Source organism: Trifolium pratense, linkage group LG2 (assembly GCF_020283565.1).
Source record: "Trifolium pratense cultivar HEN17-A07 linkage group LG2, ARS_RC_1.1, whole genome shotgun sequence".
NCBI classification, from domain to species: Eukaryota; Viridiplantae; Streptophyta; class Magnoliopsida; order Fabales; family Fabaceae; genus Trifolium; species Trifolium pratense.
Window position 1 is genome coordinate 27,355,353 of NC_060060.1, and position 60,948 is coordinate 27,416,300.

At 32.1% G+C, this 60,948-nt stretch overlaps 5 protein-coding genes and 2 long non-coding RNA genes across 7 annotated transcripts; 1 reads left to right on the forward strand and 6 right to left on the reverse strand.

Annotated features, from left to right (window-relative positions):
- Window positions 1-4,074: 4,074 nt before the first annotated feature.
- Window positions 4,075-4,944, reverse strand: LOC123909479. The gene is made up of 4 exons (XR_006809931.1): window positions 4,758-4,944; window positions 4,403-4,624; window positions 4,190-4,254; window positions 4,075-4,126 (listed from the first exon to the last, which is right to left on the reverse strand). It is a non-coding gene; the product is annotated as an uncharacterized LOC123909479 (long non-coding RNA).
- Window positions 4,945-13,307: 8,363 nt separating this feature from the next.
- Window positions 13,308-16,365, reverse strand: LOC123909848 (radial spoke head 10 homolog B). The gene is made up of 3 exons (XM_045960774.1): window positions 15,069-16,365; window positions 14,183-14,411; window positions 13,308-13,677 (listed from the first exon to the last, which is right to left on the reverse strand). The coding sequence occupies exons 1-3, from the start codon at window positions 16,034-16,036 to the stop codon at window positions 13,513-13,515; spliced, it is 1,362 nt and encodes a 453-aa protein (XP_045816730.1). The 5' UTR covers window positions 16,037-16,365; the 3' UTR covers window positions 13,308-13,512.
- A 10,184-nt stretch (window positions 16,366-26,549) lies between these two features.
- Window positions 26,550-31,134, reverse strand: LOC123909591 (protein NODULATION SIGNALING PATHWAY 2-like). The gene has a single exon (XM_045960457.1). It carries the CDS (start codon window positions 28,289-28,291, stop codon window positions 26,780-26,782), a length of 1,512 nt encoding a protein of 503 aa, XP_045816413.1. The 5' UTR covers window positions 28,292-31,134; the 3' UTR covers window positions 26,550-26,779.
- A 7,540-nt stretch (window positions 31,135-38,674) lies between these two features.
- Window positions 38,675-40,366, reverse strand: LOC123909592. Its single transcript, XM_045960458.1, has 3 exons — window positions 40,111-40,366; window positions 39,962-40,030; window positions 38,675-39,050 (listed from the first exon to the last, which is right to left on the reverse strand). The coding sequence occupies exons 1-3, from the start codon at window positions 40,306-40,308 to the stop codon at window positions 38,874-38,876; spliced, it is 444 nt and encodes a 147-aa protein (XP_045816414.1). The 5' UTR covers window positions 40,309-40,366; the 3' UTR covers window positions 38,675-38,873.
- A 2,887-nt stretch (window positions 40,367-43,253) lies between these two features.
- On the reverse strand, window positions 43,254-43,905 carry LOC123909859. The gene is made up of 2 exons (XR_006810020.1): window positions 43,695-43,905; window positions 43,254-43,600 (listed from the first exon to the last, which is right to left on the reverse strand). It is a non-coding gene; the product is annotated as an uncharacterized LOC123909859 (long non-coding RNA).
- A 9,047-nt stretch (window positions 43,906-52,952) lies between these two features.
- On the forward strand, window positions 52,953-54,825 carry LOC123908464. Its single transcript, XM_045959108.1, has 2 exons — window positions 52,953-53,109; window positions 54,372-54,825. The coding sequence occupies exons 1-2, from the start codon at window positions 53,060-53,062 to the stop codon at window positions 54,610-54,612; spliced, it is 291 nt and encodes a 96-aa protein (XP_045815064.1). The 5' UTR covers window positions 52,953-53,059; the 3' UTR covers window positions 54,613-54,825.
- An 888-nt stretch (window positions 54,826-55,713) lies between these two features.
- Window positions 55,714-60,326, reverse strand: LOC123905125. Its single transcript, XM_045954762.1, has 7 exons — window positions 60,087-60,326; window positions 59,878-60,019; window positions 59,684-59,785; window positions 58,529-58,653; window positions 56,717-57,000; window positions 56,544-56,628; window positions 55,714-56,173 (listed from the first exon to the last, which is right to left on the reverse strand). The coding sequence occupies exons 1-7, from the start codon at window positions 60,198-60,200 to the stop codon at window positions 55,739-55,741; spliced, it is 1,287 nt and encodes a 428-aa protein (XP_045810718.1). The 5' UTR covers window positions 60,201-60,326; the 3' UTR covers window positions 55,714-55,738.
- Between the last annotated feature and the right edge of the window lie 622 nt (window positions 60,327-60,948).

Here is a 60,948-nt window from a genome sequence, read left to right on the forward strand (position 1 = left end):
TTCTTTTTTCATGTTTAAAAGATTTTAAGTCAGTTAACCAAATTTGTTGTCCAACTCCCCAATTATCTACACATAATTCCCCACGTCTGTATTGTTACTAATTTACAGAGGCGGCCTGCACACATGTCCTATAATATTACAGAGGTCCTATAATATTAGTTATATATTATTTATACCTACAAAATATCATATGTATATTAATTGATTAATTTTTAGGCCCTAAAGTAATAGTTATATATTGTTAATGTTCATAAAATATCATATGAGTATCAATAGATTAGTTATCTATACTCGTAAATATAGTTCTAGTCCATTTTAATATTTGCATAAAATTTAATCTTAGATTATGATGTTCCTTTTTGACGTTATATACAAAGATAATTGTTTTGTATTCTTTGTCCCATTTGATTTAATATTGGTAATTTACATGTTTACAAGAATAAGAGTGATTTTTTATATTTTGCACAGAGCCCCCTAAAACTCGGAGACGTCACTACTAATTTAAAGGAATTTTACTATTGCCAATACATGTATGGAGAGTCATGTTCAGATAACTGGGAAGTTGAAGAACATATTTGGTTAGTTCTCTTAAAGTTTTTCAAACTTGAAAAAATCATTCACTTTTAATTTTTTTTTAACTTTCTCATTTGCAAACAATTAGACGTGTGTCGCATATACAATTTTACTTTTTAATAAATAATGAGATTCTATGAAATTATTACTAATATAGATGTGGAGAGTCATGCGTTGATAACTAGAGAGTTGGAGAGCATATTTGGTTAACTAATTTAAAATCTTTTAAATTTAACCAAATATATCATCAGCAAACAGAATTGTACCCCATATACAATGTCAATCATGAACAAATAGTAAAAAATAAGTGAATGATTTTTTCAAATTTGGAAGATTTTAAGCTTCTTAACCAACTTTGTACACCAACTCCCCACTTATCTACACATAACTCCCCTCACCTAGATTGTGAATAATTTCAAGGAATATCATTATTTGTTCAAGAATGGAATTATACATGAGACACATTTCTGATTGTTAGTAGATGATAAAGTTAAAACAAAGTTATATGTGAATGATTTTTTCAAATTTGGAAGATTTTAAACTTCTTAACCAACTTTGTACACCAACTCCCCACTTATCTACACATAACTCCCCTCACCTAGATTTTGAATAATTTCAAGGAATATCATTATTTGTTCAAGAGTGAAATTGTACACGAGACACATTTCTGATTGTTAGTAGATGATAAAGTTAAAACAAAGTTATATGTGAATGATTTTTTCAAATGTGGAAGATTTTAAACTGCTTAACCAACTTTGTACACCAACTCCCCACTTATCTACACATAACTCCCCTCACCTAGATTGTGAATAATTTCAAGGAATATCATTATTTGTTCAAGAATGGAATTGTACACGAGACACATTTCTGATTGTTAGTAGATGATAAAGTTAAAACAAAATTAAATGTGAATGATTTTTTCAAATTTGGAAGATTTTAAACTTCTTAACCAACTTTGTACACCAACTCCCCACTTATCTACACATAACTACCCTCACCTAGATTGTGAATAATTTCAAGGAATATCATTATTTGTTCAAGAGTGGAATTGTACAGGAGACACATTTCTGATTGTTAGTAGATGATAAAGTTAAAACAAAGTTATATGTGAATGATTTTTTCAAATTTGGAAGATTTTAAACTTCTTAACCAACTTTGTACACCAACTCCCCACTTATCTACACATAACTCCCCTCACCTAGATTTTGAATAATTTCAAGAAATATCATTATTTGTTCAAGAGTGGAATTGTACACGAGACACATTTCTGATTGTTTGTAGATGATAAGTTAAAACAAAGTTAAAGGTGAATAATATTTTAAGATTGGAAGATTTTAAGCTTGTTAACCAAATTTATTTCCCAACTCCCTAGATATCTACCCACGACTCCTCCACATTTGTATTTGTAATAATTTCAAGAAATCTCACTATTTGTTCACAAGTGACATTGTATATGAGACTTACACTTCTGACTGTTTTCAAATGATAAAGTTAAAACAATGATAAAGGTGAAAGATTTTTTTCAAGTTTGGTAGATTTTAAGCCAATTAACTTAATTGGATCTCCAAATCTCTAGTTATCTACACATGACTCACCACATCTGTATTATTAATAATCGAAAGGAATCTCACCGTTTGATCATAAATGTCATTGTATATGAAACACACTTTTAACGGTTTTCTTGTTTGGAAGATTTTAAGGCAAGTAACCAAATATATTGTCCAACTCCCCTGTTATCTACACATAACTTCCCACATATGTATTATTAATAATTTAAAGGAATATATTTTAAGTCAATTAACCAAATATGTTCCTCAACTCCTCAGTTATATACACATAACTCCACATTTGTACTGCTAATAATTTAAATGAATCTCACTATTTATTCACAAGTATCATTGGACACGAGACACACTTCTGATTGTTTTTTGATAAAAAAAGTTAAAACAAAGTTAAAGGTGGATGATTTTAAGCTAGTTAACCAAATCTATTGCTCAACTCCCAAGTTATCTACTCATAGTTGGTTAACTGATTTAAAACCTTTTAAACTTAAAAAAAAACTTTTAACTTTGTTTTCACTTTATCATCCGCAAACAATCAAAAGTGTCTCATCCGCAACCCTTTAACTTTGTTTTCATTTTATCATCTATAAATGAACGACCGTGAAATTGGATTATGGTATAAAATGAATCCTTTGCCTTATGTACTTTTTGTTCATGCTGCAAGTTGTGATTTTTGCGCGTTTGATATAGCTACCAATTTAGAGATCAGTTTACCGATTGCTTTGTGATATTGAATCAATAACCGATTATAGCAAAATTTAAAATAAATTGGAGACTAATCCGATCTCTAAATTGAGCTCTTAATAATAATAAAAAATTGCTATAAAAATCTGTTTTTTTTTTTAACTATTTATCAACTACATAAATAAATAAAAAGTATATTAATGTGCATAGTAAAATTGAGAGATCATTTACATTTCAAATTAAGTGTTTATCGTACAAAATGTGTAAGAAGTATGGTATACAAGAACAAATCAAAATAAAACTGGTTTAGAGAAGGACCATCCACATAAAATATTTGTTGAAAAGTCCTCATCACTATAGCCGTGTGATTTTGCAACTTTGTATAACTCTTTAGCAGCTGCTGCAATCAGAATACGTTGGGAAACAAACTCCGTTAACCCCAGGGCAAGTCTTAGATCCTGTCACCATTGATTATGTGAGTAAAAAACTAATTCATATGTTTGAGTATCAAACATGAATATTCATTTACTTGCCTTCTACTGATGCTTTAGGGGAAATGCAGTATGGTAATGTGACTGTATCATGGACGAGCCTTTCATCGAGTACATAGGAGCACTAATGGCACCTTATGAAATTACCTGCAAAATTTCCATTTCGTAAAGGGCCTGATATAAAAGAATGGTATCGTAGTACTCGTGACCAATGAAGCACTGACTCATATAATATACATTATCTCGGTTTCTTTAAGTTCCAAATACTCTCTGTTGTGACTAAAGTCTGAATAAATGTTTTGTGTTGTTATGTAATAATGACCTTTGATTTCCGTAATTTTAATACTAACTAAAAATATATCACCTTTGATTTTGCATTTGAATTCATATATATTGATAAGCTATACATTGATAGGACTATATAGTTACTTCTTTTCATTAGTTAATGATGAAAATCACAGTGAAGAACGTGAAAATGATTTTACAAATTTAGTTGTTTTCTCTATACATTACTTTCAATGCAAATCTTACTTTATACATCAAATTGACATTTCATCAAAGAGTAAGAAAACAAATGAAGTGATTTTAGATTCAAATATTAAATCTCAAATGCAAAATATTCATGTGAATCTTAGAGTACTGATAACAAACACTAACATACTTTTCACATACACAAAAGACACATGCTACAAAAGAATCACAATGTTAATTATCTTAAAGTTGTGTGTGCATCAGTGCAATACCTTTGGTTCTGTAACTCTCTCCTCTCCATATCCCAATATTTATCACATGAAACAAAATAAACATTTAAGGTTCCTGCAAAGAAAGAAAGGAGTTAGTAAAATTGGAACTTTACTATGTGATATATGTGGAGCTCACCTGATTGGATGGACAACAAGGGAAACCTGGTGCCGCAGGTCTGACTGTGCAGATACCTTTATTTCCTAGGATTAAACAATAAAAATAGGAACACTTTAGTAGTTACTACCAATAAAACTAATGATAGTGTCCATAAAGTTTCTCAATGAAACTTTTTCAAACTATTTGCAGTATACTGGAAATATGATGTATATGGCCACCAATGGCATATACCTGTAAAACCCCTCTCTGCTTATCCAATTCCTAGTCGGGTTATTCACCTTAGTGCCTTTGATAATATTCCATGTAAAGGAAAATAAAGGAAGGTTTGCATAGTTCATTGTCCTTTAAACATCAATGAACATAAAAAAGTTACTTCATGGCTTCTGCTTATCTTCTATTTGAATATAAAATGCCAAATATAGGCACCTTCTTAACTGCCCACTTTTGTGGTTCCTATATAAGATATCAAAGTCTTCCATAAGAACAACATCAATGTAGCCACAATACAATATCATTTTAAAGCCAAAATGCATAAGCATCCAGATATTTTAATAGAAGAAATATGTATTAGGTATTGAGAACAAACCAAAAGAACAATATCTCTTGATGCAAGAGCAATAATGTCAGCATAAAACACAATGCCAGGACATGCTTGTTCTACTTCCTCCTTAATCAAGTCAATTTTATCAAAACCTTTCAATGTCTGATTTGGAATAGCCTGCTACTCATACGAACTGTTTCGATCCTCCAAGAGCAGTGAAGCATATCACATCCCTGATTCAGCAACACTACAAGCAATTAGAACAGAAAATCAAAATCATAACAAAGTAAGAACTTTTCTGCATAACTCGGAAAGGTTTCATTTGTTGGAAGCAAAACTAATTAACACCCATTTAAATTCAGAAAATAAGAAGACTAAATATATGATCTTGGATGTAAAAGAAACAAAATTAAAACATCTCATTTCTGCATAATTGAAAGTAAAGAGACTAAAATCACTAAATTTATCATCTTGGATGCAAAAGACACAAATAAAAAGAACTCATTTCCACATATTGAAGAACAATAAAGACCCACTTGAATTCACATTATAAAAAGATCAACTTTATGATCTCAGAAGCAAAATACACAAAAACAAAAACACTCAATTTCCACATAATTGAAGAACAATAAAAGACCCAAATGAAGTGGATTTTGAAGCATGATTGAAGGTGAATTGAGAATGGTTGAAGGAAACGTGAATCGAAACGTGAGTGATGTAGTGAAAACGAATCCAAATCGGAAACATCGAATCGTGAACGAATTTGAACCAGCACTCATTCCTAAACTAGCCGCCGTTGTACACACACCGTCGCCGCAATACACACTAAAACCGCCGAAATTTACAACCAGCAAAGGCAGTTGAACGAATGCCGCAATAACCGTCGGCATTGACAAGAGCGGCGGCGGTTCACTTGCTAGTGCCTCAAATTGCATGTTGCTATCTCCATAATTTCCAGATTCCACAATATGATCAATAGTGTAACCTTCATCAATTCCCTCAAAACCATCCCCTTTCTCCCTAGCATCAGGACCTTCATGTGACTCGTTAAAAAAGAAACACAGTATTTACCTTAAGTACATGAATCAAAATGTTAAATGTTAATTATCTTAAAGTTTTGTGTGTATTAGTGCAATAGTTTGGAGGTGAAACAAACAAAAATCAACAGAAATCACAAAAGCCCCAATTTATACCCTAAATCATGCATATCAAATAACCATAAGCAAAAGGAAAATTAAAATCAGAATCTTTTGAAGAATAAGGAGAAGAGCAGAATCAAAAGGACCAATGAACTAACCTTGAATCGAATGAACGAGTTCAACGTAGTAGACTGATTTAATTTCGTCGAAGAGAGAGGACGATTGTGTTAGGGTTTTGTCCAGAGAGGGAGAAGAAATTTTGCAGAGAGGGAGAAGCTTCAAGCTGAGATGGAGAAGACGATTTGCAGAGGGTGAGAACCGATGAGATTTTCGCCGGAGAGGGAGAAGCTGTGTGTGTTTTGGTGGTGTGAAAGAGAGAAGAAAAAAAAAATTAAAATATAAAAAGGGAAAAAGAAGTCACACGTGAGGTAGAGTATAAAGCCAAAGTATAAATGAACAGTTTTCTACTATGTTGTATATTTGTTAGAGATTTGTGTCCCTATAGCATTTCTGATAAAAGTTGGTATAAGATGCAAATTTACTTATGAAGTTTGTTATTTTGTTGGATAAATATCCCAAATTATAAACGAGTAGAGTAGGTGTCATCTTAATTATTACTTTTGTCCCTAATTATAAGATCATGTTTGATCATTGCATGTACGTCAATGAACAATTTTGATCGCTAATATCTTTAATTGTCTATTAGTAAAAATTATAAAAGTTTAATATTTTGAAAATACTCTTCAAAACAAATTAAACAATATCTTACGTGTTAATATTTATATTTATATATTATTAAAAATATACGGTCAAAACAAGATAAATGAATAGTACATTTTTGTCAAACAGGATCTTATAATTAAGGACGGAGGTAGTATATGAAAAATGTTAAACAATGCCCCGGGCACTAGTTAAGACCATCTCCAATGGTGAGTAACTATTTTTTAAGAATTGGTACTTAATAGGTACTCTCATTGGAGCAAAATGCAAATGAGTACCTAATAGGTACTAGTTCTCAAATAAGCATTGGTACCTATCCTATTTTGGTGAGATGTGTTATTGATGGGACCCCTTTAGAACTTTTTAAGAGGTGTTGGGTTGGAAGGATTGAGATTTGAGTGCAGTACTACTATTAAAAAATAATAAATAAGTTATGTGTACACGTGAGACTCATTTAGGTACTAAAAAATGGAGAGCTTCATTGTGAATGCTCTAAGGATAATATGTTTAACTAGTGCCTCGGGGGCACTGTTTAACATGACCCTAATTATATTTAGTTTTTTTAACCAATACTCCTTCCGTGATACTCCCTTCATCCCAAAATATAAGCAAAAGTTGGTCAAAAAAATTAATGTATTTGCTTATATTTTGGGACGGAAGGAGTATTTTAAAAGTAAGTTACACATTTCTAGGCTCAATGAATAATTAATACTCACTCCGGCCTCTTTTGTAAGCAAATATGCTCATTTGCACACTTATTAAGAAGTTTTTTTTCTTTCTTGATTTTATGTAAAATTTCTATTGCAATTCCTAAAATGACTTTAACTTTGCATTAAAATTCTACGATCATTTAAAAAGTAGAACAATTAATGAGGGTAATTTTGGAAGAATAACATTAAATAAACTTGATTTTGGTAACTTTTGCTTATATTTAAGGCCAAAATTTTGTGTTGACTTTTGCTTATGAATAAAACCGGAGGAAGTATAAATTTTTTCTTAAATTAAAGGCCAAAGATTTTTAAAAAAAAAAAGAAAGACCGGAACGAGTAATTATGTAATGAACCAAGTAAAACGTTGAGAGCCCTAGTTATCATTTTCATTTACTAGCTTGTTTTCTAGCCCTTGTGATTATTGGAAGCATGCATCAAGAACGTGGAAGTCAAAAGATTGTTAAAGCTGTTTTTATTAGAACTAAGATATTGGTAACCCCATCCTAATAACCTGTAGAACCGTTCCTTTTTGAATCGCATGTGGGGATGGTTGAGCAGCAAAGTTAAATTTAAACCAACGGTTTGTAAAAAAAAAAAAAGAAAAAAGAAATAATTAAATGATATAAATTGCTGAAAAATTGGACACAGTTAGACGAGAAAAAGAAAAAAAATGGTTAATTAAATAAGGAAAATACAGTATCAAATAGTGTCCCAGAAATAATTGTTAAGGAAATAAAATAAGATAAAGATATTATACATAAAATATAAGCATGATACCGATTATCCTAACATATGTTTGGTACACACAAGAAAACAAATATGATAATTAAGATATCATATTTTTTATGCATATCATGTTTAAGTGGTTCCCCGTGCCTAGAGTACTTTTTAGCATTTTTCATATGATTATTACATCAATACATGATAAAAGATACTAATTTAGTAAACATATCATTCTCTCTTATTATTTTTTTTAGTTTTCTTAATTTGTACTCACTCCGTCCCAAAATATAAGTAAAAGTTGGTCAACAAAAATGAATGTATTTGGTCAACATTTTGAACCAAATACATCAAATTTATTGACTCATTTTTTCTTATATTTTAGGATGGAGTGAGTATAAAATAGTTAAATGTAGAGGTGTTTAAATTTAAGCCGGTCCAAGTAAAAATTGGAAATCGAACCAAAAATTGCAAAAATTGATATAAACATATATACGTGGCTTTATAAAGATACATGAATTTTACTCATTTTGTGCCATATATCTAGGATTTGTGAGCTGTGGTTATGTATATCCAAGCACTTGTAGATGTGCACATGATCCTAACACACAGGCTAAGGAGACACGAACTTGGTAATTGTTGGACATACATGGCTTAATTGTTGAGATGCATGTATATATTTTATTTTTATTATTATTTTTCTCCACAAAAATTCGGTTCACTGAATCGCTTAATCTGGTCCGAGGCCAGTTTTGACATCAAGTGATTTCAATCCACTTCCAATCGCGGATATCAAATTGTGGTTCTTCGAACACCACTAGACCAAAAAACGATTGGTTGCATGTATATATTTTATGGGTAATGCTAATACCGTCTCCGAACACTAATTAAAGAAACAAAAGATGTATGTTTTATATCAAAAACATTTTATATATTTTGAAATAATAAATTATACAAATTATACAAATTTTAAAATCATTTTATTATATTAGTCTGTATAACTAGTGTCTTCGAAACACTAGTTAGTATTTTCCGTATTTTATTTACAGGAGTAGGTCATATATGAGGTAAGGAGGGGTTCTTATTTTATCATGTTTATGAGCATGTTTCAGATTTTCACAAAAAATATCTATTTTCCCAAAAAAAATCTATTTTTTTATCTTACTTGTGTTTGTTTCAGAACCCACTTGGGTTGGTGCTTTGGCATTGGCTTGGGACCTGGGAGTGTGCTCCTCTTGAGGTCTGAGGTTCGATTCTCTCTGACGCCAATTTGGGTAGGCTAATTTAGCTTCTTCAAAAAAACTTATGTTTGTTTCAGATTTTTTCAAAAATCATTTTAGTAAAAAAATTATTTTTTTCATCAAAATGGGAATCTATTTTCAATAGCTTTTTATCAAAATCCATTTTTTTTTACCATTCATCATTTTTCACCATCTTAAAAAAATAGATTTTAATAATTGTAAACAAACGGCAAATAGTTTTAGATTTATTTCAAAATCTCTAAAAAAAAATGATTTTTTTTATGAACACTCACCTCGTCCCTTTTATTTGTTTTTTTTTTGGTTATGTGTCTCCCATCTTTGTCAACTAAATGTTCAAATTCTAGAAAATCCCTGTCATTAAGGATTTTGGTAGTAAGTTAGAAGTCATGAGTTTGATCCTTAATTAAATTGTAAAGAAAAAAAAATCCTATTAGCTAATAATTTTTTTTTCTTTTTGGATTGATTCTTACTCATCGGAACTTATTCAAAGAAATAAAAATTGTGAATATCACATTAATTTAGAAACAAGAAAGAAAAATAATCTTGAGAGGTAATTTTGAATTAAAATTTCTTATAAATTAAATGAGTTTTGGGCCTAACTCAGTCCTACAAAACTGATTTGTATGATGATTGCCTCTACTTTATAAACAAATATTCAGACCATCTTACAACAGATGTGAGACTTCTTAACAAAATTGACAGCTTAATCACTTTCTCCTTTCTAATTTTTAACCATTATATAATTATTTTTTGAACAAACCAAAATGAAATATATTAACTAAATCAGCCTCCCTAGCACAAGACGTACCGGGTAGACTACAAAAGTTTACAAGATAGTCAAACAATCAAAACAAATACAAAAGTCATACAAGACCCAAACAAAGTAGAGGACTAGACCATCAGCTATGGTGGTTTAAAGCTAACGTAATGCTCGTCAACTTCAACCACCTAAATGAAAACAGCTTGATCTTGTCCAACAAAATATGGGGCATATCTGCTGAGCCTCTAAACAATCGATGATTTCTCTCCGTCCATACAACTCAAACACAAGCAAGCCAAATGAGCTGTAGAAAAGACCGGCACGCTCGAGATCCACCTGCTGAAGATGTGAACTGGATAAAGTGATCACGCAGAGAAACGAAATCCACCAAAGAAATGTCAATCCAAGAACGCACTGAATCCCAAAGAGAACCAACAAAAACGCAGGATATGAATAAGTGATGGGCCGACTCAGCCGCACCACATCCAAAAACACACATGTGAGCTGTAGGAGATAAAACCTGTCGAGTAACCAGATTCACTCTCGTGAGCAACCTGTCACGTAATAAACGTCACGCAAGGATGGAGACCTTCAAAGGAACCTTAGGGTGCCAAATGAGATTATCCGCGACATCCGTAGAAACCATTATATAATTATTTCTGTCAAGTAGCCAAGTGGCTAGAAATTTCACCCTTAAGATGGATAAGTGAACTCCGGTCCCGTGCATATATATTGCAATGTGCTACCAATTGAATTAAGCTCACGAGACTAAATTATTTTATTTACAATAAAATTATTTTTTTTTTTGAATTTTTGTAATATTTATAATTTTATATAAAATTAAAAGTTACAAAAAAAAAAAAGATACTGTACAAGTTTAAATATAATTTTCTTCTTAAACTTAGTAGAGTATCTTTTAGTAAAAAAAAAAACTTCTGATTTTACCTTTCAACTAATTTTGTTTTACCATTTTATTCTTTTGTTTCCAAAAATCAAAATGAAACTTCACTTTGTTTTTTTATATTTTGTAAAAATGGACGAACAATTCTTATGTTTGTGATTTCTATCATATCCAAGTGATGGTGGTATATCCGATATAGTATTAAATATTGAACACATAGAACCGACTTTATATGAAAACAAGCAGACAAGAATTTTGGTGATGGATGGTGTCTTTTGATCCTTAAATGGGAGTTGTTGGCCAAATTAAGTCCAATGGTGTTCCAGACTCATCCCATCTGTTTGTTCTTGTCAACAACTTGGGTGTAACAGGAGTATGGGTGTTTAGCCACTCGCCTAATATTTTTGCTCAAAAGGGTCAAGCCAATCTTATAAATATCATCTCAATTCTGCCTCTTTATTTTATTTTATTTTTTTGAATAAATTCTCCCTATTTATTGAATATAATTTACATGTTTTTTTTTAAAAAAAAAGTTTATCCACTAATATTAAATTCCTCTTTGTAATAACTTTTAAATTTCTATGTAACTTATTGCTGTCCTAACACGGACTCCTTTTTCTTTTTGAATGACAAAGATAAATATATATAAATATTAAAAAAGAAGAGGTTACAGAGCAAAGGAAGAAAAAAAAGAAAAAAAAAAGGAGTACTAGAAAATGATAATAATGAAGAGGAGAAAATACTAAAATGGAATGCTACAAATAAAACAAAAAATGCGTCACCTCAAGCCTACAAACCACTCGAATCCTAAACCAAACATCTGGTAACGGAGAAAACAAAACGGACAAGGGAAGAAGTAAGGGGGAGCAAACCATCTCCCTAGAAGAGACAAACAATCGACTCCAGCACCAACACCCCATCAACCTTTATCAGCTCTAGCACATGACAGGTTGCACCTACCACTCATAGAAGGAGCTGAGGTTACTAGGGTTTTTGGCCAAAAATAACTTCCATGAGTTGATAGAAACAGTTCCCCTTGCAAATATTAGATCGTTACGAGAGTTCCAGATTGACAACACAACATGTCAAATTAACATCCAACCTAACCGAGACTTCCTACCTACTCCTAGACCTAAAAACCCATGAAATAAGCTACTTATACTACCAGGGGACACAAATTGGAACGCTAACCACCGAGCAAGTTTATACCAAACCGGAGAAATGAAGTCACATGTGGTTCAAAGCATTTTCACCGTATACTCTTTGAGAAGTCTTGGATTCTCGGTAGAAGGTATACCATACAACTTGGTAAATTTCACAGGCATTAAGTTTAAAAAAAAGTAAAAAATGACAAATTCAAAGTCACACGCACTAAGTGTAGAAAATTAAAATTTTAGATTCAAATATTTTTGTAATATTTTATCATATAAGCAGTAATTTCGATATTCTAAAATTTAGTTGAATACCAACATCCAATCAAACTCCAAAAATACAAATAAAAAAATCTATTTTTTTTGTTAAGTAGACTAGTGGTTATAAATTTCACCTAAAAATGAATAAATAAAGTGTCTAGTAAACTAGTGTCAATGCCAACTAAGCTAAATTCACGGGGACACAAATAAAAAAAACCTTTTACTTATTGTCAAACAATCATTGTCAAACAATCATAATCGCTACATTATTAATATCATTTGACTTATATCCAAATAGCAGCACATATTGATAGAGCTGATAGGTGTATATAAAAATTAAATATTTTATTAACTATTTTAGGATAATTTATCAATTTTTTTTTTAAAAAAAAATAATTTATCCACTAATTTCAAATTTCTCGTTGAAATATTCCTAGATTTGAAATGAAAAACATATTGCAGTCCTAATATGGATCCCTTCACTTAAAGCATTGTTACCATCAAATTAAGCCAAGTCTTTGAGAATGTTGGATTCTCTAATAAGATACCATATGGCCTGCTGCAGAACCAAGGAATTTAAAAGAGAAAAATTCAGAGTTCACATGGCTCTACAAAAACAATGGACAATAAGATAATCAAATTTAGAACAAAACAACTCAGACAAAATTAACAGTGAAGAAAATTGTATTGCTGCAGTAACAAATTCATACATTTACTGAACTTATGCAATCTAAACCAGCCGATTAAGATTCGACGCAAAGCTAAAATTCGAGCTTGATTTGTTCATCTCAAACCAAAAATATATATAATTTTGCAACGTGAAGTTAGGTTAGAATGAGTATCCTATGTTCATGTGAAATTGGAAAAACATGGCAGAATGCATGAGCCCGAGCCAGAGCCAGAGCCACTGTTGTTATTGTGAAGCCTCATTTACTCTCCAATTTCATTGAAGTTCATTCCATCAATAAAAGTACTAGTGAAAATTAATCTTTCATTGATATACATTGTTTATGTACAAGTTACTTTCTGAAGCAAACATCAGAACATATATTCTCTTCAACCACCTCTTATGAGCTTTTTTGTTCACCAGGGTGGCACTTTTTTTCAAATACTTAATATGATTAGTAAAAATTTACAATTCCAAACATTGGTTAACATCTAATTTCTCACTCACTCTTAAACTTGATCATTGCAAAATTTTCCACCCATTCTATTCTGAACAGCTTTCACTGCTGCAACTCTAGCAGCTGTAGCGGCCCTGTTTGCGGCGTTTACTGCATTGTTTACTTGGTTATCGTTCCGAGGAAAGTTTATAGCATTTTCAGCTGTTCTCCTAGCAGCCTGCAATTCAACCATAAAGAAAATACATAAATGAATGAAAACAAAATGCTAATAAATGTCCGAACGGTCTTCTAAAAAATACAAAGACTATGAAGCACGGACACAAACCCACCGACACGACACAGACACTAACACGTCACGTCGACACCGATAATAATTTGAGAATATGACATAATTCAGAGTAATCATAAGTGTCAATGTTGTGTCGGTGTCCGACACCGGGACAGGCCTAAACTGAAGAGCATCTGTGCTTCATAGTACAAAGATCTATGTGGTCTGGTCTCTATAACATGAAAAGTACAATTTAGTCATAAAAATTCTCAAACATAAATCTATCTTAACAGACATTTTGGTCTTATCACAAACTATTATAGAAAATATAGGCCGAATAGGTCTGTTTGTTTTTGTTGAAGGATAAATTTATATATTTATTTGCAAACAGTCATTTTCGAACAGTTATGATTATAGGGAAAAGGCGAAAAGAGTGATTGTTAATGAGAAATACCTGAACTGATGTAAGGACAGCAGGTGTTTGTGGTGGTAGAGAGTGTTTTAGGTTACCACCGTCCCATTCACCACACCTCCGCTCTCCATTTCGAAAAGTATAAACACCATAACCTTGCCTACGACCTTCGTGCCACGCTCCTTCATAACAGTGTCCATTCGCAAAATGGTAGACCCCAAATCCATGAATTTTGTCTCCAAAATACTCCCCTGTATATCTATCTCCATTTCTACAGAACAATGTAACAGAGTAAGCTTAGTTAGTAAAAATAAATGAACACCTAAAATACAAAACTAGTACAGTCTAAGGTTACTAAGTTAATACTGGAAGAGAAATTTCACAGCACAAAAACCTATTACTATTGATGTTGCAAATTGTCAACGGCCATTAACAAGGTATGGACAAATACTATAATACTTTCCCTTTTAACTTGTCAAACAATATACAGTTGAATTGAACAACAAGAATGAAATAAATATTGAACACTTGCAATAAAAGTTCAGAAAATTAAGTTTGACCATCAAATTTGATAGGACTCTTTCAATACAGAACATATTTTAATAATAACAGACAAACATGTAATAGTTCAGTTGATAGCTACTACAGACATTATTAGAGGGGTCGGAGTTTGAATATAAGATTTCTCGGCTTCGCCACACTTGTAGTGAATTTAGCCACTTTGAGTACTGGACAAAAAAAAAAAGAAGCAAAAACATGTAGAAAAAAAAGAAAATTTCCAAAAATTAACAATAAAATCTACCGTACTACAACTACTACTATCTATCAACAGATTGAAAAATTTGCATACCCAAATGACCAAAAATGATGAAAACTAAATAAACAAAATTGCAAAATTAAAAGAAAAAGAGAAAAAACTGTAACTCACCTAAAGTGGTAACATCCAAATCCATGCTTAACACCAAACTTAAATTCACCAACATAACAACTACCATCAGAACAAGATTGAACACCAAAACCATGACTCTGTCCATTACACCATTCACCAGAATAAGAATCACCAGTATAAAATCTATAAACACCATAACCATGTCTCAAACCTTGTCTATAATAACCCTTATATCTACTTCCTCTAGCCCAATTCTCAATTCCATAACCATCATATTTTCCATCAACCCAATCACCTTCATATCTTCCACTCCGAAAATAATGATAAACACCACTTCCATTACACTTTCCACCATGAAATTCACCTTCATAAAAATCACCATTGCTATAAAATTCAACACCCTCTTTCCCTAACCCTTTTTCTCTTTCTTTCTCTTTCTCTTTCTCTTTCTCATCAACTGAACCGGTTTCTCCAATGAACCATTGAACCGGTTTAGCACTTCCTTTTGAACAAAAACCGAGCCGTTTCAAATTCCCATCCCATGAATGCTTCAAAACTGATATGCTTCTATGAATCACGCGTTTGTTTCTGTTTAACAAGTAAAGCACTATAGCCACGAAAATTAGAATCAGTAACACGTTCTCGGAAGTGGGTCCCACTGAACCGATATAGGAAAAATAAAACACATAGAAGAAGAACGAACACCCGCTGAAAAAACCTAGAATTGGTACTGCAACAAACCGGATCGAACCCGAACCGGAACCGGAACCGAACCGGTTCTTCTTGTTCTTGTTATAATAATAATAATTATAATTATTATTGTTCTTTTTGTTTTTGTTTTTGTTTTTCTTGTGGTTCTTATCTTCTTCCTCTTCCTCGTAAAAATCGTCTTCGTTAACGGAACCGAGGCTCGGAATGGAGGATCGGTTGGTTGGGGAAGAACACCGAAGCAGGGAGGATTTGGTTCGGGTGAGCTTGGTTTGGCTCTTGTTTTTCTGTGTTTCCATCTTTAGTGGGACCCACCGTACGATTTTATCTTCTTTAACCTATTCAGTTCTCTTACTCACTCTATCTGTATCGAGAGATTCTTACCACCACGGTTTTAATTCCCGGTTGCGCCGGTAACATCTCAGGCTACACGGTGGTAGAATCGGTATCAATTACCGGGTAAGGCGGTGACTAAAATTTTTCCTTTTAGAAAGTAGAAGAAGAATAAGAATACTCGGTTATTGTTTTGTTTCGTTGGAAAAGAGGAAGAAAAATAAAAAAATCGGTTGTGAGTTTCGCAGTTTACGATGAAGAGCCTTTGTTTTTTTTTATGAGTTTGGTTGTGTGTGAGTGAGAAATGAGAAGAAGTATTATATACGAAGCGATGAGAAAAGACTAGTTCAAGTGGAGTTAATTAAGAACCGTTGGATTGAAATCAATAAAGGGGTAGATTTTTATTACAAGTTTTTGGCCGCCTGATTGTTCATTTAGAAAAGGTCGTGGGTGGAATAAGATTTGATTTATATTTAGGCTTTGTCTGACTGGTGCATGGTGTACAAGTCTTCGATATTTTTATAATGAATACGAATTTTATAAAATTTATTGTTGGATAGAAAATTTATATCGTTTATATCATCCATTAATTTTTTAATTTTTTTTTGAAAATCATTAGATATGTTATTTAGATCCATCAAGATTAACGGTATTGAATAAAAATCCATAAACCGTTAATTTTGACGGGTCTCGATAACATATCAAATGATTTTCAATTTTTTTGAAAAAAATTATGGATGATCTATACGATATAAACTTTCTATCCAACTGTGAATTTTGTAAAATTCGTATTCGTTATAGTATTTTCGAGACTTGTGCATGATGCACAACTTGAGACACTTGTGCACCATAGACTTTTCCTTATATTTATAACTAACTATTCTCAAGATATCATATATCTTTATTTTCAAAAAAATATTTGTAATTAATGTCCTTAATGGTAAAAATATCTTGAGAATATTTTTTGTTGAAGTATCTTGAGAACAGTTAGTACAACCCTTATTTTAGGAGTATGAATAAAGACTCATTTTAATTTTCTGATTTTTTTTGTTACAATGATATTGTCATGAAGTAATTTTCACCGCGGTTAGCAATAATTAATCTCTGTAAGAAAATTTGTGGGATATGCAAGGTGGATTCTCCCTATGAACCAAATTTTCTCGATTTCAAAAATGGAACCGCCGATCATATGCTTAATGGGACTAAGATCCTTACCATTTGAATTAATTCATTTTGGTAATTTCCAATACTTTTATATGTGATAATATTACCGATTCACTAATTTGTCCCTAGTATTATATCGTAAAATAATTTGAGTTTAGTATTTCTTTTGTTGTTCAGCAAAAAATTATTAAGACAAATTCACTCATTATTTATTTATTCAAAAAAAAAAAAATTAAACTTAATATTTTTATTAGATTTTTTAGGGTAGAAAAAATATCTTACCATGTGACTCGTACAGTAGGATTTAATTTTAGGCGCATTCATCAACATCATCATCAACATATGATGATAATGATCATGACTTTACATTTATCTAGAAACCCTTATATGAAAGAAAATTTAATATGCTTCTTATTTTAGTGATTTGGTGATCAAATTGCATGAGTTGGAACCTCTCTGGCTAGTATGAATTGAGGTGAGATAACATGAGAAACGGGCAAACATTCGTTTTGGGTGAAATTCTTTTAGTCTTTCTTTTTTTTGGTACACATATGGTAGGTTTTCTACTTCCTCTACAAGTAATAGCGGTTTTCTTTATTATTCATAAAGAGTAATAATTTATTACACACGTCAGCTAATTAAATACTCTAACTATAATTACGGGTGATAAATATTCTGCTATTTATATTTTTTTCTTAAATATTTACCTTTTTTTGACTAATTAAATATTTACTTTTTTTTTACTTTGTACATACTATGTATTAAATATTTACTTTTTTTATTTTTGGTTTATATCCAAATATATTATATAGAAAATAGAAATAATTTGTCAAATCTATCAAAATAAAAAATAAAAAATTGTCAGAAAAGAAAATAGAAACAAATTAGTTAAATTGTTATCAAAAAAATAAATAAACAAATTAGTTAAAAAGAAACTGTTGTATATTTAACCATTTTTTTTTTGTTTTAATATGATGTATTTAGCCTAAGGCGGGGGGATTCAATGTACATCTCTATCCTACAAATTGGTTAAAAAGATAATTTTTAATTTCAAATTATGTTTTTCTTTATTTTTAATTTTCAACATCATAATAAAAATTTGAATTTGTGGAGAAGATAAGAGACGTGATATGATTCGTCAAAGAAAAAAAAAGGACATGATATATATGATAATTGTATGGTATCAATTCAGAAATTTATCCTAGTCTACTATATAGTTAAAATTCTTATCTTCAAAATAGCTCTTGAATGATCATTTTCTTTTGTCCCATATTATCCTATTCTAACATAATATGTTAAGAAAATAAATTATTGATTCATGTACGGTCGCACTATTTTAGCTTTCGTCCCAGTATCATTTTTTTTGAATGATCAATTTCTTTTGTTTAAGATCCTTAGCGTTAACAACTATTAAAAAAAAATGCATAGGTGACATAAGGAGAAACACATGACTCATAATGACATGACATTTTTGCATGTACGGCATGCTGACTAATTCTTTTTAATAGCTAACAAATAAAATAGAATAATGGATGGGTAACCAAAAAAAATAGAATAATGGATGGAGTTTCATCTTCCTCATTTTGAAACTCATAACACATGGTTATGTGTATAAGTTGGTTTTGAATTAAAGGGCAAGAAAGACTATGTGTACAAGTTGAATCTGCATGGTCTCAACTCTCAAGTACAAACCTAGACTATGGAATAAGAAGATTGACGGTTTCCTTCTCAATCAAAAGTTTGTGGAATGTATGATTGAACATGGTATATACTTCAGAAAATTTTCGAATTAGCACTAGTTAATTGTGTGCTTATATGTAAATTACTTGATTGTGATTTGCAGCAATACAACCTAAATTGAATGGTTTAAGAAATGTATCACGAAGAAACTTGAGATGTATGACTTGAAAGTATGCAATAGATATATTGAAAAGGTGCAATATGCAACACTGCAGATCAATTACAACACTGGTTGAAATTGGTAAAAAAAACTAGTGAAGGAAAATGATGAGGAGCTTATACAACATTGTAAAAGTATATAGTATTATACATATATGATTTTAAAAAACACTAAGGGTAGTTTAGTAATTTCCTATTTTTGGGCGAGGGTCGTAGCCCATCTCAGCTCTCCCCATTTTTGGGCGAGGGTCGTAGCCCATCTCAGCTCACCCCTAGTTCCGCCACTGACTGGGACTTATGTGTTTATGTATCGTAATGTGTGCATCATTCTCTTGGTGTTCTAAGACGGAAGTAGTAATTGCATTATTATCGTGTGATGCCTGTTAGATAATAAAATAATAGTGTATGTTATTGGGTCTGTTAGTTTAGAGTCCATTAAGTTTTATTATATATTCTCCAGTAACCTTTTTGTAATGTTAAGCTATTGGTATTCTATTGAAACCCTAGCCGTCTTTCTCTTTTCCTATTTGTGTATTTTGATTTTAACATGGTATCGAGAGCTTATTTCGATCCTCCTTAGATGGTATGTTGTTGTTCCGCTGCCGAGTTCCCAAAAAAAAAAAATTTGGGAATACTGTGTGTTTGCTAGTGTTGGGTATTTTGAATTATTTTGTTGGATCTTTCTCGTAGTGTTGTGGTTTCTTTATCTTGCAAGCATCGGCATAAGTATGTTGTGGCAATTTGGTTTCTTTCTTGTTGTTGAGTTTAAAAAAAAAAAAAAAAAAAAAAAAGGAATGTGTACGCCTGGGTCGTCTGCGGCTACTCGGATTCTGTTTTGTCGGTGCTGCAATTTGGTTTGTTGTTACATTGATTAAATGGTGGAAATATGGTGGTTAATCAAATGATAACAAATAGGGTTGTCATAGTGCGCCTGTGATGCTATCAAATTGGGGAACTTTGTCTTTCATGCTTGGTGAGCAATTGAAATTTGGAACATGTTATTATATGGTGGGATATGAAAGCTTGCTGCTTGGGAATTTTGTAATTTGAGTTAAATTCGTCTGGTGCTTTTGTTCAAACGGTGCAAGTTGCATATGGTTCTAGGAGATCTATATTGGCTTTGAAGAAATAAATTGGTGAAAAAAATTAGGATCTTGGCTTAAAGGTAGTTTCGTTGCAAGTTTTCTGTTTGCTTTGTTCCTTCTATTGGTTCTTCCGTTTGATTGCACTTCTCCCTATTGATTCTTCTTATTGTATTGCACTTCTCCCCCTATTGCACTTCTTTTGATTGTATTGCACTTCTCTCGGTTGCACTTCTGATTGTATTGCACTTCTCCCCCTATTGCACTTCTTCTGATTGTATTGCACTTCTCCTTGTTGCATTTCTGATTGCATTGCACTTCTCCCCCTATTGCACTTCTTCTGATTGTATTGCATTTCTCCCCCTATTGCACTTCTCTTCTGATTGCATTGCACTTCTCCCCCTATTGCACTTCTTCTGATTGCATTGCACTTCTCCCTCTATTGCACTTCTCTTCTGATTGCATTGCACTTCTCCCTATTGATTCTTATGATTAGTTTAGTTTGAATTTGTTCGATTGATTTGGTTTATGGTTAGCTTGGACTGCATTGGATTGGATGTTGGATTAATTTGATTTGGTTCTCCCCTCTTTGATGGTAAATTGCTGCGTTGATCGTGATCTTAATTTGGTTGATTTGTTGTCAGGGCTAATTTGTAACAAGCTTAAAGCTTAGTAAGCTTTAGCTTGAGGGGTGATGTTAGAAGTTTATTTTATTTGGTAGTTTATTTTATTTTCGTATTTTGTTTGACAAACTCATAATGCTTCTTGTTGATGCATCATGAGTTTGAGAGTAGGTGTTAGATAATAAAATAATAGTCTATGTTATTGGGCCTGTTAGTTTATAGTCCATTAAGTTTTATTATATATTCTCCAGTAACCTTTTTGTAATGTTAAGCTATTGGTATTCTATTGAAACCCTAGCCGTCTTTCTCTTTTCCTATTTGTGTATTTTGATTTTAACAATGCCTATTACATTGTATCTTCAACAACATATGTCAAGCTTGAGCTTGACGATGCATGGAATTGAATTTAAGAAAAGAGAAGAAGTCAAGACTGCTATTGGATAGCAAGTCAACAATTGAACTAGCCAAGCACCCTATTGCTTGTAGAAGGAGCAAACACATAGAAATAAGGTACTATTTTCTAGGAGATCAGGTAAACAAGGGGAAGCTTAATCTGCAACATTGCAAGACAAAAAGCGTATCTAGCAGATTTATTGACAAAACCATCGAAGATAAGCTCATTTAAGAATCTGCGGATGAGACAAAGAATAACTCTAACAACTAATTTAAAAAAAGATGTGTATTTGTAGATGTTTTAAGTTAGTTTTGATGTATAGCTGTAAACTTGTTTAACAAGTAACATGTTAGTTAGTTGGTTAGTTGTTGCAACTGGTTACCCGCTAAGCTCGTAACATGGAAGTTAGTTAGAAACTTGTGTATAAATAATACAATAGAGCCTTGTAGAACTTATAATCAATAATCAAATTTTGTTTCTGCATCATTTGTACTCATTATTGTTTTTCTCAGTTTCTCTAAGTCCCAAACATATTAAATAGTATTTGCACCAAAAGGAACGACTAGAGTAATTTTGTCAATAATCAACAATAAAATTGAAGATATTTTAATACAAATATACAATAATGAAATGATTCTCGAATCAATACACCACAAACCTTAAATCACCAATGTTTTTGGTTAAAACTTGAAATGATTATCATCATCGGGTGACAATCCTCCCAAACCAATGAAACCTTCTATTTTATTTATTTTTGACAAAATGAAACCTTCTATTTAAAAAGCAAAACCCTGGAACTAACAATGGGTCTAAATCTCATTAGAAGAGGTATAAAAAAACCTCAAATATCAAAACTCTATATTTAAACAACATTTGTTTGGTCTAAAGTCTCCGTTTTCTAGTAACTTTCTTTTTGGAAATATTTTTAAAATTTATCACCGAAAAGACAAAATAAAAATAAATATGAATAAAATGTTCAAACATTTTTTTCAAGAATCTTGTTTCACAAAATAAATTGTATGTGGAAACATTTTAGAATTTTTTTTCTTGATACAAATTCCGAGAAATATTTTTTCCTTAAAACAAATTTGGAACTTTTTTCAAGCAAAAAATTCATAATTTTTTTTTAAAAAAAAAGATTGATAAAATTTTGTGAACAACATTTTTAAAATTATATTTTTTCCCTAAAATAAATTTGGAAATTTTTTCAAGCAAAAAATTCATAAACTTTTAAAAAATAAATTGATAAAAATTTTCGAACAACATTTTTAAAATTATAAATTTTTTTTTTGGAATAAGATAATGATTGAAAAAAGTTGGGACGCAGTTTTAAATTCAGATAACTTGCTACATTTTGAACCCTTTATATGAAAATTGGAGAATTTCTTTTAACGCCCTATGTGTTTTCTCGCGCGCTCTTTTAATTTTTATTTTTACTCTTTCGCTAAATAGCGGATATTATAAAATAAAAATGAGAAATTTGACACCCCTACAATTCTCTATTTAGTAGAGAATTGAATCCGCTACTTAAGTAAAAAACATGGGATGTCAAATTTATTATTTTTATAAAAAATGAAAATTAAAGAGACGCGCGAAAACACGTACAACGCCAAAAAATATATTCTAAAATTGGGATCGATCTATCCCTGACCCAACATTTTCAACGATAGCATTAAATATTTTAAGAGACCAAAATAACATTGTCCTAAGTCCTAACACAAACCAACCAAGTGTATAATGAAACTGTTATGAACAATTTTTGGTTGTTCATAACTTGAATAGATAATTACTAAAACTACTAACAAACTACACTAAATCTAAAATAACTAATTTCTTCATTCATTTTTGTTTGTTTATTACATGCATCCAATGTCCTTATATATAGCTAAAGAACTAACCAATGACTCATCATTATTCTAGATCATTCTATAATATGATTAATCACCTAACTTGACTAATGCAACTTGGGCTATTATATTCTTTAGGGCCCATATATATGATTCATTACAGAAACACCTTGTATTAAAAAAAAAAAATTTGTGTATAATGAAACATGCTTCACAAGATATATATTGACAATTTTGAAAAGCTATCATCAAGTATGAAATCCAATTTGATAATATTTACGCAACATATAAATTTGCAGCACTATCAATCATTTGCAACATACTAGCAATTTCAGACGCATCATCCCAAGAAGCACCCTGTAAACAAAACGCACACCAAAATGTGATTTCAAAACAACAATAATTCATGTAATTTCAACAAAAGAAAACGAACCAAAAAGATGAGCTATTAGGTTTGTCATAATTTCGAACCAATGTTTTAAAAATCAAATTGGATGTCTCACAGGTGTGGCCTAACCAAATAATAAATAAATAATAAATACTTTAATAAATATAGTCTTTTTTTAACCAAAAAAATAATAAATATAGTCTTTTAGTCATAAGAGACCCTTTAAAAAAATTACAAGGCCCAAAATTCAAAATATAGTAAGCCCAAATACCCTAAATAGTTCAAAAACAGCAAGCCCGAGATAACCCTAATTATCAACTTTTGATTGTTTAAATAACATCACTCATTTGATTCAACAAAAACTATATTTGAACAACTAAAAGTTGACAACTTTTAGACAACTCTCTCTCTATTGTTTTTGTTGCAAAAGAAGAGAAAAGAGGGTTGTCCCAAAGTTGTCAACTTTTGCTTGTTTAAATAACATCACTCTTTGTACAAATAGTTTTGCCATGGTCCCATTATTATTTTGTTTTTAGTTTTTCCTTTTCTATTAAAATTCAATTAATATGTAAAGAATTATAATGATATGAGCATGCTTAACCCACCCGGGTTGGTGCATTGGTATTGGCTTGGAACTTGTAAGTGTGCTCCTCTTGAGGTCCGAAGTTCGATTCTCTCTGGTGCCAATTTGGATGGACTAATTTAGCTTTTTCAAAAAAATGATATGAGCATGCTTTTAACGTTACCCCTAGTACTATTAATGTTAAATAAATGGGCAAACACAATACTTTGATCTACTTAAGAGACATTTAATAATGACCATAATTATTAAAATATTAATTTTTACAAATACGATTTAAAAAAAAAATATATTTTTAAAAATACTAAACCACTATAAATATTTAACTTTTTTAGTATAGCATGAACATTATACATTGTAAATGATCAAATCATATTCTATTTGTTAAGTTAAAAGAAATAAAAATATGGTTAAAACCATCAAGTTTGTTTATGTGGTGCTTTTATTTCTTTCCCTATTACTTGTCATAAAGAATGTTGATGGTGATCCATTTTAAATCATTTCCATGGTTTCTTCTTTTGTTTGTAGTTTGCACACAATCTTTTATCTATTTTTAGTAACATTATTTTTTTTATGGTTTTTCTTTACAGCACTTAGATGTGATACTGACGATGATTGCCCAAAAATTCGTAAACCCGATGTTCATTATATCTGGAGGTGCATTGACAACATGTGTAATTTATCAAAGGAGCCCGCTACAGTAGACAAGAATTAGTTCATATACTAAGAACATAAATCTATGCAATACTCCTAATAATTCTGTTTTTTAATCTTTCTTTTTTAATCTTTTCTAATCAAGGAGTATACTTTATGTTAGAATATACCATGAGTTTCCATTTAGTTATTGTTTTTCACCCAATAATTCTGTTTTTTAATCTTTCTTTTTGTAATTTTAGGGACCTTGCAATTATGACTTTGTATTTTTTTATTATTTTGATAATCTATGACTTTGTATGTTAACACATTAGTCCTGAAATAAATTAATGCATTATGCAATATTAATACCCTTATTGAATTAGCATCAAATGACATTAAGATGTTAAATTTAACGCTTAATTAGTAAAATGGTCCTTAAAAACATTTTTTGTTTCACATTTATCCCTTAAAAAAAGGATCGAATAGGTCCCTTAAAGAAAAAAATGTCCGAATAGGTCCCTTAAAGACATCCCCGTTAATCAGTTTGGTCCCTTAAAGACATCTCCGTTAATTAGTTTGGTCCTCAAAAAAATGGACGGAAAGGACCAAACTGATTAACGGAGATGTCTTTAAGGGGACCTATTCGGACCTTTTTTCTTCAAGTGACCTTTTCGGACTTTTTTTCTTTAAAGGACCAATGTGAAACCAAAAATATCTTTAGAGACTATTTTACTGATTAAGCCTAAATTTATTTTGACACCAAATCTAAATCGTACTTATTTGATCAAAATTTGCACACACATTAATATCGATCTGAATTGTCATGTGATCAGCATCTCTCCCTCTCCCTCCCTCCCTCCTTCCCTCCCTCTCTCTCACACACATCTTCACGTATAAAGCATATTAAATCTATAAAAACTTAGAACTAATGTTGAGCAAGTTATTGAAAGAGGAGATATGAGACATGGTGGAGGTTTACATCGATAACATGATAGTAAAATCTGTCGTGGAACACCTACGTGAGGCTCACCTCTCCACTGTCTTCTAGGGAGTGCAACATGTGTCTGAATCCCAACAGATGCACTTTTTTGGCATAAAAGCAGGCAAAATCTTATGTTTCTATCTCACTGAGAGGGGAATCGAAGAAAATTTGGACAAGTGTGAGGCCGTAATATAAATGGAGACCCTAACCAGCAAGAAAAGGATAATGAATCTTAACAGAATGCTACAACTCTGAACAGGTTTATCTCCTGCTCCGCTCAGCACATCTTGATCACAAAAGTCCCAAATTCAATCACTTTCCACTTTTAATCCTCTTTGATCACACACTGACTTGAGCGTTAAGCCATTAACATGTTTTGCAGGTACCTTTCCCACCAGGATTTATCGTACCAGAAGCGTACCTCCACCGTAACCATCTCAAACCTCACAGTCGAAATCATTTTGTATTGTTTAGCGCAGATCAGGTTCCATAATCATGCAAATTAGTATGTAAAAAGATTAGGGATTTCAATTCATACCGGAAGAAGCTTATGGATTTTGGTTTTGAAACAAAAGTCCCAAAATTTTCCGTTTAAACACACTAATTGCAACACTTTTATTTCCATCAATGTAGTTCCTATGATGCGCGCGGCAATTAATGACTTGACATCCATGTTTATGTGCCACATCCTACTCCGACTAAATCAATTAATAGAAGGATTAGAATGATTGTCTTGTGTGTAACTAAAAAAAAAAAGACTGTCTTGTGTGTAACTAAAAAAAAAAAAGACTGTCTTGTGATTTTGAGGGTGACTTTGTATATAATTTCAAAATTTAATTTGGTAATGATACTCATTCAATCAACCAAGAAGAAAACCATTTAAATTGAGAAAACATAATCAAATGTAACAAAATCTTGAAAGAGCAAAACACACACACATAAACAAACATAACAAATCTGTTGAAAGAGTTCATTTCTGCATGACATTGACAATAATACCCAACAAAGCCACTCTTTGAAATTGTATGATTGTACTTGTAGGATAACTCCAGCAGATGAAACCTTTTATTTTTATTTTCATTTTCATTTTTAGAATTAAAGAAAAAGAAATCATCTAAAAATCATATTCCGACTTTGACATACAAGTCCAAATAGAAGCCGAAAGCAAACGCCTTGATTTCCAACCCAACACCAACTTATTGTTACTCATTTCCTCCACCCTATAACCATCGTTAAATAGACCCAATAACAACTTTGATTGACAATGATTACCATAGCTTATGGTAACTCCCTTGAACCCTTCCGCACCCAACCACTCCCCCCAAGAACCCCTCACTTGCCCCTCCTCTTCACCATTCATGTATAATTGGGCCACTGAGCCCATTATTCTTGGGCCCAAAAACACTTGTTCAACTAAACTCCTAGCCCATTTATTCATAGGAAATCCAGCCTCAAGTGAATCATACATAGCTGAATAACGGTGCAAAGAATCCATAAACAATCCCACAAAGCCTCCATCACTAGTGGGACCCACCTCCTCTTCAACTAATGTCACAAGTTTTGATTCCAATTCTTTCGCACCATTGAAAAACGAAGCAATAGAATCGGAGGCACGGTAACTAAGATGTGGTAAATGCATCACACAGTTAAACACCAAAGCCTCGCCACGAACAAGCTTCAACGTAGCAGCTCGAAACATTTCGTCTGAATCCAACCTACATTGATGAAAAGTAAACGGTTGTCCAACAGAAGCTGCAAACGACGTTAGTCGTCGTCCAGTTTCTTGAACAGTGGCAGTGGTTGATCTACGTCCACTGCCACGTTCTTTGTTTCTGGACAATGCAGTGATGCGAAGATGTGGGCCCGGCAGGCCTTCTTTACGTGATGAAAGTGATTGAATTAATGAAGCCCATTGGGCCCCTTCCATGATATCATAGTCAACTATGTGAACTCTTCTATCATGAGTAACGGCTTCAAGGATGGCTTGATTAGCTGTGAAGTGAGCGAACTTGACGTAAGGAGACATGTCTTGAAGAAGCTGAAAGGCTGAGAGTAAATCTGTTTGGTGTGGTCCAGTGAGTAAGCAAAGTTTGTTGTGGTGGTTGTTGGCGGTGGTACCAGTATCAGCGCCGTTTAGTAGAGTTTGGAGGGCGTCGGTAAAATACGCGGCGAGTCTCTCCATGTTGGTGCCATGAGTGGAAGACACTAAGTCTTTGAGCCGAATCAATATCACTTGAGCCAGATTGTGGCTCTTGTTTGTGCCTGTTAAGGCCTCCGCCGCCGCCATAAGGAGGTGCACAAGACGGAGGCCCTTTCTATCGTCGTCGTCAGTGTCTTCATCTGTAGTGGAATTGGAGTTGGACATGTCTCCCATGGATCCTTCTTCTTCATCTTGCTCAACGACCATTTTGTCTAGATTTGGATCAACGGTTATGATTTCATCGTTGGTGAGTGCATCAATGAAGTCATGGAAATCATCTTGGTTTGTGGTGAAGAAATCTAAATCGAGGAGAGGGGACAAGGTGATGTCTTCATCGGAAGTGGGGGTGGTCGTAGTGTTACTGTAATTGGAGAATTCAAGGAAATCAGGGACAACATCCATGACCATGTCTATGTCCATCTCCATGTTCACGATCAAACGTGATTACATGTAGATGTGGCACAGTTATGTAAGAAAAAGGAGGGAGTTATTTAACTAAGTCAAGTGTAGTAGTAGTAGTAGTAGTACCGACTTGTGCCGTACAAACTAATGCGAAGGGAGATTTATAGTGATTGGGGGGATAGAGAAAGAAGAAAGACATTCCAACAAGGGACATTTGGATCCAAATTCACCCTTTGCAAAATGACATCAGCCACACACATTTCAAATTTACTCCTTTCTCTAAAAATAAATGATAAACTAAATTGGATAATTGATTTCTTAATTTATCGAATTTTTAACTAATTAATGTTATAAATTGGTCTCTTAATTTTAATTATGTTTGTCATATTGATCTTAACTTTAACTAATGTCGCCACGTAAAATGCTAAAATAAGTGGTATGTTCAAAAGGAAAACATTTCGGCTCAATTGAAGGCAGATTAAAAGTTTGAATTTCGGTTCATGTATATATAATATAAGAGTCATGCTAATCGATGACCCCGGGACACTGGTTAAGAAAACCAAAAAAAAAAAAACTTTCAAATTGAAAATAATATTTTTTTTTTAACTTTTGAGAAGTTGACTGCACAAACACCAATGTCATATTGCTATATTTATTCCTTAGATAGTTTCAATTCAAATATAGATAGCTACCTATATTTATTATTAATGACAAGTTTCAATTCAAACATAGATAGATTGGTAAATCATGTCCCATAAACCTATGTTATGCTTTCCTCTAGCTTGTCTAGAAAATATATAATGCTCTATTGTAATGTTGAAGTACCCTAGTACTTTCTTCTTTATATATACACCAATTTGCTTATAAAAAAATATTATTAATTTGTTGGATTTTGAATTTGGTTCATAAATTTTTCATTTTCTAAAATTAATCGGCATGAGTCTAACAACTAAAATACTTTACAAAAAAAAATTGTTAATCATTTATTATACTACAAAAAAGAATATTTTATTTTGCTGCAACGACAAAAAAATTAAAGAATTTAATTTAAAAAATGTAACATCTGATTACACGTAACAGTTTGGGACCGAAAAGATCTTTAAGTTTTTTAAAACCAAAACTAAAGTATGTCTGGAATACATACGTCAGATGTTTGTACATAATTGAATTGTTTTTTTATTGACAGAAATAATTGTATCTCTTTAAAATAAAAAATGTGCTTCTATGAAGTGGTTAAAGAATATTACCAGGATCTTTGATTAAATTATGAGACAGCGACATGTGTTTCTTGTACTTGATAACAATTGTTTATATCACTTACAAGCGTATTTTAATGTATAAAATTATAAATCATAATCATAATTTTGCATAAACAAAGGGAATGACATTGTATTTTATACGTAAGAGCTAGAATTCAATAAAATGTATGTGCAATACTCATGGATTATATGAATATACTCTTTTTACCATTCTTGGATAAATTTGTTATTTTCATTGGGGAAATTTTGATTTATGTTGAGGATAGAAAGAAGCATGAAGTTCATCTCATAACTATACTACAAATGATCGACGATAAGAGTTTATTCGATAAGTTGTCAAAGTGCGACTTTTAGTTGGAAAAATTAAGTTTCCTTGGTTATGTGATTTGAAAAGGCGGAACTGTGATTGACCTATTAAAAGTAAAACTCATTTAGTAGTGGAATGTATCAAAGAACTAACGGAAATCAAGAGCTTCTGAGGATTGGTAGGTTATAATCATATTGTTGTGAATTTGTCTAAAATATCAGACCAATGAAAACTTGATATGTGGAGCAAATAGAATCAAGCAACCAAATATAAAGCGGATAGAGGTGGTGATAATAAAAGCAATCCACAAGAAAATAAACACGCCATAAGAAAGATAAAATAACAAGAACACAATAGTTTGTTTACCTAGTTCGGTCAAAACAACCTACTCTAGAGAGAGAGCAACTCTCCGTTCTACTATAATCAAACGAGTAACTTTACACAAGAAATCTCAATTGGGTTACAAGAATTAGCCTTCAATCCTAATTCTACCCAAGTATGAAATCTCTTCTCGTAGCCAAAAGACTCAAGTTGATCTAGTCTACCCAAGGTGAATCAATGATAATTCGCCCAACCCCTAGAATTATACCAAGAGGAATCTCATTTTGTTTCTCTCTAAAATCCTAGACTTTGTGGTGGCAAAGCTTAATCCGTATTCCTTTCACTCTTATTTTTCTATGAATAAAACAACTCCTATTTATAGAAAAATATATGCCTAAAACCTAGAATCAAATATGCTTTAAAATAAAACAGAATCCAAGTCACATATCCTTCAAAAGCTAATTTTTCAAAAAAGTCAGCAAACACGCAATGACAGAAAATTGTGCGCGCTTTTTCCTATAAATAGAGGTACATGCCACCATAATTTAACACACTAAAATTGAGAGAGCTGAAGACGGGAATGATCACTACAAAGGTCAAGGAGAGCAAGCTTTCTAAACTCTTTCGTCATAATAATTATGTCGATGATTAGCTAATTTTCTTAGGTTAGTTTGAGCAAATGAATTTTCCTTGAACTACTCGAGTCATGCAACTCGTTATTGTATTATTACAATTGAGTCATTATTGCTCATTTAATTATCATCTGTGTTTAATATTTTTCATTAGTATAATTATTTGTGAAATTGATCTAGACACCGAATGAATACTGACCCTTCCTTTTTCCCATTTGACACAAATGTGGAGATTTTTTCTTTGTGGTACGTTGACAAAAAAAGTTTGAGAATATTAACAAAATCAAAGTAGGTTGATATATTCATTAAAAAAAAATATAGAATTAACTTTTTTCTTGATGGAGCCCCTATAGAATTCTGTAACGGAGACGAGAGAGAGAGAGAGAGAGGGAGGGAGGGAGAGAGAGAGAGAGAGAGAGAGAGAGAGAGAGAGAGAGAATATCTCAGTTGTGTAGAATGAGAAACACGGAGCACTTCCAATTCCACTAATAAAAATACACATTCACTAAAATTTGAATTCTAACCATGAGTTATGCATAATTTATGTCCATCACACTTTCACAATAATTACCTACAGCTGATGAAATCTATATGGAAGACCTAAAATAAATTAATAAAATTTTAATATTTTATAATCTGTGGAAATTTGTTTATAATTTCAATTTTAAATTTTCGATAAACTTTCGTTCAAACCTTTTTAAGGATGTTAATTTATTAATGTGAGTGGACATAGAAAACCTTCAAAAGAAAAAAGAATAGAGAGAGAAAATATGTCAGTGTTGTTGAACGGAGAGTACTTCTCACCCCACTATGCCCCTGTACTTCTCATACCACTATGCCCCTATAACATTCTTAAACATATAACGTATTTTCATACTCAAATAAATTAAATAAAATGAATCTCATAATTAATCGAAAAAACATAGACAAAACCTTCTAGATAATATAAAATGAAAAAGAAATAAGACAACATTAAAAAAAATGACGTAGAGAGAGAGGATCATCTCGCTCTATCTTATAACATCCTTAAACATATATCATGCAAAAACTATTTCAATTTCATTGTAAAATTTTAAATCAAATTATTTAAATAATATTTTAAAATAAGCACATAAATAATATTTATAAAAAAAAATAATTCCGTGCATAATACGGACTAACATACTAAAATAATAATTTAACTCTGATCTGCTTTGCAAGTGTGTGTGGAAACAAATCACTTTGCAGTGGCCTCAAAAAAAAAAACAAATCACTTTGCAGTGGTTCTTGTTCTAGGAAACAAGATTCCCATGTATTGTAATGTAGATTTGAACCGAAATTGTCACTGAAAGCATATATAGTCCTTTATATATGTTTCATTTTTCACAAGCTAGTTACTTGCCAGGTATGACCCAAAACTTGACCCAACCCACCAAGCCAAATACTAATTCTTTATATAAGCAACAACTACATGTTTGATTTTTCTGTTGTCTATTTACTAGTTAATAATCCTTAATTAATTCTTAATCACAATCATTTTACCTATTTGGCTTTTTAATTGGGGAAAGACCTGCAACAACCTTGTGCAAAGTGTAAAAATTAAATAATTCTCAACATTGAAACTAGTAAACTAGATAGAAGTTGCAAAGTATGACTCAGAGGTTAGAAAGAAAGGAAGCGTAGAAAAAAATCATATGCAATTGGATCTTTTAATTGTATAGTTCACTTTGATCTAATTGAAAATATTCCCCCAATTTTAAAATTGCCATTTTTGGTTCCTCTATTTTTATATTTGGGTCGATTTTGATCATAGCTCATGTTTTTTGCCCTATAAATGGCGACTTTTGATGTCAAAAAAGGTGAATTTTGGTATCAACTGTGATATTTTATCTTCAGTAAATAGGCTTTTACCCCTGTAAAGTAGACGAGTTTTGATTTATCCCTTGCAAAAAAGGAAGTGTATACAAGTACAAGACAAATTTTGTTGAAATTTTGGTCATTTTAATACTATGATTTTTTCCTCTATTTACTTTTATAATTTTTTTTTTGAAGTAATCCTATTTACTCTTATTTTGTTTATTTCACTCTTTACAATTAATAATTAAAGTATTATATGATAAATCAATCAATAACTAACATTGTATTAACTTTGAAAACAATAACTATCTCCAAATCGGAGTTCAACTGGTAAAAAATATCAAAATTGTTAGGCAGTCACTTTTATAAGGTTTCAAATCTTTTTCATTTGTGTGTTGGTTTATAATAACTCTGTAATTTTATCTATCTATAAAAAATAAAAATCAAAATGAAAATTAAAAGAACAGAGGGAGCAGCTCATTTCAATCACGGGTTGCTCTTTCTTCAATGTTAGATGTCCGAAGTTTTTTTCTTGTTTGGACTGAGGAAGCAGCAAGTCGCTGGTCCGTGCCATAGTGCAGAGTTTAATTTCTATCAGAGTGATTTATAATTCACCAACCGAACTCATTATTAAAATGTTTAGAACAGGAGGTACGAAATTCCTCTCGTGTGAACCCAAAATATTAATTATATAATATGGTTCAATCCATTCACTATAATCATTTATAATCATCAAGTTGATAGAAGTTAATTAAAAATTTTAAAAATCAAGATGAAAGTTAGAGTTGAAGATATAAAAAACACTTATTTCATTCATCATGCATGAAAGCTACTACATAGTTGTCTTGTTTCATTAATAAGAAAAGTTCAATAATTATTTTATGGGTCATGCTAACCGGTGTCCCCGGAGCATTGGTTAAGGAAACCAAAAAAGGAAATTTTAAAATTGAAAATAACACTTTTTAGACTTTTGAGGCGTTGACTGCACAAACTTCAATATGATATTACTATATTTGGTTCCTTAAACAGTGTCCCGGGGCACTGTTTAGCATTTTCCTTATTTTATTTAACATAAAAAGAACCGAAGTTTTTTTTCCTTCTTTAAATCGCTTTAATTTAGACTTGAAAGCTCATTCCATTGTTTTACCCAATTCAATAATTAAGTTACTAAGTCGAAAAAGATACTTTGTCAAATAAAAAAAATGTAGAAAAAGATGCAAATGGCAACATCGATCTAAAAGTAGAAAAAGATGCAAATGGAGGCTTGTTTTTACCTGATGTCAACATCGATCTTTTCATTAATGAAGCTTGCTTTATTTTTTATCTTGTTTCATTTCTTTCCTCCCAACACCTTTTCAATAGTTGAGCATTAGCTTTGCCAACATTAGTTTTTATTTTAAACAAATGGTAATTATTAATACCCCACTTCACATAAATTTTTATATTCTACTTCTACCTCAAAAAATTATTATATTCATTATTTTTATAAATGAAGAAAAAAGGTTTGAAAACCCATTTTCTAGACCCCAATTTTACTTTTTTTTTAAAAAAAAAAAATTTATAGAATTTTGGCAAGGCTAGCTAATGTGGGACTTCTAACACACTCCCTCTCGTTTAGGATCAGACAAACTGGAACGTGAAATCAACAACAACGGGTGGCCCAAATATGAGAGGTCTTCACAATAAATGGATCTAGGATAAACCCTGATATCATGTTGAAAGGAAAAAATAAAAATAAAAAAATAGAAGAGGCATACGGCGAAAACCGTGTGACATAGAGCATTATAAACATTTCATTAGTAAAAATAAGCTATAAGCTAGCTGATAGCTGATAAGCTAGCTTATAGCTGAAAAGCTAGCTTATAACTGATAGCTGATGGCTGGTAGCTTATAGCTGAAAAACTAGTAGAATAAAATTAAAGTGTTTGGCAAATTTAGCTGTTTTAAGTATAAAATAACATAAAAATATATGGTTAGTGGGTAGTTTTTTTTTTTGTGTTAGTGGGTAGTTATTATAATTTTTAAAAAATAAATAAATAAAATTAATGAGAGTAAATATGAAATAAAATGAAAAAGCTATAAGCTATAAGCTCGTACGCTACTTGAAATAACATCTCAAAAAACGCTATAAGCTACTTAGAGATGCTCGTTACCAAACACTTCATATATTTTTTTCAAACAAGCTTATAAGCTAGTTCAATAAGCTATAAGCTAGCTTATTGAACTTACCAAACAGCACCAAAATATTAGTAGCATTAATTACAAAGGAACATTTACTATGGAATATGCTAAGAATACTCTAGAATATATTTATAATTTTATAATAAGAAAAATGTTAGAGCACATGTTAAGAAGATAAATGTGAAAAAAAATTATTGAGTTTGTGATGTATTCAATGCTCTAAACATTAATTGAGCTTGCCTATTGGATTTTTAGTTAATATTTATATATTTATGCAATGCGACCCTACTTATATAGTAATATTGTCTCCACATGGTCAATTCATTACACTGCAACTAATTATAAAAAAATAAAAAATGTTAAATAGTACACCCAGGCACCAATTAAACACATAAATAAGAAAATTTTATCTTGAAACTCGTGCATTCAATGCATTGAAAGTATAAAAAAATTATTTTTATCAACATTAATTTATGTACTTTATGTCTTATAGAATAAGTTGAACACCGTAGTATCCAACGTCTAAGATTTATTTTGTGGAAGCTCAGTATTCATAAGAAAGTGCAATTGAATAATGCTAGCAACACACTCTTTAATAAACACACTCCAACACACTCTCTTTTATTGGTTGAAATTTACATGGGTCTCATAAAAAAATGTGGACCCATATAACTTTTATGGGACCCATATAACTTTTAACCAATAGAAGAGAGTGTGTTAGAGTGTGTTTGTTAAAGAGTGTGTTGCTAGCACTCCTCAAGTGCAATTTATTTTGTGGAAAGCGCTTCGCGAGTGCTTACCCATAAAGGAAAGATTAATCTATAGAGGAGTGCAATGTTATTCTAAGTAGGAGTGCTCAAATCCAAATCAATCCAAATAAAAACCGAAAATCGATAAAAAAAACCGAAAACCGCTGGATCGGATTTCGGATTGATTTCTTAAAACCGATCCAAACCGAACCAAACCGCATACATATATTTTAATATTTATTTATCTTTTTATTAGTATAAATATATATATATATTGCATTAACCTTTTTTTTCATTTTAAATTTTGTTAATACTATACGTTAGTTTAATTTAATTTATTTTAAATTTTGATAATACTATATGTTTAATTTAATCTATTTTTTTTACTTTTAATATGTTTCGAATATAATTGGTAATTATCATTTCAAAATATTAATTTTCAATATATTATATGTTATATTTTACATCAAACTTAATATTTATTTTGTTAAAAATGTCAAACTATTATTTTGTAGCGTTTTTTATAATATTTATATTTATTAAAAAAAATACAATTTATAATTTGGATATCAAAAAATCGATCCAAATTAAACCGCATAATATTGAATCGGATTTTTTTTATTTGTCATCCAAAACCGAACCAAACCGCAAATGAATTTATTTTTGGATCGGACGAGTTTTTGCCTCAAAACCGATCCAAACCAAACCGCGAGCACCCCTAATTCTAAGTGCCCCTGTTGTGAGTCAACCGGTGAAAACGAATGACATTGTTTTTTTGGATGCAATGTTGCTCAAGAGGTCTGGATGGATGCGGAGTTATGGCCACAATTGCAGCAACAGGTCCTGAATCTGAATGCAACATGTTTTAAACAGGCACTATTCGAGTTTATTGGACCAGCTAGACAACAAGATTATGGAGCAAGTTTCTATGATCCTTTGGGCGATTTGGTGGGGACGTAACCAGAAGTGTTGGAATGATAAATTCCCAACGACTTTTGAAGTTAACAAACAAGCTACAAAGGCTTTAGATGACTGGCTGAAGGACAAAGCAACAAGATTAATAAATCACATACCGGTTATTCAAGAGGCTGAACAGCGCTGGTGTAAGCGAAGACCAGGTACACTGACATGCAACGTTGATGCGGCATGTTATGCAGAAGCGAATCAGTTTTGAATCAGATTGGCACCGTCTGAGTAGAACAGCGGCATACGTGTCTCCGTCGAAGACAGACATGAAGCGACAAGGTAGCCAACAACTGAACACCGGGTCAGCACACACAGCGGCTGAAACCCTAAAACAAAACAGAGAAAAAAAGGTTTTGAACCAGGGTTCTTTGTTACCAACTTAAATCTGAATATTTCTTATTGTATTAATAAGAAAATTAGTAGTCTATACTCTATATATACAAGAGGCTAAGCAAACACAGTCCCATAATAATAGGATCATATCAAAACAGAATCAGCTATCAAAGGTATCTAGAATCCTGCCTAATAATTCAAATAATAAATACAAAAATATATTTACCATGAACATAATTTATGATAAGTAATATAAGATGAAGCTTCCTACAAGGAGTTGAGTGCATCAAGTTTTTCAAGCCTCTGGGCTTTCGAAGTCAATTACAGTACCAACTACAAGTCAGCCATTACATCCATCCCCAGGAAACAATTGGGAATTAAGATTGTAGCCAACTGAAGCCCCGGCAATCAGAAAAAATTCTAATACGGGCCACAGGAGTATGATGGTAGTCTAAGAAGGAATTAAGGGGTAACGGTGCGAAAAGAAGTGCAGGCTGAAACTAGTTGGGACTTTTGGGAGAGGATAAGCACTGTCACATTACCTAGACTGTTGTTTGTTTTCTCATATCTGCATTTCTGCATTTTGTTTTTCTAGTTTCAGAACACGGGACCTGTAATCACCTTGATAAAGGCTTGAATTTTCATAATTTATATGATATTTTCAGTGTCTATTTAATTGCAATGAAACAAAGTAACAGATTATACAACAATTTGTGTGAATTTGTGAAAGAATGGTATATGATAGAAAAACAAATACATAGCTTTGTAACTAACAGAGGTGTCTGGCAGGTTCTAGTCCCACACCTCGTTGAACCTTCCCAAATTCAATGGTTTGAAGTGATATTGATTTCTGTGGACAGATCATGATAAATATTCACATTGGTATCTTCAGCATATACCCACCTGACCATCTAAGGTCTCAATTGGGAAGAGCTTTGGTGTATTTTTATTACAAACCTTCCCAAATCTCATGGTTTCAAAAGATTTGTCAACCCCAGTAATTATGTTCAAACAGCTGTACCTACTGATTCAAGTTTTCTCAAATTAGTTACCTATGCTTATAAAACACTTTTTACAACATCGATTTATAAGTTAAGGAAATAATCTTTGTTTTTCACTATGGTGTCAAATAACTTTATCAAAAATATGGGTCGGACAAAATGATGAATGCGAAAAATGAGTTTTGGCTGACGGGGATTCACAATAATCTACGCAAATTAATCTCACAGAGTTATGGTCATATATTTCCTCACTGGTCTAAGGATGTTTAGGGGCAGAGAAGAATGTGGACTTCTGGATTGTTCTGGTGTTTAGTTATGCAAAGCTTATTTCCAATTCCTCAGTCACTCTTCACACGGAAAATTCATTCCCAAAAGTCGTCTTTTAAAATTTTGTAACTCATCTAATATTAACTTATCATTTGGACTGTTTCTCTTTATCAGCTTAATACCTATGATATGCTTTGACTATGAAGTCCTCACAAAGCACTCTCCCCTAATGTTCACATCATGTTCTTGCTAATTCTGAATTTATTAACCACATATTCCTTGAAGACAATTTGATGTTTCACATGAAACTTAAGTTTGGCTACAAGAACCGGTCAATCTGGTGAATTAAAGATACATTTTGGATCATGAATAAATTTTTAAGGTAACAAAATCTTTGGATTGAGCAACAGAAGTAGATTATATGTTGACAAAATAGATATTAAACGAATGAAAGCAAACAGAACACATCACACATGATCGAAAAATAAAATTGATATTTAACACTAATACACTATGCTATGCTACTATCTTTGCTCTAAAAGTAAACACAGATAATAAAGGGGCAAGTGACCAATAGCACTAACAGCCAATAGATGTTTCATGTTGCAAAAATACACAACACCAGTCTACATACTTTTCAGAGTTAAATTTCTCGTTTCCATGAAGAGAAAGCACCGTTTTATATTTCGAAAAAAAAGTCTTACCTATAATCAATCATCAACAAGACATAATATACAATTTTGTTAACCTTGTTTCACTTCAAGGCATTGCTGCTATTATCGGGAGCAACATAAAATGCCTTCGTCGCTGCTATGGCAGAATCTCCTCTCTTGACAATTTTCTCAAGCTCTTCAACCTTCTCCAACAACGATGATACATTTGAATTGGTACATTGAACCAGCTTGTTTGCAGTATCTAGCGAAGTACATAACTGAACAAAGGATAATAAAAAACTCATTATTCATATAATAAGGTTAACATATCAAGAGACAGATAAACAATAGGATAAATGTATATTTAACTGAACAATTTACTCTTAACAAATGAATTAATCAATCCCAAACACTAATGAAAAAAACAACGTTTACATTGTATGCACATACATAACAAATCATACATTATTGCATTATCAATCGTCAGTATGTTAATATTGCTCATTTTTAAAATTCTTGGCTAAATGGCTCAGCTTAGAGGAGATAAACACAACAAATACGGATTTCGATCCTTTGTTGATGCATCAAGCAGTCTGCTCTAGAGCTATTGGATCAAAGTTGAATACAAGTTATAACTTTCTCTCTCTTAGATCCAATGGCTTTGCTGCGGACGGTGCAGCAGCCGCGAAGGGTCCAAACATAGCAAATACAGACCAATCGTCAAACATTAAAATCCCCTTCCCTCCTCTCCCTTGTTAGTCAGCAATAACAAACAATTATTCACAATAATAATAGAGATTATTTGTTACTGGAGTAAGTCCGTGGTTTTTTCTTTTTCGCTTTCACATTGAGAGGGTTTTCCACATTAAAATTCTTAGGTGTGATTTTTTTTTTTTTCTCTATTCTCTTCAATTTTACTTCGGTTTAGTGCCAATTTTGAGTTAACAGTGTAGGTAACTTATGCAACATTTCTCAACAGTTTATAAAATATCTACGCAAATATCTAAATGTTGAAATATATATCTAAGAATTTGTGTTGACCTAAATCAACCTTACAAAACCGGCTTGTGTAAGATGATGATCGTCATCACTTATAAACATATTTCAGACCTTATCTCATCAAATGTGCGACTCTTAATAATCAATATGATTGGAGATTTGAGGAGAACAAATTGAAAGGAAAAAATACCTTCAATGTTAGAGAAGTCCAAGAATGGTCGGTGGAATTGAGCGCAGAGTTAAGTTGATCGTAGTTTTCCTGAAACGACAATAATGAACAACGCTATTCAATTGAGATTTTGATGTGAAAGAAAATAAATACGAGAAAAAAAAAAAAACCTGAAAGAGTTTGGTGAGGTCAGGAAGTGGTGGAGGAGGAGCGTTATTGTTGTTGAGATCTGAAAGAGAAGATTTAGAAGACGAAGAAGAAGAGGGATGATAGGAGGGTGAGGTTGTTTCTCGTCCCTCTTCATTTTCTTCTCCAACGTCGCTCAGAAGATCTCCGATGCATAAAAGGGGCCCTCCGATTCCTCTCATATTTCTGCAACTTATGTTTTTCAGCTTCTTTTGCTTTCCAAGCCTCAACTCAATTCAATTTACTTTTATACAATTTTAAAATAAGAATTTAATTTATATGGACAGTCGTAAGTGTAAAGTTATTTTACACATACGTCTAATAATATACCGACACATCATGTATGGTAATTAAAAATACATGATGTGTCACATTCATTAAATGATGTAAAAAATATTTACACCGACAGTGCACAACAATTAAACTCTTAAAACAAATATGATAAGCTGATATCTACCGTACTTTTTTAGATTTTTAATCGAGTTTTCTCTCTTGCCATTTTTTTATTTGGTGTTATTTTAATTTTTTTCTTAGTGCGAAATATTTGTTTTAATTTCTCGTTTTAGTATGGTGTTTGTCCCGTCTTTGTATGATGTTTGTTTTTTTGTTCAGATTTGTAGGTTTGTTTCGATCCAAATTCAGTGCAGATTCAATGACTTTAGCATCATCAACGTTGTAGATTCAGATACATGATTATTCAGGACATTTGAAGTTTTATGCTATTAACTCAGATGTTGTGAGCTTGTTTGCAGATTCGTCCTTATTAGATTTGAATGAATGAACGAACGATTATTGTTGTTTTTGAGTCATAAAAAAAACAAATATGATAAGAGTTTAATGGAAATGCACTACCACGCATTTCTTTTTCTCATATAGTAAACGATATTTTTAGAAACAAAAACCAATTTAGATGGATACTATAATAATTAAATATGCAGTTCGGATTGATCGTTCACTAAGGAGGGTGTATTGGATTAAGATTTTATGAGACAATTTTGGCAAAAAAAATCCTGATGATTTTATGAGATTTTGTTGGACTATATTAATTTTGTGAGATTTTAAAGACTTTTTTATAAAGACTTTTTTACAATCAAGATTTTTAACACATGATTTGAATGGATTTTGAGAGATTTTTTCAAAAGACTTTTTTACAATCAAGATTTCATAACACTTTATATATTAGGAAACTTTGTATATTAGGAAAATTTTAAAAGAATCAATAAATTTTAATAAAAGAAATTATATTTTTTTGGGAATCCAAAGATTTTAAAAAAAACCTTACATTTTTTTTTACGTATATGTTTCTTTTTTTTTTTGGGTACATTTTTACGTATATGTTTCTAATCACCAATAAAAAGGTTATCACCACACCACCATTGATGGAAAATAGAAGCAGATGAATGTGTGACGAAAAAATTTGTTTGCCGTTGTAATTAATCAAAACTTTGTAAAAAAGATGTAGAATTTGTTAAAATATTTTTTTGCAAAAAAACATATTTGATAGGTAAAGAAGAAGAAAACCGGTATAATGATGATGAAAGTAAAAAGTCTTGAAGAGTTTGAAAAATTCTCAAGGCTTTTGGGAAGATTGTTGAAAAAGTGAACAAAGAAAAGAAGAAAAAATTGGGTGCAGTGATGATGAACTGTGAAGAAGAAGAAGAAATTTGATACAGATGAAAGTAAAAAAGTCTTGGAGAGTTCAAAAAAGTCTCAAGGCTTTTTGTGAGATTGTTAAAAAAGTCTGTCGTCAAGTGTATTTTCAACTAAAAAGTCTCTCAAAATCCATTCTAAACAAGAATCCATCAAAATCGGTAGACTTTTGAATACCAATAGACATTTTAAAAGTAGGAACAAATCTCAATTGAATACCAACTGATTTTATTGCCCTGAAAAAAAAATCTTATTTATCTTGATTGAATACCACAAGATTTATTTAACTTTTTAAAAAGTCTTGATTGAATACCTCAAGATTTTTTTGTCATAAAAAAGTCTTTTAAAATCCCATGAAATCCCAATCCAATACACCCCCCTAAATAGACTTATAAAAAAGTCTTAGCCTGCTCTATTTAAAGAAATGGGTTGGTCTGGCCTGAGCCTATGTAGGGTAGACCTTAAGGCTATGTTTGGATTGGTGGTACAAAATGGAATGGAGCGGAATGGAACATAATGGAATGAAGTGGAACAGAGCGGAATGGAGTAAAGATATCATTCCATTGTTTGGATATATTTTAGAAATATTCATTCCATTGCATACACCCCAATTTGGAGGGGAAAGAAAATTAGAAGATTGGATGGTATGGGATGGAATGGGTTCCATTGTGTTTCATTCAACTCCATTCATTATTTGCAAATCCAAACAATGGAACTTAGTTAATTACCACTTCATTCCATTTCATTCCATCCTTTACCACCAATCCAAACATAGCCTAAGGCCCGATAGGCCGACCTGACATATTCTCACCTCTAGTCACATAAAATATAACAAATTCCAACGTAGCCCAGTGGAGACTATCAGGTACTAACACGCTATTCATCAAGAATGTCACAGGTTCTATTCCCACCAACCCTAAATTTTGGATTTTTCTAATCTTTATTTTTTTTTTCTTTTAAAAAATCATGTTCAATACTTAAGATTCGAACCCACCCACTTGAAAACCAAAACATTTATATATATATATATATATATATATATATATATATATATATATATATATATATATGGACAATTTCAGCACAACTATTTTTAAATAAAAACAAGCATTCTCATTTAAGTATACTATATTAATTTTTTGATAATCAATTTTGTGCAAATATTAAAGTAAATCATTCATAATATCAAGTCATTTGGCACAGTAGAATATTACTTAGTGTATGCAATTTAATTTTTTATGATTAAATTTGTGTTTTTTAGTACTTAAATATTTGTATGAAATATAATTTTTTTTATTTAATTTATATATTATAATTTTTTTAACGGCCCCCCAAATTTTATTTTCTGGTTCCACCACTGCATATATATATATATATATATATATATATATATATATATATATATATATATATAAGTTATTCATTGAATTAAAAAATGAATTTTTGTATAATCAAGACTAGAAGAAGTATGACAATGTAATTATAATATTCTTTAGTGCCTTATTTCATTTCATTAACAACATTTTAGAGTACAAATACATTATTTCAAGATCCTAAAATTATAATACAAAAAAAAATTATTGGATGCTGACACAACATTTAAATGGCAACTCATAAAATATTCTAGTATAAGGTATATTGCATTTTTTTTTTCAAGTACAAGAGCTTATTCTTCCCTGCATGGAGTTTGTCTTCTCTAGTCGAACAATATCCGTACACACATGTTTTCAATGCACTTATAAAATGAAGGCTGCAAGTCTGGAATTGAAGGATTCACATTGGAAATTTTAGGACAATCACGATGAGTTTGACATTTAGTTTGTCCTGCAATGAAAGAAGAGAATAATATAGTAATTCTAAAGTACGAACAAAAAAGTAAAAAAAAAAGTCATTTGAAAAGGGTGAAAATATGATTTACCGTCAACCTCCTTTGCAATAAAAAATAGGAAAAGAAATAAAATCACAGCACAAATAAATTGGAGAGTTTTAGCCATATCTTTTTTCTCTTTTCATGCAACAACTAGAATCGGATTTGATCACTTTATAGTGTATTAAACTCATTCAAATTATTAGAAAAATGTATTGTGTTTGTCCCTTTAGCACACTTTAGACAATGTCTCTTAATTAGATCAATGTGTTGTGTTTGTTTATTTAGCATACTTATTAGAGGGTTTATATAAAAAATTGATAATCAATATGATTCGATATTTTTTAATTAAAATTTCAACCTTTCATAATATATAGCAACGAGAAATTATATATATATTTCAAAAAAAAATTATAGACTATGATAAAGTTGTTTGTATGAATATACCAAAAAAAAAAAAAAAAAAAAAAGTTGTTTGTATGAATAATTCACAAACAACGTGACAACATAATCATGGTTAAATTGAACGAATCATTGGATTATTTAAATCTAAACATATTTGATCATAGGAATGAGTATTAAATTTTGTAGTTGCGTGAATTCTTTTTTATATTTTTTAAGTAGTCTAGTGGCTATAAATCTCACCTTAAACAAAGAGTTCGAATCCTAATTACTCATGCATTTATATTTGCCTTACTATATATTTTTATTGATATCAATGAATTTTTTTATTTTTTTTTTTTTGCAAAATCAGAAGTGCTATTAAGTTGGCATGCAAATGAACCACCAAGGAAGGTATCCCACCAGACTAAGTCATCTAGTAAAAAAATCTACATTTGCAATTATATCAGCAAAAACATTTCATTCCCTTAAAATGTGAGAAACTCGAAAAAATATATTAGGATTTTTGTGGCAACACTGTTGATATAAAATATATTCACATCAATTCTATAATCCTCATTGATATAAAATATATATATATATATTAGGATTTCTGTAGCTACACTCAGTTGTTACTAACCATATCTAAGATAGGGCAACTGCTGGTCTCAAAAAATATGTCTAAAATTTGGTCCTGTAATAAAAAATAGGGGTCCATTAAGTTACCAAAATTCTTATTTTTGTCTACCCTTCTTATTTTTTTATTTTTATTTTTGTTGATATATTACCCTTGTTATTCTCTTTGTATACGTATTATTGTATCAAATATCAAATAATTTTGGTACAAAGATACTTGATAGGGTTGATATTAATTGATAGAAGAAGTTGCTAAAATGATACATAATTATCATTTTGGTACAATGATACTTGATATGGTTAAAATAAAGACATTGAATCTAGCATGAATATTTTTTCGATGCATGTTAAAGTTATTGAAAAAGTACTTTGAGATCGTCCATGTCACAATGAAGGTGGAAAAGATCCTTGTTGTTCCGTTATTGGATAAATTAATTTGGAGTGAGAAAAACAATGGTGTGTATTTGGTGTGATCCGAATATCGATCAATTACCAATGAAGGAAAGATCTTTATTAAGACACCAATCAAGGAGCAGAGAAGCATGGGGTAGTTTATGGATGATACAAGCACCACCTACGGTCAAACATATGTTGTGGAGGTTGTGTACGGACTGTCTACCTTCTTCTCGGGTGCGGTTAAGAAATTGCCATGTCCAATGTTCAATTGAATGTCCAGTATGTACAACGGAACCGGGGGAAAATTGGCACATATTCTTTGAATGGGTATTGAGCACATTATACAGCGGCGCTTGCAAAGGTATCACAATCACAACATCAACGAATTAATTCTTGATATTTGTTGCACAGAGAATGTCCAAACTGCAAGTAAGGCTATTTTTCTGCTATGGAACCTATGGCAAAACCGCAGTAGTTGTGTGTGGAATCACAACAAAATGAGCACAAGACAAATTGGCATGAAAGAGGGCAAGATGTGGGAAGATTGGGCCATTGTACAAGGCTTAATTGAGGAGCAAAATCATACAGTAATAACAATGTTATGCCACTGTGCCCCGGTTATTTGAAGTGTAATGTTATAACAATTTCTTTAGGCGGCGTTTGTTTCACTTCTTAAAATAATATTCCCAGGATTGGAAATAAATAAACTCACGTTTGGTACATTGAAACAGAAAAAAAAGTCTTGGAATAAAAATTACTTAGGAACCTCAAACTACCCACGTTCCCCCCACGTTCTTCTCCAATTTATTCCCATGAGATGAGGGCTGGAAAATTTTGTTCCCTAGAACCATGAACTCATGTTCTGCTATGAAAACCCATTTTTACCCTTTGACATACTCTAACCGCCAGTCCGTATACATACCCATTATTTTTTCTTAATGGAAATGGAAATCAAAGCTCGTAGGAGAGAATTTATGGACATTGATATGAACATATTTAGTAAATATGGTGATCGTCGTGAACAAATTTTACAAATCTCCAGGGTAATATTGGTGATTTCATTATATCTACATCAGGGGTATTTTGATAATTATAACATTAATTCTCAAGAATATAGATTGCAAACCAAAATAATTTAGTTATTCCTTGGAATTTTTTAAGAAAAACTGCCCAGAAATAAAGTTACTAACCAAACACTTTTTTCCCTATTTTTCTGGGAATAAGATTCCTACTTTTATGTTCCTAGGAAAGTTAATCCTGGGAATCAATTTTGTATCCACGAAACAAACACCCCCTTAAAATAGAATACAAATTTTATTGTCCTTAAGAAGCAAAATAATTTCAGAAAAGAGTTTCTAAATTAGTACAAAATTGAGAATTGTTCTAAAGTGTGAGAAAAAACTATAAGTTCTTGTACTTATTGTAAGTATCACGTCGAACGATTAGATATAAAATATTTCATACTTATAACTTTGAAGAATAAATGATGTGATCATTAATCTCAAACTGGTTCTTTCAAAAGAACAGCAAAATATCAAAAATTATAAATTTGTCAATAGACGAAAGTGTATTTATATTTATATTCTTTAATTATACCTATACACTTATTTCACTTGTTAACAATTAGTCTCTAATAATTATCTCTCATTAATATTCTTCTATTAATTAAAGTCGACATATTACAATAGATATAGTCAAATTTATTTAGAATTAATTTCTTATATCTTCAAGAACTTGTTGAGGAGAATAAGAAGTAATTTGCACTATCGAGTGGTTGAGCTATAATATAAATAAGATTTATATTTTGTTTCTCTTATTTTTATAGAACAATCATGGTTGTTAAAAGGAGGCCAATTATTTCAATATGATTAAGTCATTGATTGGAATAAGATTACTGCTAATAGTTCTTGAAAGAGTCGAAATTAAAGAATGAAGTAAGACTTAGTTTTTTACATCTAGGCTCTGTTTGGTAAAATAAAGCTATAAGCTAGCTGATAGCTGAAAAGCTAGCTTATAGCTGATAACTGAAAAGTTAGCTGATTGAAATTAAAGTGTTTGGTAAAATTAGCTTTTTAAATAATTGATAAATATAAAAAGACATAAAAGGACATTTATATGTAGTGGGTAGTTTTTGTTTTAGTGGTTAGTTTTTTTATTTTATAAAAAATAATAAAATTAAATTTAAAGGTTAAAAATGGAAAAAACTGTAAAAAGCTATAAGCTATAAGCTCAAACGTTACTTGAAATAGCATCTCAAAAGAAGCTATAAGCTCGTGAGAAAAGCTTTTTACCAAACACTTTTATTTTTTTCAAACAAGCTTGTAAGCTAGTCCAATAAGCTATAAGCTAGCTTATTGGACTTACCAAACACACCCCTAGTTATAGAAAAACAAAGTTCTGATTTCTACATAAAAAATATATGATACGAGATGTGTGTCTAAACCTTCTACTCTTCTCTATATTATAGATAGATTTACATACTTCAAAATCATATCGGTCAGATTGATTATGAAGTTTTACGCACATATGTGTAAAGTCACACATGCATTAGAATCATATCGATCAATAAATTGGATTGATTATGAAGTCATATACACATTTGTCCTTATTTGCATTTAGCAATTCTTGCTTAGGCACAAACCCAAATAAAATATATTTGGGCACACAAACACAAATCAAAAAGTTTAAAAGAAAATAAAATAGTCACATCAATTAACATTATTTTACTTCTTTTCTTTTAATTATTTTTATGATTTTGTGAGTGTGCCTAACAATTGTCATTTGTGTTTGTGTCTATCGAAGAATTTTCTTACATCAGAATCATATCGATCAACATATCATATTGATTATGAAATCTTCTGTTTAAGAAATAATTTTTAAAAGGGTCACAATTTAAACTTGTCTGTTTCTTGAGACTACTTTCGACTTTATTTTTACTTCAGAAACTGACAAAAAAATATGAGAAAAATTTTGAAGACGAAAGAGTTTAGATAATGGTTATGTTAAAAATTAATTTTCTATGGGAAAATTTTAGAAAGCGTCAAAGTATTATTTTTACTAAAAGTGACGGAGAAAATTGTTCTTGTAGATTACAATAGGAATAATTTTTGTAATACCCATTCTTCAGTTTGTATACACTTTGGAGTTTAATACTCATACAATAACCGTACGCATAAGTTGTCGATGCACTTATAAATAGAAGGATGGATGTCGCGAGCTAAAGGATCCAAATTGGTAACTTTTGGACATTCATCATCGGTTTCACATTTAATTTTAATTTGTGCTACAATGAAAGAAGAAAATAAAATTATATTACTACAACGAGATAAAAGGTTGTGTGGGACTAAAAAGTAAAAAAGGTAATTTGAAAAGGGTGAAAACATGAATTACCGTCAACCTCCTTTGCAATAAGAAATAGGAAAAGAAATAAAATAATTGCATAAACAAAGATAAGAGTTTTAGCCATATTTTTTTTTTCCTTTTGCATGTAACAAATATATTATTTGATCAATTTATAGTGTATTAAGCTCATTTTAATTATTAGCAAAATGTATTATATTTGTCCCTTTAACACACTTAAACAATGTCTCTTAAATAAATCAATGTCATGTGTTTGTCTCTTAAATAGATCAACGGGTAACATACAAAAACGTGATAATCATTAAAAATCTTTCACAATAAAATTAAGGATGTAACGACCCACTTTAATAATTGATGATTAGAGTTGTTATTAGGAATAAGAATATAATTAAGATGGGAAATGTGTCAAACGAGAAATTAAGAATGCGTTAGTTGGCTTATCAAAAAAAAAAAGAATGCATTAGTTGTTGACCAACATGGGAGAGACTAAAGTTAGGATGGGACCCACATTTATGTGAGATGAGGAAAAAATGAGAATAAATCAGAATTCATGTATAAATCTCGCTATTCTTGAACCGTGTGTTCAGATTAGAATATTCTTTCGGTGAGATTGAATGTGTCAGATTTGTACTTTGTTGATGATTTAGGCTTCAAATACCAAGGGGAAAGGTAATTGCAAAAAAGTTAATATTCCAACGCTCAAGTCAATATTTAGTTAAGGTGAGACCGTGAGAGAAAATACTAGATTGGGTAATGTAAATGCACGTATATTCTCGTTTGTTTTGCATAGTGTCAAAATAAAATAGTGTTAAAATAAATTGATTTGATTAAAGCAATGTTTAGTCTATAATGTTTTCGTAAAGGTTTTCAAAATGCTTTAAAACTTAGTAAATTTTTCATATTCAAGCATTTTGAACCGGTGCATACGAGGTATGAACCGGTGCATGTTTCCCATAATCTATGCACCGGTACATGGAACCTTTGAATCAGTTTATGGCTGGTTTAACAAAAATCTGAGACTTTTTGAACCGGAACATCATGATCTTGTACCGGTGCAAAATCTTATATGTTTTTTTACAAATCTAAGTGTGTGAACCGGTGCATGGTTTAAGTATGCTGATGACATGAAATTATATTATGTTTTTAACTAGTATTTAGGCTAGTTTTTAATGCTTTTTAGTTAGACTGAAGACCAAATGCAAGCAAATACCTAAAGTTACGAAGTTACTTGACCAAAAAGTAAGAATAGAAGAAAATGCATAAAAACGAGCAAAAAATTGGTAACAAATCCCGACTTATCGATGCCACGATGCCATGAGATATATTTGAAGAAAGTCTGCGCAATTTTGGTAACAAATCCCGACTTATCGTACCACGATGACAACTATCGTACCACGATGGAAATTTCTGAAGCCATCGTGACACGATGAGACACGATGAAAAAGCTCAAGCATACTAAAAATCTATAAATAGAGTCCTCTTCCTTCACAACTATTCATTCATAAATTCAGAGAAGTACAACTTTCGAAGGAGCAAAGGAAGAGAAGCAAGGAGGGCTAATGAGCTCTCAAGGGAAAGCAATTCTCCCCCACCATAGGGAGACGAGACTTCTTCCGCAAGGAAGCGAGGTTACTTTTTATGCATGTTTTAACTCTATTGTTTTAATATGCCTATGAGTAGCTAAATACCTTTAGGTTAGGTCGAGTAGATGAACGCGCACATATCATGAATAGTCCTTAAGATTAGGTGATCTCATGACAACACCTCTAATACCAAACTAAAAGATAATATAGCTAGCCTGAACTAAGAACGGTAGTACAAGTACCCGAGACTATAGGTTATACCGTTAATAATTACATCATTAAAGTATGTATGTTTACAGCTGTTCAACCAAGGTAAGCTTAACGTGAGGACATGATAAGGTTAACACGTGACAACATGTGTTCTATTATCTTGATTTAGTAGCAGCATCATTACTTGAAATAGGGTCATCTAATATGCGAGAGCACATATTACCACTTATAATTAACCCGCCAGATAATAAAAGGAATAGTGCAATATAATACCAAATTATCAAGCATGAGTATATGAGGGATTCGAAAACACTTAACATATCTTTCTCATATGATCTTCTTTAAATCTTTTTAATTCTGTTTATGAATCAAAACTCTCTCAAACAACAAAGTGAATGCAATTTACTTTTATTATCTCATTCCTAACCGAAACTAGTCGCTTTGACACGATCCTTGGGAAGACGAACTCATTCAATTGAGAAGTTATTACTCGACGACAGACTGGTCCACTTGCCAGACCGTAGTTATATGCACTGGTCATGTGTCTATTGTGACTTAAAAATTCCCTTGTTGTGCAACTCGATGTATCTACCTATAAATAGCACTTTGCAAAAATTAGATTGTAATATTTGAATTGTTAGAAACATTCTAGAGAGAGCTTAGTGCATTCTTCTGAGAAAATTCTTAAGAGAGTCTTGTGGGTTCTTGAGAGAAACATATATCCTATTCTAAAATTTCCTAAAATTTGTTTTTTTTTTTTTGTATATAAAAGCTAAACATTCAAAATGGAACGTATTATTTTTCGTTCTACTCGTATTCTTCCTATATTCTAGGAAAATAAAATAGCGGAATCATGGATATCGAACTGTTCCAGTAACCTACCTAATCTTATTGTAGAAATTTTCAGGATCAATGATTGGACCATGCAAACAAAAAATGTTTTTTTCTTGGATAAAGGAAGAGGTTACTCGATCCATTTTCGTATTGCTCATGATATACATTTCAAATGCATATCCCGTTTTTGCGTAATAGGGTTATGAAAATATGCGAGACACTAAACCCCCCCCCCCCCCCCCCCCCCTCTCTCTAAGTCGAGGAAAACCCAAACTCGAATCCGAATTCAATCAACTCGGATTTTCCCCATCAAAATCAAGACCAGCGGGTACCCTTGGGTATGCATTATTTTTGCCATGGCTAACCTTTACAGAGAAGCAAAAAAGTGTTTGTTTTGAAAATTATTTTGGAGAACTAAAAATATCAATTATTTATCTATTTTTATTTTTGGCTTAATTACTATTTTGGTTCCTTAATTAATTTTTTTGGCTTAACTACACATTTGGTCCCTTACGTTTATTTTAGGTTTCAATTTGGTCCCTTACGTTTAAAAAGTATCAATTTGGTCCCTTACGTTTATTTTAAGTTTCAAGTTAGTCCTTTCCGTTAGTTTTGTCACTAATACCGTTTGAACAGTACATGTGTCAGCGTGTCCAAGTGCCACGTGTCAGTCCACGTATGCAAATTGACTGCCACATGTGACAAAATTGACGGAAAGGACCAACTTGAAACCTAAAATAAACGTAAGGGACCAAATTGATACTTTTTAAACCTAAGGGATCAAATTGAAACCTAAAATAAATGTAAGGGACCAAATGTATAGTTAAGCCAATTTTTTTTTATTTTGGTCTCCTAATTAATAAACATTACGTCTAGGCATGGCAATAAAACTCATACCTGCGGGTACCCGTCCAAACTATACCCGCTTTGACGGGAAAAACCCGAGTTGACTGGGTTTGGGTTCGGGTTTGGGTTTTCCCCGATTTCAAATGATGAGTTTGGGACGGGTAATGGGTACATTGATACCCACCCCGAACCCGTCCCCAAACCCGCCCGTTATACTAAAAATTAGATTTCATCTCTTTTAAACAATCTCTTAAATCACATTCATATATTTATTTTTTTTTTTTAATTTGAGTATTAAACAAACCATTTTCTCTATTTTTTTCTTTATTTAAAAAGATATTGTTGAGAGAAAATAATTTTGAACATTTAACTTCTTTTTTTAATAAAAAAATACTAAAATACAATTTAAATTCACGTGGAAAGAAGTGTAATGGGGATACCCGAAACCCGTTGGGGATACCTAATCCCCGTTGGGCATGGGTTTGGGGTTATCATTTTTATCCCCGCTCGAATTTGGGATGGGTTTGGGGAAACCCGGACTTTATGGGTTTGAGTTTGGGGAGGGCAAAATCCGTCACCGCTCCGCCCCATTGTCATGCCTAATTACGTCCACGAATCCTAGCTCAATTGACAAAAATGCCGAATTTGTTAGTGTTGAACGCTATGATCGGGGTTTGAATCCCGATTCCCCCACTTTATGTGTGTGGGTTTTCAATAATTTTATCATTTTGTCTATCAACAATTATGTTTCCGTTAATAGAGTTTTAACACCAAAAATCTAAGGTGGACCAATATTGTAATTAGAGGGTCAGAGTGGAAAAAAAAAGTTGGGGTCAAGTAGTCTAGTGACAGGACTCACACATTTAAATGTGGTGAAACGTGAAATTCGGGATTCGAATCTCGGTCACTTCAATAATATCTCTAACATTTGAGCTACACTTATGGAAGAAATGAAATAAAAAATTTATATCTTAGAAAATTCATTAAAGTATAATTTATGTTTTTTAAGAAAAAAAATTCATTATACTAATATTTTTTTTATGTATCCAAAAAAAAAACTCTATACTTTTCTTCTTGTTCCAATTTTAACGATCCAACACTCACTCGTGAAAGGGGCGAACCCTGTTGGAATATCAGTTCAGCTCTACACAAAACCCAAGCGACTCCAAAATGGGTGGTGAAGAAAATGTAAAGCATCTCGAAGACTGCTCTGTTTCCAAGTTAGTTTCATTTCCTCTCTCTTCATATTCACCGATTCATAGATTTCTTATTTTCACTTCAAATTGTAAAATTTCCCCTTTAGTTTTCGTGCTTATTTTTTGTGTTTTCGCAACCGATTGAATTAGATTCCCGGTTAGTGCCTAATTTGTTAGAGACGGAAACGTACTGTTCTGTTACTGGCGATAGTGTAGAGTTTGCGATCTGTGTATGGCTAACAGGCGTGTTTTGAAGGCGTGGGGCGGTGATTTTTTATGTTTTTGTGTTTGTAGTATGTATTGATATTGGTTATAGTTTTTTGGGGTGTTTTGCTATTCAAATTGGTGCTCCTGTTTTTTGACACAGTGTTTTGTTCTTTGTTATTTGAACTTGTAATGCCTCTTGCCCCCAATGGCTTGTGATGATTATGTAATGTCTTTCTTGAACTAGTATGCCTTGTACTGGTTCTTGTTTTGGGGTAACAGGAGAGATTCTCTTGTAAGAAATTTTCTTATTTTTCAATCAATAATGCAATGCTTCCATTTCATGTGGATCTGTGTTGTGAATTGGAGTGAGGTTGGTGCCTCTTCTAATTGGGAATAAATTGACTTCATCTCTCTAACTCGCTCTTAAATAAGTACATGACTCTTTCAATATTTTAAATTAGTTTATGTCTTTGTTAAATGTTTCTCAATTTGGTCCTTCTGTTGACATTTGTTTCCTAACACCATTAAATACGGTGACATGGAGTGTTGTCACGTGGACATTGACATCACACAATTTAAGTGCAATGTAGTCATAGGTCAATTTAAAACAGTGCCTATTTGATAAAAAAAAAAATTATAAAGATAGGGACTAATTTGATGGTAAGTTGAAAGTGTCAGAGACTATTTTGATAAAAAGTGGATGAAGATAAGGACTTAATTTGACTGACAGTAAGTGAAACATATGTTCACAAAGGGACCAAATCGAGAAACATTTGACAGAAACAGAGACTAATTTGAGATATTGAAAGAGTCAGGGACTTGTTTGAGAGCGAGTTAAAGAGATAGTGACCAATTTGATAGTTTATTGTGGATATCTGCCGGTGCAGAAGGATTATCCATAATATGAATTAATGGGTTCATCTTGACTCAATTGTTGGATGTTCTTCATTCTTCTGTGATTTTGTTTATTTTATTTGTTTCTTTTATTACCTTTCAAGTTTTTTTTCCTGTTATGTTGCAAATGCCATTTTCAAAGAGGAATTTTGTTCACAATGTTACTGAACATAGAAAATTTGCAGTGCATTGGGGACTTGGGTATTCTCTGTGGCAGGAGCTTTGCTGGCAATTCCAGTTGGAATAAAGCGCAAATCTCTCGCACCACTTGTATTTTTTGGGACTACCGGTACTATGCTGGATATTATCATGGGAATTACAGCGTGTGAAAGGGAACATGCAGAGCGACAAATGAAACTACTTGAAGAAGCTCAAAGTGCTGCTGCTGCTGAAACTTCATTGCATGAGACACATAGTGACTCATAACTGTTATATCTTGATGTTATCAATGTTGACAAAATTTGTTTGGTCGTATAATTGTAACAAACTAAATGCAGTTTTCTGGCAGCCTGATCAAATGTGCTTTCAATTTATGTTTGTCGTTGACCTTTATCCTCCAGCAGTGTAAACAAAAGGTGAATAACTTGCTAAGACAGGTTTCTTAGTTTATTTATTAGTAAAAAGATTCATAAATTTTTACTTCTTCCTTTTCCTAGTTGACAGTAATGGAGAAATGGTCTTATTGGATTCTTTATAGTTTAACTTCATAACCATAAAGAATTATCAGAGAATGATAGTAACAAATTCGTTTTAATACATTCTTGAGAGAATACGGTTGTTTCGTTCGCAACTTACCAATAATAAGTGGTAAATTGATAGGTTGTATTAATCTTTATAAGGAGGTTGAGCTTGGATTTAAGTTCAATCTATTGGATTTGTGGAACCACATAGAATTGGGAGAAAATCATTCAAATTTCATTGAAAATGTGAAAAGTGTCTATACAATGTACAAAGGGGGCCTTATATACAACTACAGTTAGAGAGAACTCAGCAATTAATTTTACAGCTAAAGCTAACCTAACTTACAACAAACTTATAATACTCAGCACTCTAGAGTCGAGTTGCAAGATATATATCTAGGATTTCTAACTTGGAGTTCAAGTAAACAAAGACTTTGGCAGTGCCCTGGTTAGGAAATCAACTAGTTGGCCAAATACAATGTTAAATCCAATTGTGAACTTTCTAGAAACTTGACAGCTTCTCCAATCCGCGTGTACAGAACAAAATTTCTTGTCGTGAAGAATTCTGCAAGTAATGCATAAGGTGGTGAGGGGCTTGCAAGTGAGGTGTTCTTGGTTGAGCCATGATTGGAGTGAACTTGTTACGTTCTTATAGATAGAAGTGTCTTCTAATTTCCTTGAATTCAATGAGAAAAAAAGGTGAGTAAACAATATACAAGGAGGCCTTGTATACAGCTGAAGTCTGAGAGAGAACTCAACAACTAACATACTACTACATTTTTACCTTGCACTTAACGATTATATTGTAGAATTTGCATTTTGGAAGGAGTAAAAGGATATATAAATGTTCATAACAGCTGAAATCACTTGGTTTATAAACAGGGCAATGTTGCAGAAACCATTTCAAATTTTCCATTTTCAACATTTATGTTGGGATTAACAATTATCTCAAATTTTAGAGGACTGTTATTTCCTTGTTTCAGCAACAATTTCACAAAAATTAACCAGACATGGTAAAAGTTGAATGGTTTAGTACAAAGTTGCTTTTCCTCCAATTGCAAGCTCTTATCCTCCTCCTCTAATGTACTGGCACTCTGAAGTCCTTCCTGAGAAAGTATCGGGTCATTAGAAAGTCTCCCATCGGCAACTGTATCCTTGCCTTTATTTTTGGGACCAGGAATTCGGTTAAGCATTTGTTCTCTATAACTCGAATAGACATTTTCGGCCTTCATGTTTCCAAATAAAATTTCTGCGGCCTTGTTCTTGACAAGAACTGGCATGAAATATGATTCGTCCCACACATATAGCTGCAAAAAGTTGCATCAAAAAGCAAAGTTAAGAATGTTCAAGTATGCAATTTTAAAAGAATATCACAGTTAAAAATCATATGCATAAAAATACTTATTTCCTAATTATGGAACAAATAGCGGCCGCAGATACATATTCACTTATATACATTAGAGTTTAGATATATTAGATACTTTAAAGTTGCATGACAATTAATTGATTTGGCTATAAATAGACTATTTGTTTCAATTATCAAAACTATTGACAGCAAGAAACTATCTTTATAATTTCACGTAACTATAACTAAATGCAGCACATGAATTAATCCTCAAAATTCAAATAAATGATAGCATATATTCTTGGTGAGGAGAAACTGATATCTATATTTACCATGAAAGGCCTATATATCGAGCATACTGCATGAAGGCGGCTTGAACTTTTCAAACAAGCAAGTGGAAAAGCATTTTGCTCAGATCTGAAAGAGAAAAAGAATTACCACTGATCATAATGTAAAGCATAGCAAAGCTTAAATCATAATTCTAATCTAAACTCTAAAGTCATACTCTGAATCTAGAGGTGAACCACATAGCTGGCAGCCAGTGCATAAGAGATCTTCCACCAAGTTATTATTACCCTCAGTTTTGCAAACTCTTCTACTAAGGAAAATATTCTCTTTCACAGTATCACCAGGAGTCCTTGCATTACGTAATGGAACAATTTCACAAATCGATGCAAGGACAGTAGTATTGCACGATGTTGTTAGGTGAGAAACTTCCATAAGTGAACAGCAGTCCTGAGGCTCTCTCTCTTCATGAACTGTCCAGTTTCTAGGACGGTACTCATTTTGCTGTGTACATCACATAGATGCATTAATATATCTAAAACATACACTACATGAAAAAGCATATTGATCAGAGTAGTGTTTGTAAAACCAATTAAACAGAGAGGAATGAAATGGCTGTTAACATTATACATTAAAATGAAAGGATTTGCTAGCTAACACAATAAGGGACAAAAAAGGTATCTAACATTTCAAAATAATAAATGTACACAAGGACACAACCTCACTCCTCTTTAAGACATGATTTACAAGTATACAGATTTGAAACTTGTACTCATTTTATCTCTTTTAAATACACATGTGCTACTGTGTCGTGTTGATCTTCTTCAAACAACAGAGGTACCAACTTCCTCTAAACTGTATATTATTGTGTAATAAAAGCAGTTTATAACGCCATCATCAATCTAATAGCATAACTCCAGCCATAAATGATTTTTTATTTTTTCTGAAACAGCATAAGATGTAGTGTGTTAAGTGTTAACGATAATTTTTTCGGACTCCCAAGATCCTCTTTGTTCTAGTATGGAACTCAATAATTTGACTTCCTAGCTGGTCGAATCCCTCATCACTGCTCTGGTGCAAGGTGTACTTGCAAGTTGCAAAGACACTCTGATGTCTAAGTGAAATAGGGTTTTAAGTGAAAGGAGTAATTGGGGTTTTACTTCTTATTTATAGTAATGAGAGACCAACAGATACTAGTTTAGTTGAGTGATGATCATGTTGGCCTGACTTCTCAAAGTCAGTAATGGGTGGCGCAGATAAGCTAAAATCAAGGATTGTTACAGGCTCATGCTGATAAGACTGTTTCCTTATTGTATATGACCAAATAGAAGACTAGGGTTGTCCTCCTCGGTTAACAGTGTATCGAGGTAAACGTAAATCCCGTTACACAGGCCCTCTAGACTATTTAGCTATTTTTGACGGATGAGTTTAATGTCCTTGGGGTGGCCTTTTGGTGCGAACATAGCTGGGATGTCAAGTCTTCCATGTGATGTCTTCACACTCTAATTTTTGCTTAAAAAACAGTCTCATGTCCTTAAATTGTACATTTGTACTTCAGAGTTGTTGCTCTCACATTTTCACCAAGTTGAGTTCTAGATTAATAAAAACGCACTTGTCATATTTATAGCATCTCCTTCAAATTTCTAAGGTTATCCTCAACAATAAATGAGCTAGGAGATCCCTCAAGCTTACACTCACTCAGCAGCACTTGAGCCACTTGCTTAATGTGATAATGAACAATGATAAACACATGACTGGTTCACACACTTTCATGGAAAAAGGTACAAGGCAAAATACCCAAATGCATTCCCTAAACAACAAGCATGACTAGAAATGTACAAGATGAACTTTTATATCATTATAAAACAGGATAATGTGATCGAAGAAAAGAAAATGAATGCAACATATTAATAATAATACTGGAGCACATCAATAAGGCATGCATCTAGAATCAACACAATGCAAACATGGACTTAGATTATTTATTATTCATATAATACAAGAAACAACTACAAAGGAAAATAAAGAGTACTTTAGTAGAGTGCAAGTTGATGTTGCAAATGGTAGGCCGAGACTGCCGCACCCATTTTATGACCCTTCTTAGCTTCTCCTTCGTCGTTATCCCAATACGACAACCCACTATCAACTCCTCAACATCTGTTAAAAAAAGTTCATTGTAAATATCATATTTTTATTGTATTCAGGATTGGAATCACTTCCTGTCCCTTCCACGAAAACATATCACTTAAGTAAGAACAAAATTGTCCATTACTTCAAAATCAACATTCTCTATAATATTGATATTTTCATTAAACTAACACTAGCATAGATGGCCTGAATTGGTAATGGAGATAGTAAAACAGGAATAGATGGCCTACCCATTTCTATAATTGGCTGTTCCTAACTGACATCTCAAGAAAAAAAATCTTCCATGATCCATTCTTCCAAAATTGGATGGAGAATAGTTGGGATATTCCACTCGGAGGGAGAGGCAAGGGTGAGATCAGATGTTGGATATTGAGGCTAATGAGAAAATCAATTGTTGATATTTCCATACCTACATGATTTCTAATGAATGTGTATGTAAAATCAAGTGTCACTGAATATAATTTACCCTCCATCCTTTCTTCTAGGTCTGTTCTACCGTGGACCAGCACATAAAATTCATCGACACTCTAACAACAATCAACAAGACCCCTAAGAAGTAAAAGCTCACAGCCTAAAATTCACCTAATCAGTGTCAATGCAACAAAGCAAGAAAAATGAATGAGTTGAGTTTTGAGACATTCACGATCACGACCAAGTCACCCTATCAATAGTGTGATGAAGAAGACCGTGAGCTTTTACTTCCCAAAGGTGACGTAGAGTTTCAAACGATTTTCAAGTGAGTTTTGCCTTTCTCCTACATAGGTAACTAAGAAACATGGACACTCATTGGCATATGCATGTCCCGGTGTCGGACACGCGTCGGTGTCAGACAGGAACATGACACCGACCTTATGATTACATTAAATTATGTCATTTTATCAAGTTATTACCGGTGTCGACATGTTAGTGTCGACGTCGTTTCTGGTGTCAGTGTCTTTGTGGTAACTCAAAGTTCCACGGGGATCCGCATTCACAGATACAAATTAACATCCCTAAACACAGCGAAACACAAGAGTAAACAGAGTAAAGGAGTACATACCATTTGAAATAAGTGACTGGAGAGGATGAACCAAGCAAAGCAAAGAAGACCACTGGACAGTTTTAGCCTCAACAGCATCACCGTATTTAGTAATCATAAAATCTAACACATTTCAAAAAACGATATTAATATTAATCACAACACATTCAAATCAACTTCAAAATTCCCATAACAAACTAGATTGAATAATATACTCTGTAACAAAACTACATCTCCTGCTGAAACCATGGACCCCATTTGAGACTGCCAAAGAGATACACCAAAATACGGCGTCGTATCATCGCCGACTTGAATGTCGGTTCGAGTTAGGTCTCTTCCGCTTTTGGACGATTTGTACTGCGAATAATAGGAGAGTCAGAAATGGAGGAACGATATTAGGGAAGAGAATGAATGAGAAAGAAACCTGAACGGGGAAGCAGCGGTGAACGAAAACGAGAAGTTGAACGAATTCACCGATGTGACGAGTGGCTGTGGAGAGATCTATGAGAGGACCGTACCAACCGAATAATGAAGCCATCTTCTGTTGTCGCTACTAGCAATGCAATGAGTCGGATTAACTGGGTCGGTGGTGCTTGTGAAAATGGCTGTGACAGTGATACTAAGGAAGAGAATTTTTGGGGGAAATTCAAAAGAGGATGTGCCATTTTTTTATTTTTGGCTTAATTAGTAAAATGGTACTTAAAAATATTTTTGGTTTCACATTGGTCCCTTAAAGAAAAAAAGGATCAAATAGGTCCTTAAAGAAAAAAAGGTTCAGATAGGTCCCTTAAAGACATATCCGTTAATCAGTTTGGTCCCTTAAAGACATCTCCGTTAATCAGTTTAGTCCTCGAAAAAATGGACGGAAAGGACCAAACTGATTAACGGAGATGTCTTTAAGGGACCTATTCGAACTTTTTTTTTTAAGGGACCTATTCGGACCTTTTTTTCTTTAAGGGACCAATATGAAACCAAAAATATCTTTAAGGGACTATTTTATTAATTAAGCCTTTTTTTTTTGTTTACAATGAGTTGGGATAGAATTCAGAACCTATAACTTATTATTCAAATCTATCACCACTAGACCAAACCTAGTGACCAGAGGATGTGTCATTTAGTATGCGGTAGGAAAATGAAATTGGATTAATTGTAGTGAGACCGTGTTAGCGATTCACAACCGTCTGATTAAGATTTGATTTGACGGTTCGAATTTTAAAACTTTTTTTTTATTAAAGGGTGCTTATAGTATTTCACTCATTTTCTAATTTTAATGTGCACAAGTGACT

What these genes read in the sequence shown, in the direction of transcription:
- LOC123909591 (XM_045960457.1), bottom strand. Translation starts at nt 28,291, where the DNA reads ATGGAGATGGACATAGACATGGTCATGGATGTTGTCCCTGATTTCCTT.
- LOC123905125 (XM_045954762.1), bottom strand. Translation starts at nt 60,200, where the DNA reads ATGGCTTCATTATTCGGTTGGTACGGTCCTCTCATAGATCTCTCCACA. An exon ending in TCAACTTGCACTCTACTAAA is followed by an intron (nt 57,001 to 58,528) that starts GTACTCTTTATT and finishes TGATGTACACAG; the next exon opens with CAAAATGAGTACCGTCCTAG. An exon ending in CGATATATAGGCCTTTCATG is followed by an intron (nt 56,174 to 56,543) that starts GTAAATATAGAT and finishes AACTTTTTGCAG; the next exon opens with CTATATGTGTGGGACGAATC.
- LOC123909848 (XM_045960774.1), bottom strand. Translation starts at nt 16,036, where the DNA reads ATGGAAACACAGAAAAACAAGAGCCAAACCAAGCTCACCCGAACCAAA. An exon ending in TTTGGATGTTACCACTTTAG is followed by an intron (nt 14,412 to 15,068) that starts GTGAGTTACAGT and finishes ATTGTTCTGTAG; the next exon opens with AAATGGAGATAGATATACAG. An exon ending in CTGTCCTTACATCAGTTCAG is followed by an intron (nt 13,678 to 14,182) that starts GTATTTCTCATT and finishes GTTGAATTGCAG; the next exon opens with GCTGCTAGGAGAACAGCTGA.
- LOC123908464 (XM_045959108.1), top strand. Translation starts at nt 53,060, where the DNA reads ATGGGTGGTGAAGAAAATGTAAAGCATCTCGAAGACTGCTCTGTTTCC. An exon ending in GAAGACTGCTCTGTTTCCAA is followed by an intron (nt 53,110 to 54,371) that starts GTTAGTTTCATT and finishes GAAAATTTGCAG; the next exon opens with TGCATTGGGGACTTGGGTAT.
- LOC123909592 (XM_045960458.1), bottom strand. Translation starts at nt 40,308, where the DNA reads ATGAGAGGAATCGGAGGGCCCCTTTTATGCATCGGAGATCTTCTGAGC. An exon ending in ACCTCACCAAACTCTTTCAG is followed by an intron (nt 40,031 to 40,110) that starts GTTTTTTTTTTT and finishes TTGTCGTTTCAG; the next exon opens with GAAAACTACGATCAACTTAA. An exon ending in GGACTTCTCTAACATTGAAG is followed by an intron (nt 39,051 to 39,961) that starts GTATTTTTTCCT and finishes TCCTTTGTTCAG; the next exon opens with TTATGTACTTCGCTAGATAC.